The sequence below is a fragment of the Juglans regia genome, chromosome 4 (genome assembly GCF_001411555.2).
Source record: "Juglans regia cultivar Chandler chromosome 4, Walnut 2.0, whole genome shotgun sequence".
Lineage (NCBI taxonomy): Eukaryota > Viridiplantae > Streptophyta > Magnoliopsida > Fagales > Juglandaceae > Juglans > Juglans regia.
Genome location: NC_049904.1, coordinates 20,683,934 through 20,756,022, shown reverse-complemented (window position 1 = coordinate 20,756,022; position 72,089 = coordinate 20,683,934). Strand labels below are relative to the sequence as shown.

Genomic DNA, 72,089 nt, shown 5'->3' with positions numbered 1-72,089 from the left:
TTTGCTTGTACTTGACGTGTAAAAGAGGAAAGAATATGACAATTAAAGGCAGGTTTGGGACATCAAACAAAATATAAAATTCTTATCTCATTTCATATCATCTCATCTCATTATTATACTTTTTTTAAATCTCCATACAAAATATAATAAACAATTCAACTTTTTTAAATCTCAATACACTTTTTTCAAATCTCAAAATAATAATAATATTAAAATTTAATATTTTAAACTTAAAAATAAAACACAAAATTCTCATCTCACCCCCCAAACCTACCCTAAGAACCAGCCTTAATTTGCTTTATTTTATGACAACTGAATTTTTCGATGTGTCGAGAACCCTTAATTTGTTGGATTTCTCAAGCAGGTAACATGCATATATACGATCACTTGGGAGTATTTAAAACTCCATTTTATTTTGAGTTAAGAAATTATATTTGTACTTATAAAATATATAAATAGTACGCACATCTTTTAAAAAAATAAATAAATATAAAATTATAAAAAAAAATTAATTTTTTAATAATAAACTTTACTCTTTAGAAAAAAACATATAATTCTTTCATAACTAATATTATTTTTTTAAATATATCTGAAAAGTCATGGTATTTTTTCAAATTGTCTGTTAAATTTTTCTTTTAATTTCGTTTTTTCAGTGGTCAATTCTTTAGGGACTGACCATTTAGCCCAGCTTAACCACCGGCAGTGGTGTAGTCATTAGGCATCCAATAGCGTTCTGAGCTTTTGACTACATGAGTTGCCCATTTTATTTATATAAATTAAATAAAATGAGATGAGTAGAAATAAAAATTAAAAATTAAATAATATTATTTTTATTTAATATTATTTTTTAATATTTTTTAATATTATTTTTATTTAAAAATTTAAAAAAATTGAATTATTTATTTATATAAAAATTTAAAATAATTATAATAATTAGATAAGATAAAAAAAAAAAAAAAAAAAAGAGAACGAGGCCAATTTGTGAGATGGTGTTTTGAATTAGGCCAACGGTGAATAGGTTCTTTGCCCAAGAGCTAGCAGGATCACCAACATGCGGAAACATGCAGTTTTCAACTAACGATTAAGACCGAGCTAGCTAGCTCGACTGCATTAAGGTTGCCGTGCACCATTTAAGGGGCTAGAAAATGTAGACATTCCAATGAAAAATCAAGCATGACTAATTAATGGGCATCATGTCCTTTGCATTGACTAGAGGGTCTAAAAATGCATTATTGGAGTAAGTAGTTTAGTCCGATGAATTTGATAAAATGGATATTATAAAGTTAATGCCTTGTATGTGATCAACAACTTTATCATTGTCTAATTAGACGATTAAAGACGGCACATGACATCTGAACAATATTTTTTTTATAATTTAGATATTTTAAAAAGATTTCAAAAGAATAGATAATATGTAACTCACGGCATTGAATATTAATACTTAAAAATAATATGAATTTCAAGATTAAATACAATGTGGTGGTCCATATATTATATCTATCTCAATTCAAATAATAGAAAATCCTCAAGTAATTATAAATCTATATTTAATTCTTCATATCACTTCATGAATGTGACATCAATATTTATAGGTTTTATATTAATACGATTTTAAAAAAATAATGGATAATTCTGCATTAACCTATTTAGAAAAATCGAATGATGGTGTAATATATAGCATTGTTGTCTCAACAGTAGTCTCAAAAGTAATGCCATCCGTATGGATTTTTCAAGTATTATCATGAATTCCAACTCACCGCTTAATGTTTGCTTTGTCTTTTTCAATGATCTGTACTTATAAATTATCTAATTTAGAAAGAAAATTGAAGAGGGTCTCATCAGCCTTATTTTCCTTTATTACTGTTTTTAATTTATTTCCAAGCAAATCTATGCTAACTTCAAAATGTCTATCTACGTGGATATATTTCCACAAAATGATGTTATATATATTTCTTAAAAACAATCAGTATAAACCACCCTTGATTCTCTTTTCTCTCCCCTTTTTTTTTTTATTAAATTTTATTTTAACTCTCTTTTGGTCTCTCATCTGAGTTTTCAGACCCACAAACACTGTAATGCCACGTTTGATTTACAGTTTAGATGAAATTAATTGTTTTATTGAAAGTTAAAAATACATATAAAAAAAATCAATGTTAGTGCTTTAAAAGGACTTCCAACATAGCTACGACACCACGAAATTCTCATCGGTATATGACTGACAAATCCAAATAGTACTCATTTAATGGGACAGGACGAAGAATACCAAGCGCTGAGATGACGTTTGGAATAAGGCCAGCCTTGTCACTCACTAATGATAATGACTGAAAATCTGAGTCTTTGAATATCCAACCATCACTACGAAACATCATAATTTTTGAAGCTGAAAAGCCTACAATTAAATTATATAAAATTAATTTTATAAATTAAAATAATTTCATACAATTTATTAATTATAAAATAAATCTAATAAATCATTAAAAAACTGTCAATTTATAACATTAATTTTATATAATCTCTTTATAATTATATTAGTCATCTTAAATTATAGACTTTTTTGAGTGCGTATACTACACGAAGTTGATAAATTCAAGCCGACGGCCAATAGATTCTTTCCCCAATAGCAGGGTCAACATCATACATGTGAAAACATGCAAGTTTTCAACTAACAAGACCGAGGTAACTTCACTTTTTTCTTCTACTTTTTTATTTTTTAATAAAAACATTACGTATCATTTATAAAAGAACACATATAAATATGATTTAAAAAAAAGTCTATTACAAACGTTAATAATATTCTAACACACTATTGTAATTGATATGGTTTAGTCCAGATAACAGATCGCTAAAGACTTAAGTCCAAAGAATCCGTCGTACACATCCCTGTTCCCGTTAGAGAAATAGTAACCAAGTAACAAAACTCATACTCCGATTAAGCAGAGTACGTAGGGTACACCAACCCCATTCACTACCAAAATAGAGAGAGAGTACGTGGTCCAAACGGACAAAATTTTTGAATTTTTTAAGGCTGCCGTGCACCATTTAAAATGTAGATATTCCACTCAAAATCAACCACAACTTTTAATTAATGGGCAACTCTTTAATTTGCATTGACCAATGTCTAAAAAAATCAAGGGGAGTAAGTACTAGTCCCATGAATTTGACAAAAATGGATATGATAAAGTTAATGCCTTCTATATTATTCCATTGGCATGTGATCAACAACCTTATCATTATCTAATTAAGGCTAGAAAATGTAGTTGTTCCAATAATAAATCAACCACAACTTTTAGGTTCCGTTTGAATAATGAGATGAGATGAGATTGTTTTAGAATTATTATTATTTTAGAATGTGAAAAAATTAAATTGACATTTGAAAAAATTGAATTGTGTATTGTATTTTTTATGAGAATTTAAAAAAATTGTAATGATGAGATAAAAAGATAAAATGAAATGAGTTGAAATAGTTTTTCAATCCAAACGGAGCTTAACTAATGGGCATGTCTTTTGCAATCTCCATTACATGTGATCAACAACCTTATCATCATCTAATTAAGGACGAGACACAAGCCTTCGTGACCAATGCAGGATTCATTTTTATAATTTTATGACATGTTTAAAAATATTCAACTATTTTTTAAACATCTTTTATTATTTTTAAAAATTATAAAATTATAAAATCTTTAAAAAATACTTCATTAACCATTAGGAAAAAAAAAATTAAAAATATAATGCCATATTTGGACACCACCAAAATTCTTAAAACTTTTTAAAATTTTTCATAATTTCATTATTTCTGAAATATCATTTAAATACAAAATATTTTTCCTTCTCGAATTTTTAACTTTTTTATTTAATCAATTACCTAATCATTATTCCAATAAAACATCAATACAACTTTTGCAAACTTCAAAACAAAAAAGAAAAAATCAATACAACTTTTCAAATTTTAAGATAAAAATAATATTAAAAAGTTATTTTGAAATAATTTTTAATTATATAATATTTTTATTCAATATTTTTCTAAATTATAATAAAAATATTTTATTTTTGCAAGACATAACATACAAAATATTTCTCTTATTTTGCAATATTTGAAATATTTCTCTTTGTTTTCATAATTGAAAACAAAAGAGAAATATTACCATAATTTAAAATAAGAGAAATTTTAAAGAAATATTGAAATATGTTGATCAGAAATTTTTATTTTTCATTTAAAATATTTTTTTATTTGAATGATATTTCATAATTAATAAAATTATGCAAAATTTTGAGAATTTAATTTTAAGGAGGGTGTATTGTTCATAATGTTTTTAAGTGGACCCTTTTTGTAATTGTTAAATTAGGTGTGGCTCTACAACCATCCAAATTTTGAGAATTTAATTTTAGGGTGTCATTTTGCCTTTCTCTTTTTTAAATATATAAAAACAACATCAATAAAAAAAAAAAATACTTAATCACTAAGTAAAAAAGTTAGAAAAAAAATATCAAGAGATCAAACGCTTGAGACCCATTATCGGGATTCCATGCACTTCTCTTAAATTAGCTAGGCGCTTTTGCTTTGCAATAATTGTTTTCTATCATGTTTAGTTTGAAGAAATTATAATTTAATAATATATATGATTTTTTAAAAATTTATAATTATCTGAATAAAATACATTTAATAAAAAATCCATGTACGTTTAACTTGGTAACACTACAACAGAATGTGTATTTTGTGACAGAGGAAACTGTCACAAAAAAATGGCAAACCGTCACTAAACATATTTGGTGACGGTTTGAAACCGTCACCATGACCGTCACGTAAAGTGCGTCACAGAAAACATTTGGTGACGGTTTACTGTTCAACCGTCACAAAAAATATTTTTAGTGACGGTTGGAAGTGTTCCGTTCGGTACAACGTTCGAACGTTCCTTTTTTGTGACGGTTATGAACTGTCACAGAAAATCACGTTCGGACGTACAATTAAACGTTCGGACGTTATACCCGACCCGATTGGCGTTCAAATGAGAGAAGTTGACGTTTGTTGTATATCGTTCGAACGTATCATATTTACGTTCGCATGTTAATGCGTCCGAACGTTAATTACAATAAACGTTCGAATATTTGTTCGAACGTAAACGTAAATGTTCAAACGTAGCGCGTTTAATGTTCGGACGTTATTTCGAATGTAAACGAAGGAGCGTCCGAATGCAAGTTCTTTGTTCGAACGTTAGTCGGTTTAACGTTCGAACGATTCAATTGTATTTACGTTCGAACGTTTGTTACAGTGTGAACCAACGTTCGAACGATTTTTATTTACATTCGAACGTACAGATCAGAAATACTAATTTCATAAAATTTAAAAACAAAATACCAATGGTATCATATTACATACCCAATTAACAAGTAACAATGTCTTATAAAAGTACAAAATTAGATATTAAAACTAGTCAGAAATATTGATAAAATTTATTTCTTCTTTTTTCCTCGCCCACGGGGATTCTGTTGCAACGACATAACACGCTCCATTTGCACCATCATCTCTCGTTGCACTTGCTCTTGCACTTCACTGCGTATTCTTTCCTCCTGGTCTCTCTGTTGGTCCTGCAAATGCGTCTCTAAATGAGACTGTCGTTCTAAGAGAGACTCTAACTCTTGCTGTCTCGACCTCATATACTCATTCTCACGCCGTGCAGCTTCTAAATCTGCTGTAAGATTATTAATTGGTGAAGTCGATGAGGTTGAGGAGGATGAACATTTATGCTTGATAGATCGTCCCAAACCTCTTGCCATACTAGACTGTGGCCTGAGCACTTGGGTGAATATGTCTATGTCACTAGGAGAGGATTCCGCAGAAGTCGACTGCATCTCCAACATTTTGTTCTGCAATTTAAAAGGTAATGATCGTAAATAATTAGTAACGTATTAAAAGAAATAGAAATAAGAAATAAACTATTAAAATGTTCTATAAAAAATTTATTTAACAAAATTAACACTGCTTACATAATTATCTGCAGCGACAAGATCCATCCACTCACTATGCTCATTAGTGTGAGCAGCAGCATAGACATGAATGAGGAAAAAGTTTTCAGGAACATCACGTTTCTAACAAAGCGACAATATTAGCAATTTTAAAAAGATAATGTTAGTACTTATCAGAAAGAATATCAGGAAAATAAATGAATTCTGTAATTTTTTAATTACCATTTTTTCAAGGTGGAATGACCTTGAACCGGCACGATGGTGGACAGTCAGAACGGATCTATTCTGTGCATTTGTAGAACTCAAGTGCTACAAAATATATTAAAAATGTTAATTGTAATATGTATACATATAATGTATAAAACGAATATGAATGTAAATAATTAAAAGATATAAATGTAAAATACCTGATAATCTGGAGATGCGAAAAGATCACAACACTTTCTCCAATCATCTAACTTCATCTGCTGAAAAGGAGACTGCGCAGCCTCTTCCAACGTCTCAAACTTCTTGAAGTGGTCATGACATCGTCCTTTGTGACGTCGGAATAGTGTAGCCATCAACTCATTCACGGTTCTCAAATCCTCGCTACGGCCAAAGTCGAGGTCGAATTCATCCTAACAAGGGAATCAGGTAAAAAATATAATATATTAATCTAAGTGAAAAAAATGTACTGAAAAGTAAACTCACCAGCACACGACTTCGAATGTGCTCCTTAATCTCATTCGGAACATCTCGCCATGAGCGCACATAAAATGGAGCATAAGCTCGAACTACTGTGCCAATATAGGAGGAAAGCGCTGCTGCACTATCATCCACTCCTCCAGTGGAATTATCAGGAATTGTGACCTTCAGTTTACCGTGCCTTCTATTTTTTTCAAGAGAGATTCCACGTGTATAGCCACGACCGCGACGTGCAGATGCATCAACTACATGATAATAATAGATATACTATAATTATAATTATATAGTTATTGAGAAAAAAGTATTAACTATATATATAATTATCAACGACAATATTTCCTTACTGGTAGGTGTCGACTGGCAGTTGTTCTCTTCTGTGTTAGCTTGATCTTCAGGAACGGATTCCTCGAGTGGGGAGTCCTCAATGGATTCAGGACTTGGACTTGGCGGAGGCACATTTCTTTGTTGTCGTTTTGGCGGCATTCTTTAAAATAATTAATTATATCAAAGAAAATTAATTAGAAGAAATTATGAAAATTTAAGATATTTTATAGTCACCTATATAAATAAAATATTTAGTACTTTTACTCTTCAGATGAATTTTCCGTAGTTGTTTTAGAATCTCCATCAATAATATCTTCATCATCATTATCCACCTCCTGCCCGGATTCTGATTCGTATTCATCTTCTGACTCGTCTTCTTCATCTTCCTCCAAACTGACTTGAATTGAATGATCATTTAATACAGACGGGTCGAGATGTACGGGTGGGACATCATCTCTACACAAGGGGAGCAACTCGAGTGCACCGAGGTCAACAAACAAGTTAATACCCTCTCCATCTTCCTGGTATGCCTCAACAATCGGATTGTCATCTTCATCTCCACTATTCTCGTAATCTGCACTTGTTCCTGCTTCATATATATTTCAAGGAACAAATTTTTGTACGACTCGCCAAGTTATCTCCCCACTATCTTCATCAGCACTTTTCATTAGATCAATCAAGTAATAGACTTGGGTAGCTTGACAAGCCAATACGAATGGATCATCTTCGTACCATTTAGATGTAGTATTGACACTCGTAAAGTGATTATCCCTATGTATCGAAACCCGACCACCGCCTAGATCCCACCAATCACATTTGAAGACATATGTTACAGACCCACCCAGATATTTCAATCCGATAATATCACGTATGACACCATAATAGTCAATATCATCTGTTCCATGACTCCCCTCGACCAACACACCACAGTTTTGAGTCTTTCTATTACGTTCACGGTCCAAAGTATGGAATCTATAACCTCGAACCGTGCATGCAGTATATCGAAGTGCTCTATTTGAGGGACCACGGGCCAATGCATACAATTCAGAAGAAATTGATCCGGGATCACGAGCACGTTGTTCCAAAATCTAAAAATTGAAATAGTATATATTTATTATTTTATTATCCAAAGTTAAAAATTTCACAATATAACATATATATAATTTTAGTTCATACACGTTCTTCAAACCATCCGGGAAATTCTTCCTCGTGTCTTGCCTCTATATTTTCTACGCCTTCCGTTCTAAGTTTGTCCATGTGGTCACTGTTTTGTACAACCTGGGTAAACCTCGCGCTTTGCATCTTCCCACAGTGAAGGAAAATTTTCACAATCAGTCCCTGATCCACCACTTGAGGCATTGTCGTTAACCTCATCCATAAACATCCCAGCTCCAATGTCACCCAACATCTCCTCCATCTCATCATGCTCATAATCATCATCCATGTGCCGTAAATAATTGTGATGATCGACCAATACATCTGCTGACCCTTCATACGGCTCACCATGCAGTACCCATCGCGTATACCCCAGATCCATACCATTCACAAATATATGACGCTCTACTTCATCCAATCCTATCGCACACAAATTTTTACACCCTCGACATGGACACTTAATGTAACCACGACTATCAGCAGAGGCCCGTGCAAAATCAATGAAAGTTCTTACTCCACATGCATAGGGTACGTAATCCTTTCCAAGTCTATCGTCCAGACGCATCCAATTTTTGTCCATTTCTAAAAACATCCAGATATTAATAACACGTACATTGAAAATTCACATGCATGTCTTGCCTCCAATTCTCATTACTTTTTTGATAAGGTAGTTGGTCCTATCCCATTCGAGATTATATTCTCCATATTACACAAATCTCGTCACTCTACTAATTTCCACGTTAGTAGAAATTCCGGCAGCACCTCCCCATAATTCTCCAAGTATACATGTTCAAATATCGGGATTGTGACCCTACGAACAGTATACCCGAAGAACAATAGAAGAAGATACCGAAACTTCATATTAAACGTGGAAAGTAGCGAGTAACAAAAATGTGTAATACAGATAATATAATCTCAAACTGTCCACACTGGACAATTCAGGAATCAGTGGACACATAAATGTACACTGATTCCCGAACGGGTCTAAGGGTATTTATGCAATGTCACACGCATCTAGCAAAAAATCATACGAACAATGTCTCCATGTTGTTTACATTAACAATGTCACCTTCAAGTAGTGTTATATTGTTAAATTAAAGAGAGATGGAAGATAATTATGTGACCCTAAGTTTCGTGCCTTGTACACAACGAGGGAGAATTATCTTGAAGAAATGTTTAAATTTTAGTCTAATTACTTAACCGTCACAAACTGTCCGACCTTGACAACTCTCAAGGCCGGAAGAGACTATGACAGTCAAGCAATTAAATTAAAATTTCAACATTTCTTCAAGATAATATTCCTCGTTGTGTACAAGATCATCATTCTTAAAGTATAATTTTAATTGATATACTTAATTTCAAAAGTTATACTATAATTTTAATTATTATAATTCGTAAATAGTTACTTTTATGCTTGTTATTACTTATATATTAATTATTATTATAAATATTTAATTATCATACTTAAATTTCAATGGTTATACAATAATTTTAATTATTATAATTCTTAAATAGTTACTTTTATGCTTGTTATTACTTAATTTCAAATATTATTATAAATATTTAATTATCATACTTAAATTTCAATGGTTATACAATAATTTTAATTATTATAATTCTTAAAGAGTTACTTTTATGCTTGTTATTACTTATATATTAAATATTATTATAAATATTTAATTATCATACTTAAATTTCAATGGTTATACAATAATTTTAATTATTATAATTCTTAAAGAGTTACTTTTATGCTTGTTATTACTTAATTTCAAATATTATTATAAATATTTAATTATCATACTTAAATTTCAATGGTTATACAATAATTTTAATTATTATAATTCTTAAAGAGTTACTTTTATGCTTGTTATTACTTAATTTCAAATATTATTATCACAATTTTTCAAATTCATATCACAACATATTCACAATAATTCACAATATATTCACAAAATAACATGCCACATGTATTAACATATTTCTAAACTTGAGTAAGCAATAAACATGTATTAACAAAGCCTAATGACAATATATTTTTAATAATAAACACAATATTTCAAATTTATATCACAACATATTTATAATAACTCACAAACTATTTATAAACTATACAAACAATAATCACAATATGATAAAGAGTAAGCATCAAATCACAACAACATATTGATAAAGTTTAGAAATATACCTAGCACTCACAATATCCTCTTACAAATCAAAATCTTCAAACTTTCCAAAACAAGCAATCCTTCAAAAAAATACAACACAAACTTATTAGAAATATTCTATAACAAAAACACATTCTATAAATATCATAAAATTTAAATAAAGACAAGAAATAAAAATATTATCTTACCAAAACTCAACTCTCTCTCACTCTCTAACTCAACTCTCTCTCACTCTAACTCTCTCTCTCTCTCTCTCTCTCGTCGAAATCTCTCTCTCTCTCTCTCTCTCTCTTTCTCTTTCTGTTGCGCGCACGGGAGAAGAAGAAATAATGGGCATCCTCCCGTGCGCGTACTGATTAAGTTCTAAAATTATTAGTTTAAACGTTCGAACGTTAACTTCAAACGTCCGAACGTTAATTCTAAAATTATTCCCGCCCAGAACGTTCGGACGTTTAAAATACACGTTCGAACGTACCCTTCTTATGATATAACATGAAATCTAGCGGGAAAGTTCCCGCACTTTCCTCATATATGTTCGAATGTATCACAATTTTTCGTTCGAACGTTCGTAGATTTATAGATAAACGTTCGAACATACTACTTAAACGTCCGAACGTACATTTCATGAAAGTGTTACCATATTTGAGCGGGAAATCTCCCGCACTAATTTAACTAACGTTCGAACGTTGACGGATTTGATGTTCGAACGTATAGTATAAACGTCCTTACGTCTGAATAATCACACAGATACCTTAATCGAGCGGAAAAATTCCCGCCTCTTAGTTTAACGTTCGAACGTTTGGACGTCTGAATAATCACACAGATACCTTAATCGAGCGGGAAAATTCCCGCCTCTTAGTTTAATGTTCGAACGTTAACTTCAAACGTTCGAACGTAAGATTCCTACTATACTTAACTTATAGTATAATATATATACTACATTGTATAGTATTTTGTGCATAATATAATTTATATATTATGCACAAAATATGTGTTTTTCTAAATTACTATATATGTGTTTTTCTATATATTAATTATTTAAATTTTATACAACTATATCTTATATAATTAGTTAAACTCAATAATATACTAGTTAAATAATATATTTATACTATAATATATAGACTAAATTTACTAATAATAGTTTAGTATATGACTATATGTAAATATCATACTACTAAAAATTTACAATATTACTACCATGTTGTTCTAAATTACTAATGTATAAATATAATAGCATGTAATACTAATGTATATATAATATACTATAAACACTAAGATGCATAATAACATCAACATGTAATATTGTAATACATATACTAATGGATAAACACTAATCTATAAATTTATAATAACATATAATACTAATGTATAATAACTAAAGTATTATTCATATCAATTTTATATAACAATATCTTGTATTAATTATATTTTTTGACCTAATAAATTCTCAACATATTCATTTTGATAAATATATTAGTAATTCTAATATACATTAGTATAATAATTAGATTTATGGCCTAATACTAATACTATTAGTAAACCACTTTAAGCCTATATATAAATTACTATATAAAGCACTATAGTATTAATTACTAATACTATATTACTATGTGATACTATTAACTATAGTGATATATTAGTATTAGACATTAGTATACTAATACTATCAGTGATATAGCTAGTGTAATATAATAATATTTATACTAATACTATTATATAGTTATACTAAATTAAAATCACTATAGCAAATATTAATATATAGTTATGCTAATCGCTATAACTAATACTAATACTAATATAGACTATAGTTATAACTTATAGTATTATAACTTATACTAATATATTATATAGTTATACTAAATCACTATAACTAATACTAATATAGTTATACTAATCACTATAATAGTGATATAGTATTAATATCACTATTAGTATAATACTATAATATATAGTATTAATAATAACTAATACTATTATATAGTTATACTAAATTAAAATCACTATAGCAAATATTAATATATAGTTATGCTAATCGCTATAACTAATACTAATACTAATATAGACTATAGTTATAACTTATAGTATTATAACTTATACTAATATATTATATAGTTATACTAAATCACTATAACTAATACTAATATAGTTATACTAATCACTATAATAGTGATATAGTATTAATATCACTATTAGTATAATACTATAATATATAGTATTAATAATAACTAATACTAATATAATTATTAGTATAACTAATATTTATATATATTAATATATATATCAAGTATAAGAGATTAGAGATTTATATATATATATATATATCAAGTATATTAGTTTATTATTAATATTTCGGTGCTTTTTTTTTAATATTCATATATAATAATATATATCATATATTTTTTTTTATAAATTTTCATATATATATAATATATAAAATAGATTTATATTAGTTAGTATACTACTATACAATACGGCGTCGTTTCTATTGCAATAGGACTTTCATTTTAATTTTTGAATGCATGTTATTATGTTACTTGTTTTATTTAGTTGTATTTTTTGTTATAATCAAAAGTTTAATTAATTTAGATTGTAATGTTGAGAAAATTGAAATTTAAAAGCTCACAATTTTTTTTTAAAAAAAAAAATGGGTCAAATATGAAGTTAAAAAAGATAAAAAAAAATAATAAAAAAATCCGACTCCGCTCCGACAAGTCGGAGTCGGAGTCGGAGCGGATTTTATATGTTTCGGAGTCAGAGTCGGAGGTCGGATTCGACCTCAGACAAAGTCGGAGTCGGAGTCGGAGGTTGGGCCCTCCGACTCCGAAAGTGTCGGTGCTCAGCCCTAACAACATGCATAAATATATTGCTAAACTTTATAAATATAAAAAGCACTCACAAAAAAACCAATAATCTAATTGTCAATAATATTATATAACATCCTAATATATAACTTAAACATTTATAATATAATATATTATATTGACAAACGTTCGAACGTAATAATAAGTACGTTCGAACGTTCTATGTATATAAGGCCAAAACCGAACGTCGAAACGCATTTCCCTGCCCGTATCCATCGTCTTCTCCGTTATTTGCCGCCACGCCGCCGTCACCGCCGCCGTCAACTCCGCCACAACCGTCACTAAAAGGTAGGCATTCATCTTTTATGCAAATAACATGTATTTTATTGAGATTTAGATTGACATTTGGATTGAGTTTGGTTTAAAACCGGATAAATATTACCGGATTTTCAACTTCATTTTCCGGCCACCACGACCAGTCATTGGCCGAATAGTCACCGTAGAAATGTTTCTTGAAGTGTATACTTCATTTACATGGTGACATTTCGGCATTTAGACCCTTGTAGAGAAATTTTCGAGATTTCAATAATGGCTGAGTCGACTCAGCCATTCTGCGTCGAAACGTTCGAACGTTTCACCAAGACATTCGAACGTACGACGTTTAAATTACCGAGCCGTTACGGCTTCCACGTTCGAACGTTAATCGTCTTACATTCGGACGTGAATATTATTAAACGACATACGTTCGAACGTGAATATTTACTTTCGCACGTAAATCACATACGGTCGGACGTTTAATTATAACATCCGAACGTAGTGATTTTCTACATTATTCATGCTTCGACGTTCGGACGTTCATATTTACGTTCACACGTAAAACAAATACGTTCGAACTTAAATTCGAACGTATTTGTTTACTGCTTATGTTCGAACGTACATCTGTACATTCGAACGTATTTGTTTTACGTTTGAACGTAAATTTATTTACATTATTTTACGTGCGAACGTATAAATTAACGTCCGAACGTTTTTATCTTTAACGTTCGAACGTTAAAGATAAAACGTTCGAACGTTAATTCAGAGCATCTTAAAATTAATACAAAAAAATGCATTATTGTAAATAATTTTTTTTTCCTTTTCTATTTTCAGGATATGGCTCTTCCACTGCATACATGAAAACGAGGGAGGGAAGGAGCCAAGTCGGACACTACCCATATCGGAGCTCGTACTGTTATGGTAGAGAGAGAGGTCTTAATTAATGAGTTCGACGAACTCTATTGGCAGCAGACGAACCTAAGAGATGTTTTCCTCAGTAGAGGCTGGGGAAATATCTGCACATTGAGGGGGAAGGTATACCCCTCAATGGTTCAAGAATTCTATATGGGGATGTGTGACATGCCTCCGGATGCATCCTCTCACACCGTGACTGTACGCGGTGTTTCCATTGAGGTATCGGCAGATGTCATCGGCGAGCACCTCGGGATTCATCGAGGTGCTCAGACATTTACACACTCAACACCCCGTGAGGATGTAGGCACTTCTGCATCATCTACTGGCCGGGGATGTGAGCCAGCATCAGCCGATGATGCAGGCCAGTCAGAGGCTGAGGATACTGGCGTCGAGGCTCGGGATGATGACCGAGACGAGGATTTCTACATCCTCACCGGGAGGGATCGCATGCAGATCGAGCGGAAGAACGCCTTCAACCAGAACCATCTGCTGCATTTCTTCCGCATGTTGCACCTTATTGTTGCAACAAATGTCGATCCTGTGGCTCATAAAACCACATTTAGTCGGCTTCGGGCACAATTTTTGATACGAGTGGCACGTGGAGATCCTATAGATTTGCCACTGCACATTTTTGAGAGGATCCGTTACGAGGCGAGCATCGTCTCCACGGATAATCTCCCATATGGTGTCCTCATCAGCCGACTATTACTTGCACGGGGAGTGCCGACCCAGCCAGAGGAGCGGGTCAAAGATCAGATGAGCCCCCTCGACATGACCACGCATCGGCGTAGCATTGGACAGGCGAGGGGACGTCAGCCACCCCCTGTAGAGGATCTAGTTCCTCCGACGCAGCCTGAGCCAGGTCATGTCGGGAGTAGTAGTCAGCATACGCCGAGTACATCTGCAGGAGATGTGCGGCCTGCTTGGGTTGATGCGGTCATCTCACAGCTGACTGCGCATATTGATCATAAGATCGATCGATCGCTCGAGGCTATATCGGCGTCTGTTGCCGAACTCACCCATCGTGTAACTATCCTCAACGACAAGGTTGATACCTTGACTGAGGAAGTACGGAGTTCGACTTTTGCGGATAACGTTATCATCTGACTGTTGTTTACTACGTTCTATCAATTTTTGTATTTTATTTTTAATATTTGTAACGAAAAATATTATGGAATATTTTTATCGTTTTTTCATTTCAATTTTTAATCTTCTTTGATGTTATATTTTCAACTTTAATACTAAATCACTGCATTTCAAATATATATAAATCAATAATATATATTTATATATTACAAAGTGTGTATATATAAATATATACAATTCAATTTTTTAGACTTGTTCACAAATTATGCACAATAAAAATATATAATTTTTAAATTAAAGTCATTTAATTTAAATTTACAATGAACGTTCGAATGTTATTACTTAACGTTCGAACATTGGTGCAAACATTTTACGTTCGAACGTAAAATTAATAACATTCGAACGGTTGCGCCAAAACATTTTACGTTCCAACGTAAACAGACATAACGTTCGAACGTATATGTGATGTTCGAACGCATATTTCCCATACGTTCGAATGTAAAAAAATCTCATTCTATCTTTAGTGACGGTTTCCAAAAACTGTCACAGAAAATGCCTTTTAGTGACGGTCTAGGGACTGTCACAATTTTCCAACCGTCACTAAAAAGCAATTGTGTTGTAGTGTAACTAGCTGCACAATACATTTTTCTGATACTACTTAAAACCTTTTAATATAATTTACTATTATAAAACTCAAAACTGAGGGCTTTGGAATTTTCCCATAAAGATCAGTGGAATGGGACATGTCCAAGACTTGCACGCTCACTAATTTGTGAGATGATGTTTGGAATAAGGCCAGCCTTGCATGGAAGCTTTCACTCGCTAATAATAATGGCAGAAAATTCGAGTCCTTCAAGTCGATCCATCCGTCACTACGAAACATCATGAGTTTTGAAGCTCAAATTTCTACAATGAAGACCTAGCTAGCTCGACATCAATAAGAATGTCGCCGTGCACCATTTAAGGGGCTAGAAAATGTAGATATTCTAATGAAAAATCAACAATGACTAATTAATGGGGCATCATGTCCGATGAATTTGATAAAATGGTTATGACAAAGTAAATGCATGCCTTGTATAATACTCCTAGCTGTCACAACCCCTACTGGCATGTGATCTATCAACGTCTAATTAAAGACGGCAAACAAGCTAGCTGTCATGACCAGGACAATATTTTTTTTTTTTAATTTTTTAATTTTTTAATTTAGATATTTTGAAAGATTCGAAAAGAATAGTACTCACAAATAATATGAATTTCTAGACCCCACAACCTCTTTAAATATCAACCTCACTCGTTCTTCGTTTGAGTACAAGTACTGCAACACAAATCGAGTACCTCAATCCATTTACAAACTCATGGCCAACGTCCGAGCAGCTTGTTTTCTCATCCTCCACTTTATTACATTATTTTTGGTACAGTCTTGCATGTTTAACGTCTTTGCTAATGCTGCAATTCTCAACATTACCACAGATCAATCTGCTCTTTTGGCCTTGAAAGATCATGTTTCTTATGATCCTCATCATGTTTTAACAAACAATTGGTCCACCTCTACTTCTGTTTGCAATTGGGTCGGTGTCACTTGTGGTTCTAAACATCTCCGAGTCAAAGCTTTAAACATTTCCTACATGGGCCTTGTTGGTACCATTCCTCCGCACATTGGGAACCTTTCGTTCCTTGTTAGCCTAAGCATAAGAAACAACAGTTTTCATGGCTCATTGCCAAATGAGTTGTCGCGTCTTTATCGCTTGGAATACTTAAACTTTGGATTCAATGAATTCATAGGTACTTTTCCACAATTTCTATCTAACATAACTTCGTTGCAAAAATTTTATTTTGCATATAACCAACTTTCAGGATCCATACCTTCCTCTATATTCAACATATTTGGCTTGCAGAAAATTAGTCTTAGAGGAAACAAACTTGCGGGTCCGATGCCATCCATCTTGGTCAACGTATCTTCGTTGCAAGTCATTGATCTAAGCTTTAACATGTTGGTTGGTACACTACCAATGTACATCTTTGATCATCTTCCTAAGTTACAAGCTATCTCTTTGAGTAGCAATCAACTTCATGGTCAACTTCCGTCCACTTTGTACAAGTGTAAGCAGTTACAAGTTCTAGCCCTTTCCATGAATAATTTCAATGGAAGGATATCTCCGGAAATAGGGAACTTAACCATGCTTACAGAGTTATATCTTAGTGACAACAAATTTGAAGGTATGATTAGTTTTGTTTCAGTCAATTAGATATATATATATATATATATATATGAATACGACCAGATGCATTGTTTTAGTAAATATGTTCTATGATAGTATCTGATTAATTAGGCACAATCTGTTGTCAAGTTCATGTGGAAACTCGAAGATTAATTTAGTTTCTGTTAGTTAAAGATACCTAAAAAATAAACTATAATGTTCTCTACTAATGAAGTCTTCTGGGTTGCCATTTGACTCTTGATTGAAAATAAAAAATAAAAAGAATTTCAGTTATCATTCCTCTAGTTTGAGGTCACTCTTGGTATAAGACTTAAGTTGGTGATATTTCACTTCTTCCTTTTAAATGTCTTCATCTCTTTTGAGGGTCATAGTTGCACAAAAATTAGGAAGGATTACCTTTTGTTTTGGAAAATGCTAGCTAGTTAGCCGGGGACCTTTGGCTTTTACCCCTCCACTTTTTTTCTTTCTTTATTTATTTTTAATTTTTAATTTTCAAGTTGCTCGTTAATGAAAATAAGTTATCTAATTTGTTTTCATTCATAAACAACCACTACAACAAATTTGGCCTTTCTCTACGAATTGTTTTTCCCAAAGCACACCATGGTGGGAAATACAAGATTGATCATACAAAGGATGTTTATGAAAAATGAGTCAGACTGTTGCAGTGAGATCACGACCGATGATAAAAAATTCACTAGTAAAAATGGCCTTTTCTTGTCGCCGCAAATAAGTCCTCCAAAAAAGGGCCATAAATCCCAACTTTATTAGATGTTGCAGCAAGAATGAATCGTGGCAAATAGTTTGATTTAAATCAACCCCTAGTGTAGGGCTAGGATCTAGTTTCCCAAAACCCAATTTTCCTTCTCTTCCCTCTCTTCTCTTCTCTTCTTTCCTCCCCCTCCGACTGCGCCATCCTATCTGGCCTGTGCTCTGCACCCTCTCCCTCCCTTCTCTGGCACTAACCACCGCTAGAAGCCACAAAGTTGCCGTGAATGCAGCCACCGAAAAGCTCAAGCCCGGCCAACCACTCTTCCACGTAGTCACCATCAAACACTACCCTACCCTGTCTCTCTCTTCGCCTTTGTTTCTGTCTTTGTTTCTCCCTAAACCACCATCCCTACCTCGTGTGCTACTAGGCCACCACCAACCACAACCGCCTCACTCTCAGAACCCCTCTCCCTAGATTTCTACCTTTCCCTCGTGATCTCCCGGCCATAGAGTGCCATTGTGAACCAAAGCCGCCGCCCAGACTATTTTATAGCTTCGTTTACAATCAACCGTTGCAATTATGTCATTTCATTAAAAATAAATTTTAATGTTACAAAAATACCAACCATTTTATATAGAATTGTAAGATTGTTATAAAAGAGTTGTTATAAGATCAATATCCCTTGACAATTAATGGGGATAGTTCACCTTATCTATCCAAAACCGAAGAAAAAAGAAGAGAATATATTGCAGTCGACTGATATAATAGAATATTCTAGTTTAAAATAATCAATTATTTTCTTTAGTCACTTACCAAAATATAAATTTGTTTCTAAATTTTAAACTTTGTACAGGTACCATCGCATCCAGCTCCTTGTTCAAGTGCAAAGACCTACAACTGTTAGATTTGGCTATAAATAACTTCACAGGAAGAATACTCCCGAACATAGTAAACTTAACCATGCTTACCGAGTTATATCTTGATCAAAATAACTTTGAAGGTAAAATGACTCTTATTTTAGTCAATTATTTATGTGGATATTACTGCTATGGGTTTTGTATACATGTTCTCTCGCTCACTCAATCAGATTAAATACCTTTCAATTGAAAATATATACAAAAAGGATCAGAAGTACCTTCGGAAATATATATATATATATATATATATATATATGGAACTTAATGAGGCTAATATAAGTGTTTGAATTCATCCACAACTTTGAAGGGATGTTTAGGGCATGTTTGAACATGACTTGGAGTATCGGAGAAATTTGTGAATAAAAGTAATATATTCACAAATTAGGCACATTTTCACATTTTTTTTACATATTTAAATATTTTTAAAAAATAAAAAACATACACCAATACATTAAAAGTCACTTTCTTAATCATTAAGTAAAAAAAAATTAAATACATGAGTGGTCAAAGTGATCAGGGGCAAACTCAAACAACATACTAGGCACAATTCTCTATATCATATATAAATTAGGAAGATATATATCCTGATAGTATCAATTTGCTACAATAGAAACTAAGTTGATAGTCAAATCATGGTTATAATATGAAAATGAATAAAGTAGTGACCTTATAAGCTATATATAATGATATACTCCATAAATTATAACAACGGTATAAATCTAGTTAATCGTTAATGAGGTGGGTGGAGAAGGCGACAATGGATCATAGTGTTTCAGTGGTAAGGTGGCAGTGAGTGGATTTGAGTTCAAGGGTATATAGGTGGCCATGAGTACTTCAGGGCCAAGTTGTGGGGTGCAGCGAATTTGCCTTATTAGGGCTTGGATTATAATTGGTGGGTTGGACAAGTCAAGTGGCTGGATTGGGAAAAGGCTTTAATTTACAAGGCTTGTCTAGGTAGGTTAGTGTGTTAAAATGATTAATTGTGTTGATTGGGAGAGAAGTGTGTGTTGTTGATCTGTTTGGAAAGAGGTGTGGGCTGTGTTTATTTCTGTTGGAATGCGCATCAGAGCATTACAAGACGGTTGCAATAATGTGTATCAATGAAAGAATGCGATTGGGGACCAAAAAAGCACCAAAGATTTTTGCGACAATATTACTCGCCTCTTCATGAGCACATCATGTATGATTTATATGGGAAAGAATTCAAGTATTATAGGTAATTAGGGTTGTAATTCAAGTACACCAAGAAAATATAACGCTCACAAATGCTCTGAGTAGGAGGAAACTTGTTGATATTTTGTATCACAGTCACAGATCATTCACTACAACTAATAACACCTCCATGGCCCACATAACAAATTAGTAAGCGGTAACTCAATCAGTAAATATGTCATCTACATGGTCTTTGAGGTCTTGGTTTTCTTACTGCTAACTTGTGTATGCTAAATTATTAAAACCACTACTTATTTTATTTTCTTCTTTTTGTTCTAATAGAAGTACATATATATTCATATTTTGACAGGTTCAATACCGAGTGAAATTGGTAACCTCCAGAGTCTAGAGTATATTAGCGCCGTAATCAATGGTTTTGTTGGCCCAATTCCATCCGAGATCTTCAACATCTCAACTATACAAACTATTTCAATGGGGTATAACAAATTTTCAGGCCATCTTCCATCAAATATGGGCCTCTTCCTTCCGAAGCTCAGACAACTAGGTCTTCCAGAAAATAAATTGAGCGGAGGAATTCCCAACTCCATCTCCAATGCTTCACAGCTCACTCTCCTAGACTTGAGTCGTAACTCATTGTCGGGCATAATTCCAGAAGCACTTAGTAATTTAAGGCTCCTCGAGTGGCTAAACCTGGAATTTAATAATTTGACCATGGGAAGTCAAGAATTGAGTTTATTCTTTTACTTATCGAATTGCAAAAATCTTAGAATAATATCTTTTTCATTAAATCCCCTTCATGGCTTCCTTCCCAATTCCGTTGGTAACCTTTCTCTCTCTCTTCAAAGACTTTACCTATCTTCTTGCCATATTAAGGGAAGCATTCCGGCAGAGCTTGGGAATCTAAGTAGTTTGATTATTTTGGAACTATCCAACAACGAATTGAAAGGACCTATTCCAACTACATTAGGAAGATTGCGCATGTTACAAAGTTTGTCCCTTGGAGCTAATAAACTAGAGGGTCATATCCCGTCTGATCTTTCTCATCTAAAGAGTTTGTATGCCTTGTCTCTAGATAGCAATAAGCTTTTTGGACATATTCCAACATGCATAAGCAATCTAACTTCCCTAAGATCTCTCTACTTAGGTTTCAACCAATTAACATCCACGATTCCTTTGAGCTTGTGGAGCCTTACAAATCTCTTGCAGGTTGACCTGTCATCCAATTCGTTAACTGGCATTCTTTCATTAGAGATTGGAGATATGAAAGTCCTAAGGATGTTGAATCTATCAAGAAATCAACTATCAGGGAATATCCCAATAACAATTGGTGGTCTCATAGATCTAACTAATCTCTCTTTAGCAGTCAACCAACTAGAAGGTTCAATTCCAGAGTCTTTTGGTGCACTTTTAAGCTTGGAGATCTTAGATCTTTCCTGTAACAATTTATCTGGAAGAATTCCCAAGTCCTTAGAAGCACTTGTGTACTTGAAGTATCTAAATGTCTCTTTCAATAATCTACAAGGGAAAATTCCGACGGGAGGGCCATTTGTACACTTATGGCCTGCTTTGTTTATCTCAAATGATGCGCTTTGTGGTGCTCCTCGATTACAAGTTCCTCCATGTGAAGAAGGTTCTCCTCACAAAAAAAAGGCCATAGTATCGCATCTACTGAAGTATTTGTTACCAACAATTGGGTTAGCGATGCTAGTAGTGATCCCTTCATTAGCCTATAAAATATGCAAAACAAAGAATCCTAGATCTTCACTGCAGGCAGACTTGTACAATTTAACTACATGGAAAAGAATTTCTCGCCAAGAACTTCTACTAGCAACAGAAAGGTTTAACTCAAGCAACTTACTTGGTGAAGGGAGTTTTGGATCAGTATACAAGGGAACACTTTCAGATGGGATGAATATTGCAGTAAAAGTTATAAACTTGCAAGTCGAAGGGGCATTTAAGAGTTTTGATGTAGAGTGTGAGGTATTACGGAATGCTCGTCATCGCAATTTGGTCAAAATCATTACCATTTGTAGCAACGTCGACTTCAAAGCACTTGTATTGGAATACATGCCAAACGAGAACTTAGAGAAGTGGTTATACTCTGATGACCGTTGTTTGAATTTCTTACAAAGGCTGAATATAATGATTGATGTCGCATCAGCATTGGAATACCTTCATTATGGTTACTCAGCAGTTATTGTTCATTGTGATTTGAAGCCAAGCAACGTCTTGTTAGATGTGGATATGGTTGCACATGTTGCTGATTTTGGTATCGCCAAACTCTTATGTGGTGAGGATTCTATGATGCAAACCATAACTCTTGCTACTTTGGGGTATATGGCACCAGGTATGTTTTTAATTTACCACTAAAACTCTCGTACTCGTTATTTTACTCGTACAGAACTGAGTATTATTATATGATAGAACATTCATTAACACAATATATCAATTTTGCTTCGATTTTGTTTTTCATTACTATCAAATATTGAAGTTCTAACAATATGTTGTAATGTTATGCACAGAGTATGGATTAGGAGGAGTTGTGTCTACAAGAGGGGATGTGTATAGTTATGGCATTCTACTCATTGAGACTTTTACAAGAAAAAAACCTACAGATGACTTGTTTGCAGGAGAAATGAGCTTGAAGCGGTGGGTAAATGAAGCATTGCCCATCTCAGCAATTGATATTGTTGATGCCAGCTTGCTGGGAAACGAAAGATATTCTATTGCATTGGAGGAGTGCATATCTTCAATTATGGGATTGGCTTTAGATTGTTGTGCAGAGTTGCCTGGACAAAGAACTAACATGAAAATTGTTTTAGCCACGCTAAAGAAGATCAAAACAAAGTCTTTAAGAGATGTGGAAGCTCACTGACATCAGCCATGTGTTTGTTTAAATCTTTTCTTTATATGTCTTTCTTAATTATAAAAGGGTATTTTGAGATTCCGAAAAAGATACTTGTACTGTTGAAGTTACCGTTTATGGTATATAATTATTATATGGTCATTGAGAATTAATGGAATACTTCATGATTACATTGACTTAAAGTTTCCAGGCAATGGGTATAAAAACTAAATATAAATATGCTGAAGTCAATAAAAATTATGGGCACTACAACGTATTTAGCATACCAAATATTTATATATGACCGAATTTATGCTAAATGTTTTATGTAAATTTTTTTCACTTTTCATCTTTTTTTTTTCACTTTTTCATAAGTTAATAACTAATTTCATTCATATACAATAATATATATAGGTAAGAGTAGTGCGAGGCTGCCGCCCAGCAATGACCATTGGGCATGCCGCCTAACACAAATTTGTGTTTTTATTTTTCTCTTCTTTTTCTTTTCATATTTTTTTAACATATTTCAATATTTTTAAACAATAAAAAAAATACACCAATATACTAAAAATCACTTCTTTAATCATTAAGTAAAAAATTAAAAATAAAATAAAATACATAAGTGGTCAAAGTGAGGCACACTACAACAAATAAGGTAATATTGAACGTTGACCCAGAACTTGTGTAAAAGTTTCAACATCACTTGTTGTGATCTGATGCAGCTTCAGCACAGAGGGCAACCATCTTATTCTACACACAACATATAAAATTAATATTGACACAATAATTTAAATATGTTTAGTTTAAACAAATTATAATACTTACATAATTCTCACGAGTATTACGATGAGTCCACTCTCCATTACTATTTGTATGTGATGCAGTATATAATTTTGTCATATCATAATTGGTGTCTGACTCTTTCTACAAGATACATTGTTAAGATATAAAGTCAATATTAAAAACAAACTATATAGAATAAAAAAAAAAGAGTACATTACCAATTTCTGAGAGAGGCGATGGAAAGATCTTGAGCCTGCATGATGATGAAACTTCAACTTCGATCTATTTGTTTTGTTTATAGAACTTCGCTCCTGCATAGAATTTGTAAAAATTAGTAAGTGAAAATTACAAATATGACACATAAAGAATTCATTTAATTTACCTTATATGATGGATCCTCAAACATGTCGCAAAGTTTTTCCCAATCTTCAAGTCGGACATCTTGAAAAGGATGCTGGCATGCATCTTCTTTGTTCTCATACTTTTTGTAATGCTCGTGATACCTCGCCTTACACTTGCAGAATGCATTACACATCAGCTCTTCGACAGTCTTACGCTCCTCTCTCAGACCAAAATTTAGTTTGAAGTCATCCTTAAAAAAGTATATACACAAAGATATTATCATTTAGAATATTAAATAATATCAATATAAATCTATTATTTAAATATTACGTACCAAACAATGCTTCTTTATAAGCTCTTTCACATCTTGCAGGACTCTATGCCATGAACTCGTAGCCAAAGGTGTATAAGTCCATGTAAGAGCACCCATATGCTATGCAAGCCAAGTTGCATGTTGTCCCTCGGCTCCGGTATGTTTGTCAGGAATGTTAACTATAATATTACCTACTTTACGATATTTCTCCAACGTCATACCTCTAGTAATGTCTCGTCTATGATGAGATTGTACTGTTATCTTTATAAAATAATATTAGTTATTTACCTTGTATCAATTATCAATTATCTTAATTGAAAAATGAGTATTAGCTATTTATCTTGTTTCGTAGAGTCAGTCTCTAATGGTGAGTTAGACGAAGAGCTAGGAACAGGTGGAGATGGGATGCGAACTTCCTTCCTCTTTGGTGGCATAATTGCAAGATACTGTATAATGTGAACATAAAACTGGTCAATCATTTGTATCAGTTTCATCTATAGATTTGCTCTCATCATCTGTAGATACTTTAGATAACTCAACATTTTGATCAACTGTCACCTCAACTATTTCAGCCTCAATATCTTCCATATGTAATGAGATCATCTCATACTGGCTCAAATCCACAAATAAGTTAAAGGCAGTTTGACTCTCTTGGTATGCTTCTTGAGTAGAAGGATCATCTTCTTCTTCATCTTGTCCCTCCGCTTCAGGGATAACGTCATAAATATTTCTAGGAGAAAACTTTTGTACTACTTGCCATTGCTTTCCTAACTAAGGAATAGCTAAATAGAATACTTGAGAGGCTTGGAAAGCCAAAATAAAAAGATAATCTTCATAGTATTTTTTTGATGTATTAGTACTCAGAAAATATCATCGTGGCATTTTTCCCTTCTAGGATTGCTTAAATCCCATCAATCACACTTAAATATATAAACCACAAGCTCCCCCACATATCTCATTCCAATTATATCTATGATAATTTCATAGAAATCAATATTGTCTCCATTATGACTTCATTCGACAATAATACCACTATTTTGTGTTTTCCTATAAAGTTCTCAATCAATTATGTGATGCCTACTTCCCCTAGAAATACATTCAGAATATTGAGCAGCACCTCTAGAGGTGCCACGCGCCAGTGCATATAGTTTGTCTAATATATCGTTCAGATTACTAACATGCATTTGTACAACTTACATATTAAATAAAGCATAAACATTCAACCATTAACAATCAATCGTTAGTGCAAAATCGCATCTGTATTAATGCCAATACCCATTGTTCGAACCATTTCGGGAACTTCTGTTCATGTCTCTAGTCTATATCATTTACTCCCAATTCTTTGAGCACGTTAATATAATTACTGAAATTAGAAATTACCAACAATAGGTATATTCGTATAATTGTTTAATAAGTAAATTCAATGATTAATTAACAATTAATTTGAACTTACTTCAAGTGGCTCTCTATCTCAGGACAATTATTTAGCACGTACCATTGAGCTTTCTCGAACTTCCTTTCACACAAATCATAACCACGCTAAACACCAAGTGGACGTACTTGTTGGAAAAATACAGAAAATCCATTCCGTTGTCTTACTTGGTCAACATCAAAGTTTCTTTCCAACCGATCAAATCATGTGTCAACGCCATGGAAGTATTTGGAATAGAATGCATGACACTCATCATCAATATATCTTTCTGCAATTGATCATTCTGGGTGGGCCTTATTACCCACTATGTATTTCAACTTTCCAAACACACGCACATAAATCTTTAAAAAATGCACACAACCCAATTAACTCTACCCGCACATCTCTAGTCAAGAACCCACGAATACGAACAAGTAAGATACGTTGTAAAAGTATATGACAATCATGATTTTTTAGTCCAGTCATTTTCCAGTCATTTGTTCACACACACTTTGTTAGATTCGAGGCATACCCGTCCGATAAGTGTATTTCAGGTGCAACCACTCACAATATGTGGCCCTTTTGTTCCTTGACAATGTATACCACCCAATTGACATGTAAACAGACGAACCACTTTGTTGCAAGTGTATTTTAGGTCTAATTCCCAACCGCTTTAGATATTTTCGTGAGTTTATATTATCCTTCATTTTACCTTCAATTGATATCAATGTTCCTAACACGGACTCACATATATTTTTCTCAATATACGTAACATTGAGACTACGCCACAATTTTAACGTTGACCAGTATGGGGAGTTCAAAAAATATAATCTTCTTGTCCAATTCAACTCATTCACACTTCGTTTTCTCTTCCCTTTTTTTTTTTACCAAAATCATTACTTCCGACATCCACAAAATGTGCAATAACATTTTCGCGAGACAAGAATGGTGGAGGGTGCCCCCATTTAACAGTGCCATCAAACATTCTACAATTTTCATGCCATTTATGGTCATCAGGTAAAAATCAATGATGACCCATGAACCATAGCTTCCTCCCATATGTAAGTTATTCAAATTGGGTATGTTTGTTACAAGTTGAACACGCCAATTTTCCCTTAGTGTTTCAACCTGACAAGTTTCCATAAGCAGAAAAATTATTTTTTGTCCATAACACCGTAGTATGATGCATCTTAAATGACTTGCCTGTTGATGAATCAAATGTTAAGACCTCATTCTCCCACAAATCTTTCAATTCTATTATCAGTGGCTGCAAGTGTATGTCTATATTATTTTCCAGTGATCTTATACCTGGAATGAGCAAATTCATCATGAAATATGAATTTTTCATACCCTTCCACAGTGGTAGATTGTACGACATAAGTACAACCGGCCAAGTACTATGACTAGTACTCATATTCCCAAACGGATTAAATCCATATGTTGCTAACCCAAGTTGAACATTACGAGGTTCTTCAGCAAACCATGGGTGTTCCACGTCAAATTCTTTCCAAACTTAAGAGTTTGCAGGATGTGACAAAATATTATCATTCTTGACTCTAGATGATGAGTGTCATGTCATATCCACAGCCGTTGAACATGACATAAATAACCGTTGTAATCTAGATATCAATGGAAAGTGACGTACGACCTTCTGCAGCGCATTCTGCTTCTTAGTTGTCCTTCTTGATTCATGGCAAATACACTCTTTCAACTGCTCATTCTCTCGCCAAAATAACACACAATCATTCTTACATGCATGTATTACATTGTAATCAAACCCGAGTCCTCTCTTCAACTGTTTTGCTTTGTAGAAGTTGCGGGGTAAAATATTGTCTGATGGAAGTGCCTCTCTAAACAACTCGAGCAACATATTGACAACCTTATTAGATATTCGGCACATGGATTTTATATAAAACAGTCTAACTGTAAATGACAACTTACTATGCCTTTTACAACCTGGATATAACTCATACTGTGAATCATTTCACAAGCGGGTAAAAGTGTTATGACACAGATCATTTGAATTTGATGCATTTGTATTACCTTCATCCATAAACTTTTCTGTAGCAATGTCGCCCAACATTTGCTCCATATCCTCTTCGGGATCGTCACCAACAACCTCATGATGTACATCTTCATCAATGTCTTCTTCTTCATCTCGAAGTTCGAATGATGTTGGATGCGGTTCTCTATGTAAGACCCAATCGGTATAGATGCTGTCTCACCAACTCTATCTTATGAAAATGCAAATTCTTGCAAAGTCGGCATGGGCATTTAATACGATGTCACTGCCAATTGTACAGGATGCGAACTCCAAAAATTTCTTAACTCTTTCTGCATATACATTGTAATCCTCACCCAACCGATCACTAACTCGCATCTAACTCTTATCCATGTCCAATATCCTACTGCAAATAGTTACGTATATCAACAAACAATCAATTTTCTAATATATTGTGCAATTTCTTCATTTCACTGGGTAGTTTGTCCTATCCCATTCGGGATTGTAAGATCATAATCGTCAACCTACCAACTATTATCTATCACGTTCAACAAAATTTTGGAAACATCTCCCCATAGTTCTCCAAATATGCTCATTTGGTGGTGCACACTAACGAGTAATACATCGATGCACCATCACCGAAACTACATATCCAGTAAACAATAAGGGATGACTCTACCAAAATCATAATGTCGGATGTAACATATATAGTTTGATAGTTTGCAAGAATGATTGTACAATCTCAAACTATCCACTCTGAACAATTCAAAAGTTATCAATCAATCGTTCAACATGATTGATAACTCTCGAACGGGTCTAAGGTTTATTTCAATGGCAAGTAGAAGATACGATATTAAAACACAACAATAAAAAAAATACTAGAATACAAGATGATACGAAAGGGTGCTCCAAGAAAGCTCCAAGAATCTGGGAAGTTGAACAAGAGTTTGGCATCAGGCCCTCCCAGGGGGCCATGGCGGCCAAGAATGTCGAGGCAGGTCAACGTTCCTTTGCAGAACTGGTCTCTGTGGTTCCACAACCACTTCCAGAATTATCGGTGCCTCATCGAGGGCCAAAGTACGTGGATGGAGAAATATGTTTTCAGTTCACTAAGGAGGAAATTGCTCGATCTGTGGAACCTTTTCGTTTTTCTATTGTATTGAAATTCCTAAGACAGAGACCCTCGTTGGATGTGATTCGGTCGTTTATACATCTCCGCTGGGGATTATCTTGCATGCCGATGGTTACAGCTATGCGGAGACCAAGAAATGTTTTCATTCGAATGACAAATGAGCAAGATTTCTTGAAAGCTATTTCTCGGGAAACTTGTGAGGTGAATGGGGTTTAGTATCGAGTTTTTCATTGGAAACCATATTTTAATGAAGATGAGGAGCCGTCGTTGGTCCCAGTTTGGATTCTGCTGCTGGGTCTTCCACCAAATTTTTATCATGAATCTTTTCTAAAGATTTTCACTGCTCCGATGGGTAGATACATTAGAAGAGATAATTCAACAAAATGTGCAACTCGCACCGATGGAGCATGTTTATGCTTGGAGATGGATGCTTCAAAAAAACCGATTTCTTATTTTTGGATTGGGATGCCAGGGTCGGGATGTAAGCAGGAAATTCTTTATGAGACACTTCCAGCGTTCTGTATAAATTGTATAGTTCAAGGGCATAATGCACATACCTGTAATTTGAAGAATCAGAAAGATGGAGAAAAGATTTGGATGCGAAAGAATGTAAAAGATACTGAAGAAAAAAAAAACAGAGCCACAAGCTGAAATAAATGTTGAGTTGGATAAAGGCAAAGGAGTGATGATGATGGAAGTAGGAATGGAAAAAGGAGATCCGGAAAAAAAAAATAGATTTGTCTTAGGATCAACAACGGGATTGTGGTGCACAAGATCAACATCAAGACCTGGGTGAAAAGGAGGGGGATCCTCTGGAAAATTTGGAGGGACAAGAAATGGAAGTTAGGTTGATTGAAGAAAATGTATCTTCTGGTAAGGAATATCATGTAGCGGAGATAGAAGAAGATGAAATAGAGGGCATGCAAATAAATGATATGGTGAATTTGGCAGGGGAGGGGTTGCCGGAAGAGAGGTTTGCTGGGGCTGTCAACAAAGAAAATTTGGAGAGTAATTTGAATTTTGACAAAGGAGTAGAGCAGATAGTTTCAGACTCGGAGCTAGAAAGAATACCAGAGGAAAATCCTGAATGTATGGAGGATACGGTTTCTGAACCAGATACGGAGTTAAATGTGGAACATTTTTCTAAACAAAAAGACTATGCCTTGGATAATGAGGGTGCGGATGCTAAGCGAAAAGGAGCTCGAAAAATATTTCAAAAGGTTAGAAGTTCGAATCGGGTGAGTTCTCGGCCTAATAAATTTTCTCTATGATTGGCCCTATTTTATCTTGGACTATTAGAGGATTGGAACTTCTAGAGGTCGATTAAAAAATTTGGTTAGGAAATTAAAACTGAAAATTGTTGGTTTAATGGAACCTTTTGCTTCATCGGATAAGGTGCAGGATGTCATTCGGTTTCTACATATGGATAAGGTTATTACTAATGATGGGGAGTCTGGTAAGATTTGGGTGCTTTGGCAAGATGATATTTTAGTTCAGCCGATTCTTTGTAAAGAACAATATATCTTAATTCGTGTTGGGGTTGGTGATAATACTGTCATTTGTTGCTTTGTGTATGCCAAATGTAATATGGTTAATAGGAAAGAAGTGTGGGAGTCCCTTAATGGTCAAATACTAGGAAATGAACCTTGTATTGTTGTAGGGGATTTTAATATTATAAGGGAAGATTCGGAACGTCGAGGTGGTAGATCACGTCCGAGAATGGCAATGGAGGAATTTAATAATTGGATTGACAATTGTGGTTTAATGGACATGAAATCGTCGGGAAGAAGGTTTTCTTGGTGTAATGGCCAAAGAGGGTTAGCACATAGTTGGGAAAAATTGGACAGAGGGTTATTAAATGCCAGTTGCTTGACCAGATTTCCAAATGTGAATACTTGCTATTTATCGAGATCTACATCAGATCATTTGCCTATGTTTATTCAATTTCAGTCTAATATTTTTTTGTATAGGCCTTCTCCATTTCGGTTTCAACAAATGTGGATTGAGCATCCAGATTTATATCAGTTTGTGGGTAGAATTTGGAAAGAGGGAGTGAGTGGAATGGGACTTCTGAAGTTGGCTTTTAAGCTTAAAAGATTGAGAGGTGCTTTACATGAATGGAATAAAAGTATATTTGGCAGAACCGAAATTCATATTCAGGGGTTAGAAACTAAAATTGAGGAGATTGAATCCGAACTTCAACAGCATTGGGACTCGGGGCTCGAACAGGATCTTGTGAGTAAAAATATGGAATTAGCTAGTTGGCGCAGCCGGGAAGAAATTAGATTGGCTCAAATGGCTAAACTTAAATGGCATGCGGAAGGGGATCAAAATTCATCTTTCTTTCATACGTATTTATCTTATAAAAGGAAAAAAAGAGTCACGGAAATGAGGCTTCATGATGGAACTTATTTGAGATCTCCTGAGGAGATCCATTTAGGTGCAGTCCATTATTTCTCAAATTTTTTACAAGCAGAAAGTCAAGAAAGTATACCGGATTTATCACATATTATATCGTCGGTTATTTCATTGGAGGAAAATGAGGCTATTGGTGTAGTTCCTTCGATTAATGAAGTGTAAAATGCTTTGGACTCCATTCCTTCTAATAGTGCGCCAGGGCCAGATGGTTTTGGTTCGGGTTTTTTAAGAGTGTCTGGGATATTATTAAGGTGGATATGATGGAAGCGGTGGAAGAATTTTTTAGAGGAGGTAAATGGTCGAGATTTGATACGCCTTCATATGTGGTCCTAATCCCTAAGGTGGATAAGCCAACAGGGTTTGAGAAATTTAGACCAATAAGTCTTTGTTCGGTGTTTTATAAAATTTGCTCAAAGGTGATTGTAAACCGTTTGGCTATTCTGCTTCCAAAAATTATTTCCGTTGAGCAAGGTGCGTTTATTCCTGGAAGAAGTATTTTTGAAAATACTAGTCTAACTCAAGAAATGGTCCATTCTATAAATAAAAAAATACATGGGGGAAATGTGGTATTGAAGCTTGATATGGCCAAGGCATATGATCGTGTTGAGTGGGAGTTCCTTTTGATGGTGCTCCAATCTTTTGGGTTTTCTCCTACAGTTTGTGGATTAATTAGGGAGTGTATTACTACACCTTGGTACTCGATTTTAATGAATGGTACAACGAAAGGTTTTTTCAAAGGTGGTAGAGGATTGAGGCAAGGTGATCCTTTGTCGCCTTATTTGTTTATTATCTTACAAGAGGTCCTTTCTCGACTAATAAAACAAAAGGTGCCAGAAAATAGTTTTGGACATTTCTCTCAACCTAGAGGTACGATTTTAGTATCTCATCTAATATATGCAGATGATGTGGTCATTTTTACTAATGGTGGTTGTCGATCAATTCGGTGTCTTCTAGATATTTTGAATACTTATGAAAAGTGGTCTGGTCAATTGATTAATAAAGAGAAAACTACTATGTATTTCTCAAAAACACTTCCGATTTCTAGAAGAAGGAATCTCAAAAGATTGATGGGGTTTTCGGAAGGTAAGTTTCCTTTTAAATATTTGGGGGTGCCTATTGTTTCGGGTAGAATGAAAGTTGGCAATTTGGAAGAGTTGGAGAACATGGTTAAAAAAAAAATTAGTGGCTGGAAAATGAAATTACTTTCAGCAGGGGGTAGAGTGATTCTATTGAGGCATGTTCTGGCTAGTATGGCGTTACATCAATTAGCAGTTTTAAAAGTTCCAAAGTTAGTTATTTCTTCATTAAATCGGTTAATGAGCTCTTTTTTTTTTGGGGAGAAAGGGATGGAAAGAGTAAGAAAAAATGGGTTGCTTGGAGGTCTATTTGTAAACCAATAGAAGGAGGTTTGGGTATTAGATCGTTTGATGATATGCAGAAGGCCCTTCATTTAAAACTTGCCTGGAAATTGATGAATGAGGATTCTCTTTGAACAAATTTTTTTTGTTCGAAATATGTGGGGAACAAACCTTTGTTGCTACTGGATGCTCAAAAGGGTACAAGCTTTGGCGGATGATTGTTAGAAGTATTCCCACAGTTTTGAGTAATTCTAAATGGAAAATTCGATAAGGTAATGTATTTTTTTGGTATGATAATTGGCTGGAGCAGGGTCCTCTTCCAGAAAATTGTTTTGTGAGTGAACAGCCTCTTTTGAAGATTAAAGATTGTAATTTGGATAGAGGATGGGATATGGCTCGGTTAGAGAGGCTTGTGGGGGCTGAGAATGCAGAGCGGGTTCTAGAGGTTATTGCTAATTGTAAGGAAGGAAGGGATTTGCTAATCTGGGCTACTAGTGAAAATGGTAAGTTTTCAACAAAATCAGCTTGGGAACGTATTCGTGTTAGAGGTCAGAATTTAGAGGGGCATAAATGGCTTTGGAATAACATTCTTCCAAAAAAAATTTATGTTCTAATGTGGAAGGCTTGGCATGGAGCTTTAGCAGTGGATGATAAAATTCGGAGAATTGGTATCCCTTTAGTCTCGAGATGCAATTGCTGTATTCAAGGAAAATATGAAGACTTAAATCATGTTTTATTTGCTGGTGAAGTGGCTGCTGAAGTCTGGAAAAAAATTAGAGTTTTGCTTGGTCTTCCAATTGGAAGAAACTGGTATGAAACCTGCCTTAGTTGGTTTCAGAGGGCTTCAAATGCCTCTCAAGCTGGTGTCATATTGGGTGTATTACCTACAGTTATTTCGTGGAGGCTATAGACTAGGAGATGTACGGCCCGTATGGAAGGGAAGATGGAATCTGGTCAAGTTGTGTGGCAATCTATCAAACAGTGGGTGGGCGTTATCTGTCAAGGGTTTTCAAAGCCTAAGAAATTCACTCAAACTGACTTTTACAATCTTAATTGTTTCAATATACAGAGAGTTCCAATCAAGCAACAACAGATTAATTACATAGCATGGTCTAAGCCGGCTCAAGGCCATGTGAAGCTAAACACGGATGGTAGTAGTCTAGGGAATCCAGGTGAGTCAGGGGCAGGAGGTGTGATTTGGGATATGCATGGGAGGTTGCTGTTAGCATTTGCTAAGAATCTCAGGTATGGTAATAGTACTTATGCGGAGTTAAGAGCGCTTTTGGAAGGTGTCAAACATTGTAAGAACATGAATTTCAGTGCAGTTGATATAGAAATGGATTCTAAAGTGATTCTGGCATGGTTAGATAAGAACAGATGCGGTAGCTGGTATTTGGAGGATTTTTGGGAGGAATTGCAACTTCAGCTCATTACTATGGATATACGATTTATGCACATTCATAGGGAAGGAAATGCTGTTGAGGATTGGTTAGCTAGAAGGGGAGCAAGTGATGGTGATGTGGAATGGCAGAGTATGGGGGAGGTTTCTCCTTTGTTACGGGGTTTGATTAGAGTTGATAAATGGGGTCTCCCTTCAATTAGGTGGAAGAACTAATTGACTTAAACTGTGCGTGTTGCCGGTTGCTGCTGGTTTTCGTTCATGCAGATTTATGTTTCGTGGAGGAGGCGTTCGGGTTTCTGTCTTGTTTTGTATTTATAGGCAGTTTTTTTTGAGTAGCAGGTTTTTGGTTAGGTTAGGATGGGTCTGCTGTTTTAGGTGGTTTTGTAATTTTGACTTTGGGTTTTGGTTTAGATACAAGGGATGTTTGTAATTCCCGAGTATCGGTTTTGTAACCACGGTTTTCCTTCGCCATAAGTGAGGTTTTTTTTAATAAAATTGGGACGGAGTCACTAATGGACAGGTGGCTTCCGACTCTTCTATAAAAAAAAAAAAAGATGATACGAGAATAGAAGATACGAGAATCCCCAAATCTTAATTATGTATTTTAATTATTATATATTTTAAGTATCTATATATATCATGGGTATTTTAAGTATTCTAAATATTAAGTGTATTGTAAGTATCCTAAACATTATGTTTTTTAATATTAGGTGTATTTTAAGTATTCTTAGTATATTAAATTTTACTTAATTACTTATTAGATTAATTGTACATTATAGTTATTTTTAAGTATTAATTAAGATTTAATTTTATTATTTGTTAAGTTAGTCCTCATAGTTTTTAATTAATTATCTTTTAAATATTAATATGTGTTTAAGTATTAATAATTCTTATGTTTATTATTTTTAAATTATTTATATTACAACTCATGAGACAACCATTCGAACACTTAAATGACTGTTTGAACAAAAAATAAAAATTTTCTTTTCGCTTCCAGCTCCGCGATGAGTTCATCCCATCTCTCTAGTGAGTCTAATCCTTCCTGAATTGAGTTTTTCTGAATCTAACCGAACAACTTAAAACTTTCCATCTTTTCCAGCATTAATTACCAGCATTAATTCACCCTTTCAAAAGTTATCCAAAACTTTCCATCCCTCATTAACTCACTGCCCAAAACCTAATGTAAATTTATTAAAATTGTGTTCTTATTTCTTCTCGAGTTATCCAAGTTTAGCATCCTGTGTCTCAAACTCTGTTATTCCAAATACCATGAAACCCTCACTTTTGCTTAAAGAAACCATGGTAGGAGCCTCGATTGAAAGTGCTGTCCTTGTGAATTGGAATGATCTTGACCTTGAGCCTGAAACAGATGAAGCTTCACAGCTATCAGCGCATGTCCTCATAGGCAGAGTAATATCATCTCGTCCTCTTAATAAACATGCTCTTCATGCAACTATAAAGTCAGTATGGAGCTTTTCAATAGGACTCAAAATAGAGGATTTAGATGTTAATATGTTTTTGTTCACATTCACAAACGAGACTGAAAAGCAGAGGGTTCTAGATCAAAGGCCATGGAACATTAAAGGTTTTCATTTGGTAATCTGCTGCTGGCCACCTGGGTTAAGTCTTCTCAAAGTTGATATGAAGATGTCTGTATTTTGGGTGCAAATTCATCGGTTGCCTCTAGAGTTTATGACTAATGTAAATGCTAAGAAAATAGCTACAAAGCTCGGAAATTTCATTCAAGTTCAAAAATCTAAAGGCCTAGGTATACTCTTGCGACGATATATGCGAATACAGTTGAAATAAATGTTGAGAAACCGTTGCCTGAAGGATTTCCATTGGTCCGAAAGCGTAAACCAGCCACATGGATTAGTTTTAAGTATGAACGCTTATTGGAGTTTTGTTATTACTGTGGGTGCTTGGGTCATCTTCAACAAGTGTGTTTGTCTCTCCATACTAAAACTGAGGTATCAAACTATGGGCCATGGATGCGTGCAGAAACACAGACCATTAGAAGGACCTCTTATTATGATTCTCAATCATTCCCTTTTGAGCCAAAGCATAGGGACGTTCAGCAACAACAAGAAGAATTCTCTTCATCAAATGAAACAAGGAATTTTTTTCCACTGGTGTCGAGTAAAGGGAAGGAAGTTTTGTACCAAAAGAAAGATCAGTGCAAGGAAGATTCTCAGGTGGTTCAGTTCCTCTCAGATGATCTAAACAGTAATACTTCAAGTTTTCATGGAAGTTTGGCATGCATGGGATTTGGCGAGATGAAGAAGGGGACAGGTGGCAGCATCTCAACTATGGAGACAAAGTAGTCAGGGTTAATAAAGGAAAGTACAGCTAATCATTTCCTGCTGTCATCCATTGGAAGGTCGATCTCAACTGTTGATGAAATACAGACCGTTGATCAATGTAATCCTGAACTGACGGCAGTCCGTGCATCCTCTTCGTTCATAAATAGTAAAGACCCTTCAGTACATATCAGCTCAGATACTAATGAGGCTCTGCCAGACTTTGAAAAGAATCTTCTTCAACAAATATTGGTTCAGTTTGAAAATCTGCAGAGCCCAAATGCAAATCACTCAGTGTCACTTTTAGTGAGCCCATCAGGAAAATCTATCTTGGCAATCCATCTCAATTTAAATGAAACCCAATTAAAGAGCCCAAGGATAGGAAGCATCACGCCTCATCCTTACAGTCCATCCACTCTATGCAATGTTAAAATAGCTAGCCCAACCCACCTGAACACCAATCCATCATATTCCTTCACTGCGTTTAACTTGTCCTGCCCTTTCCAAGATGCTCATCCTCCAATGAGATACCTTGCTAGACCATCTCAGTTACCTAAGCCTGGCAACCCACCCTCATTTACCCCAGAGATACCAGTAAGCGCATCATTTCCTCCCTCCCACCACATACCTCTTACTGAAATTGTTCAAACCCCAACCCCCTTTAGCCAAGCTTTGGCCAAATTTGGAAAACTCAGTCCAGTTTAGATTTTTCTCAATTAGGAGATGGGGGAAGCTCTGAAGCAAAAGAGGATTATAGCCAATTTTTGCAAGTTGAAAATGCCCCTTCTACTGCAATCTCAGTCAATCCCAACAAGGTGAAAAGAAGTGAGGTGGTTTGCAGAAGGTCAAAAAGACTCAGGTTCACTCCATACGGAAAATTTGAGCTCACAACTGGTAACGATTCTTGTACTCAGTTTTTTAAATCCATAAGTATAGATGATGTGGCTGTCGTGGCAGAGCCGTTACTGCCACCAGGGCAGAAATGAAAATAATCTCTTGGAATTCCCGGGGTCTAGCCCGACCCCGTGCAATCAGAAGCTTACGGGCTATAATCAGGAACCAAAAACCTAATTTAGTCTTCCTAATGGAGACTATTTTGCTTAAATCGAATATGTCTAATATTTTACATAGGCTAGGTTTCTCTATTGTAAATTTTGTGTATGCACCCTCAAATGACAATTGGGGGGGTCTTTTGGTTTTGTGGTTAGAAGGTTTGGAAGTGCAACCTGTAAATGTTCATTGTAATATAATCTCTATGTTTGTATATTCGGATCCTGTGCATACCCCTTGGTTGCTTAATTTGGTTTATTGCCCTGCCCAATACAGTAAAAAAGAATTTTTTTTGGAATTTTTTAATGGAATGTGGAACCAGTTTTGAAGGACAAAGACTTGATATAGGGGATTTCAATTCTATCTGTAGCCAGAATGAAAAATTTGGAGGAAGGTCCTATGCTCCTCTAACTCTAATAATCTGAATTCTTACATGAATAAGAGTGGCATGATTGACCTAGGTTACCATGGACCCAAATACACTTGGACCAATAATAGACATGGTTTGGGTCATATTAGAGAGATCCTTGATAGAGGTATAGCAAATCAATCTTGGTTGGACCTGTTTCCAAACTCTTTCCTCCAACATCTTTCCATAAGTGCCTCTGATCATTCACCCATCATGCTTGATACTGTGGATAGAAGAAGACACTTTGCTAGTTTTAAATTTGAAGAATTTTGGATTAGAGACCATACTAGTCAAATGGTTGTTCAGAATGCCTGGAATAGTCATTTTACTGCTAATTCGAGCTATATTCTTCAAAGAAAACTCAAACAAGTTCAGACTGCACTGAAAAAATGGAATAGATATCACTTTGGGCACATACAATCTGGCATAAGAGACACCACCAAAGCTCTCTTGAATATCCAAGAAAATGACCCTAATCTCGACTCTAGGATCATGGAGGAAGAACTCAAATCTGAATTGAATGAATTGTTAAGGAGAGAAGAGATTCTTTGGAAATTAAAATCAAGAGTTCAATGGTTAACCACAACGGATTTGAACACAAAATTCTTCCATCTCTCTACCACTGTGAGAAGACGTCAAAATACAATTGATAGTCTTAAAGTGAACCTCAATTGGACTGAGGATCAACATGTCATTCAAACTTCTTTCTTGAATCATTTTAGAGATGTCTATGCAACTTCAAATCCTAGTATAGACTGGGGTTTAGAGCCCCTCTTTCCTGAAAAAGGTTACTGACCAAGAGAATAGCATTCTTTGTGAAATTCCTTCTGAGGAAGAGATTATTCACACTCTTAGGCAAACTCCATCTAGAAAAGCCCCCGGGCCAAATGGTTTCACTGGGCTCTTCTATAAGCACTACTGGGATATTGTCGAAGATGATTTCATAAAAGCTGTTCAGAACTTTTTCATAAGTGGTAAGCTTTTAAAAGAATTAAATTGTACTCACATTGCTTTAATTCCAAAGATTAGTAACCCCAACACTATTCATCAGTTCAAGCCTATTAGTCTTTCAAATGTTTACTACAAAGTCATTGCAAAGATTATGGCGAATAGGCTCAAGAAAATTCTTCCAAAAATCATCTCCCCAAACCAAACAACTTTCATTCCTGGTAGAACTATTCATGAGAATACTATTTTGGCCCAAGAACTCTTTCATTTTTTGAAAAGAAAAAAAGGAAAGAATGGTATCATGGCAATGAAGATTGATATGGAATAGGATTTTGATTTCATGGAGTGGGGGTTTATTTTGAGAATCCTGGAAAGCTTGGGTTTTAATAGAATATGGGTTCATTGGATCAAAGAGTGTATCACAACGGTCTCGTATTCGGTTATTATAAATGGTGCTCCAAGAGGCTTTATTAAGCCTAGTAGAGGTCTGAGGCAAGGGGATCCCCTTTCACCTTTTCTCTTTATTCTGGGCACGGAAGTTCTCACTAGACTCATCACTTATGAGGAAAACTTGGGAAACATTCAGGGTATTTCGATTAGTTGGAATAATCTCCCCATCTCGCATTTTCTTTTTGCTGATGACCTTATTTTTTTGGGGAAGGCTAATAGTTCAACAACAATCAACTTCAATAATTGTTTGGAAAAATATTCCTCATGGTTAGGTCAAAAAATCCATGTTAGAAAGTCTTCTATAAAGTTCAGTGAAAACACTCAGCCAAGACAAAAACAAAGAGTCAAGGAAGTTTTTAACTTTAAGAATGCTTCTCCCACCATAAAGTACTTAGGCCTTCCTTTGTCCTTTAATGGTTTAAAGAAAATTCATTTTCAGGAAATTCAGCAAAAAATCTCCCAAAAGTTGGTGGGATGGAAAGCAAAACTGCTTTCCCAAGCAGGACATACTACCCTCATTAGAACGGTTGCTAGTTCAATGCCCTCTTATATCATGTCCTCTGTTTTGGTTCGAAAAAGTGTTGCTAGTAGTCTTGATCGTACTTTCATGAAATTCTGGTGGGGTTTCCCGGAAGAGAAATCCCATAATCTTACTCTCAAATCCTGGAATTCTATTTGTAAACCAAAGTCTATGGGTGGTTTGGGAGTTAGGTTAGTCTCTGATTTTAATCAAGCTTTTCTTTAAAAAATTGGATGGCAGATGATTATGGGTGTTGATGCGATTTGGAGAAGAGTCCTTGCCGGTAAATACCTGAAAATGTCTCCCTTTTTGGGTACTACTAAAAGACATACTAATTCTTGGATATGGAAAGGTATTCTCAAGCAAAAGGATTTTCTGAAAAAAGGTTTATGCTTCAAATCAATAATGGGGTGAACACTAAAGTTTGGAATGATCCTTGGATTCCTACCAACCTAAACTTCACACCTACTCGGAAAGATACAAATACTCCTATTGACCCTCTTCTTTGTGTTTCGGAATTGATGATGGAGGAACCTAAGAGATGGAATACCATTCTGCTTCAAGCCATTTTCAGTCAAAGTTTAGTGAATGAAATAGAAAAAATCCCTCTTGCCCAACAAAGTTTTCACAATCTCATTGATAAACCTGTTTGGACTTTCCATAAATCTGGATCCTGTAGTGTTAAATCAGCATATGCTGCCTTAATACTATCCCATGCTCAGGAAATGATGGACAATAGCAGTATTCAACCTGATATTTGGAAGGGTCTTTGGAAGCTTAAGATTCAGGATAGACTAAAGTTCTTTTGGTGGGAAATTCTGAATAACATCTTGCCAATTCGTTCTTGTATTAAGAATTTTTTCCAGATTGATGTTGATAGCCTTGACTGTCCTATTTGTAACACTGGTGAAGAAACTCAATCTCATCTTTTCTTAAATTGCAGTTTCTCCAGAATCCTGTGGCGTCATTCCCCTTGGCCTTTAAACATATCCTCTTGTGCTCAGAATGATATTAGAGTGTGGGTCAAGTGCATTCTCGAACATGTTAATCCATTTGAACAGAATATTACAAGGTTCGAATGGTCTCAACCCAGAATCCAAACACCAATCAGTTCAGAAGAAACATAATCTCACAAAACATCACAAACTCATATTCAGAAAACACTACAAACATACAACATATATACTTCGAATAGCAACCCTCTAATAAACATATTTTGAATTTAATCTGATAAACACCTACAGAATATATATAAATTGTAAAACCAATAAACAACTATATTAAAGTATAGATTTCTCCAATAAACACCTACACAATATATATATATATATATAATATAATCAATAATAGATTTGTAAATAAAATGAAAAAGAAAGCCAAACCTCCAAGCAAAATAAGTGTGCAATCCTCTTTGTAAGATGATAGAATGAAGGATTGTGTGAAGAAAATGGAAGATTTTGGAGAGAAAACGGAGAAGAGAGAAAAATGAGGGACCGATGGCGTGCGGAAATGTTTTAAGTTCTCACTTACCATTTGAATGGAAATAATTGGTGGTCAAACATGAAAAATTTTCAGCACCCCATTTTTCCTGTCGGCAAAAATTTTCGTCGAAGCGTTCGAAGGATGACAAATTAAGGACATTTGAACACTAATTCATGAGTCATTAATTGACAGGATATTTTCACATCACTGCAATAAACAGTTCGAACAATTACACATAACATTCGAATGGTACTCCAGGAGTCATTAATTGGCAGGATATTTTTGCGTTACTCCAATAAACCGTTCGAACGTTGAGAAAGGGCATTCGAACGGTAATCCATGAGCCATTAATTGGCAGGATATTTTCCCACGACTACAATAAACCAGTCGAACGATTACAAAGGACATTCGAATGGTACTCCAGGAGTAGTTAATGGGTGGAATATTTTCCCACCACTGCAATAAACCGTTTGAATGGTTTTTTCATAAGTTCAAATGCAAATATAGCCTTCAAACAGTTTATGGATACCGTTCGAACACATCACTTTAATGTTTAAATATATTTTTATTTTCATCATTATACATATTAAAGAAAACTATACGATCATATATGTTAGTAATATATACTATCATGTATATTCTAAGATATACTATCATATATATAGTAATCTATACTATATATCATATATATATTATAGTATAGAAATGTAAGATGATATCTATTAGTAATATATACTATATATCAAATATATAGTATCATATATATTATACTATATTAAAGTATAAAGAAAAATATAAGATAATATGTATTAGTAATATGTACTTACATATATTGCAACGCCCCATCCTCGAGGGCCTGGAGAGTTAACTCATGTTACCTGATAATCAACACCAACACTGCTAATATACTTTCAAAAGCTCCAAATCAAACATAAACATTTCAGATTTAATTAACCACACATACTTATATATCAAATCCTCTACATGTCACTTAAACTCATATTTCAACAATATAATTAAAACAATTCACCAATACTTATAAAAAACATTCTATTCTTAATCCACTATTCTTAAGTCATCTCACCCAATGTTTCATAGGCTTGATTCTCAGCTAACAAATCCAAAATCATTTGAAAATATTGTGAAGATAAAGGGGATGAGTGATCAACAATTTAGTAAGCAGAGAACATATACTAGCATGCAAACATGAGCATTTATAGACTTCAGAATGCAGAACAAAACATTTTTTATTTTCAGAATGCAGAGTCAGAACATGTTATAAAAAATATCAGAGCGAAAATTCAAAAATATTCTTATTCAAAATTCCCTTGGGACAGCATAACTAAAACATCATATCATAACAGAATTTCATGTTTAACCCCCGTTGTAGGGTTGTGCAAATCTTGACGGCCAACTGAACAGAAACAGAATGTGAATCTTCCCTTTATTATTCTCGGTACCGACTAGTGTGCACACAAGAAAGACCATGCAGAAAATCACTTTGCTTCCAAAGTAGGTGCACCGAAAATAGAAAAGTTGGTACCAACCCAAATAGAGGCCATAGTTTTACACCCGTAGTAAGATCAGAACTAACAGAAACAAAATGTCATGCTAGAGGTTTCAGAAATTGCATCATATTATATCAGTGTACAGAAAATTTTCATAATAGAACAGAACATAATCATATCATAAAAATATGATTTATGCACAATTTTTTATATTCGCTCTCTTTTGCATAGATTAGAAACAGAATGACAAAATTTTGCTCATATCTACACCAGTCATGACAGAAAGTACTTTAATCTTATATTGAATTTCATGAGTCATGTAGAACAAATAACTGAGGTCATTTCAAATTTCTTTTCATAACAAAACATGCATATTTTTCCAAAAATCAACCTTAGCACATTTTATTTATTTTTATACAAACTCTAGCATAGGAACCGTGCTTACCTGGACTCCTTAGTCTTTCAAAAAAATTCTTCAATAATGTCGAATAAATATTAATCATCACCTATAAAAATCACGTAATTCCCATAAATTCTCAATCAACCACATATTTCAATATTTAAACCTAAAATGCTAAAAGAACCTATTTTAAATCCTTAAAACTTAAAAGTCTCGTAATTTCTAAAATACCATCATTTTCTAAAACCATGAATATCCACTTAATCGAATTCGTACCGAATAATAAATTTAATCGAACAAGTATTAATATAATCACGGAACTCAATAAAAAGTAATATTTAAAATATCTAAAATACCAACAACATATTATAAATTAATAGAATACTTTGACTACTTTAAAAATCTTATAAAATTTGTCATGAAAAACTCCTCTCTTAAAAATAGGTTTACTTCCTTTAGTTAACAATATTATTAAAATATTATCTACACAAAAATAATATTTTATGAGTCTTAAAACAAAACCCATTTAAACATAAACCCAAAAAGACCACTCATTTGAAAACATATATCTGGAACATACACTGGTAATAGTACTCATCTATTAGGTTAACAATTTATATATACATATACATACACATACTTATAAAAAACAAAACAATTTACATATATATATATATACACCTTAACAGAAAAACTAGCAGTGAACGGAAACAAAAACACAGAAATAATAGAAGTAGTGATGACAGGGACTTACGCTTGGAGAAGTTAGGGGTCGCGTACGACGGCTGGTCTAGAAATACCGTGGCGGCATGACTGTCAAGCTAGGGAGGGCGTGCGGAGGCGAAGCTGCATACGCTGGGCAACGAAAGCGAGAGAGGCAAAGAGGGATGAACAGGAGGGAGTGCGAGAGTAAGCCACGAGAGGGAGAGAGAGACTGCATGGGATACTCACCTAGAGAACAGCAATGCGGCGGTGCCAAGGTGGTTGGGCAATGGCAGATCACGGGACTGCTAGGGCGTTGGCGTCGCTTGTAGCTGCGACAACAGGTGGGGCGGTGGCTTACTGGTGGTGAGTTGGTTGAGTGAAACTACTCTGTTTTTGGAGAGCAAAAACAGGGGTGTTTCCACTACAACTTCTCGATGAGATGGGGACAGTGGTGCACGGCAGAAATGGATTGTGCTACGGAGGAGGAAGTGCTCGATTTGCTTGCTGGACGGGTTTGGTAACAGTGCATCCGAGGTTGTGTTGTGGCATGAAACGGTGGTGGAAATCTTTGCTTGGTAATCCATGTGTGAAAGCTGGATGTTGAGGCTTGCAAATGTAGGCCAAGGATGCGGCAAGTAGCAGAGAAGAGAAAGATAAAAACAAAGAAGGGGGTGCGACGCAACAGAGGAAGGAAAAAGAATAATAGGGTTTCAAACACGATGCCCCAAAACGGCATGGTTTTTGGGGTGTGGGTTTTCAGAGGCTGGGCAAAAAATAAAACACACTCAAACAGGCTTTGTCCCAAAAACAGAAGAGTCAACCAAAAGAAAAATGCACAATAAAAATAAATAAAAGCCAAATAAAAACACTACAACTCAATATTAATAAAATAAAATAACTAAAGTCCAACAATAAAATAAATTAAAGCAAAGAGCAATTTAAATGCAAACAATAACTAATATCAAGAAAGCACGTCAAAATAAATTTCACAACTTAAAAATAAGAATTAAACGAACGAGAAACATGATAAATTTAAATAAGAGAACCAATATTTAAAATTAAATAAAATAATCATTCAATTAAAAAATACACTAAAATACGGGGTATCACATATATATAGCCTCAAATATACTAAGATCATATAGTAAAGTATAGAGAAATTTATAACATCATATATATTAGTACTCGGTAAACCAGAGCTAGACCTTCTTCCCCGTTTTCTCTCTAGCTCCGAACGAAAAACACCCGTTTTTCGTCCAAAACCTCAAGACCTGCTGAAAGGGGGTGGGAGCTTCGGCTCCTCGCCCCCTCCCCTTGCCCTCTCCCTCTTCTCTGTCTAGTTTTTAACCTCTGTGTAGTGTTTTTATTTTTCTTTGTGTTTTTAGGCCGAATAAGGGAGGATCGCCGTTCGAGCCTTTCCGGCCACCAGTTCTCTACACGCGCCCCACTGGTGTGAAGCCCAGCCGCCGATCTTCAAAACCTCCAAATCCGGTGTCTATCGGAGTGGCGCGTAGACCGCACGCGCGGGACGAAAATCCGGACAGCGTTGGCGCGTGGCCCTCACGCGCCACCGAGGAACCCTCTACCGACACCACGCTCGGATGCTGTGGAACCGCTGGCTCCAGGTCTTCCAAGTCTGACCGTCGGCTTTCCTTCCAGCGTGAACAGTCCTGCACGAAATATTGCCGACCAAATGTGTACTGTTCATCCGTTTTGTTTTTTTTTGTACTGTTTTTTGTTTCGTTTCTATGTTGTTGTCCGTTTCAGTTTTTTGTAGCTTGTCTTGTTTTCTTATTGTGGTGTTGTTTTTGTTGACCCGAGTGAGGTTTGGACCTTTAGATCGGACGTAATCCGGGGCAAGGCTTTCGAGAGTGTTGGGCGATGCTACGGCCGGTGGTTATACGGCCGGGCTGTTGTGGTCTATATGTACGCTGGGTGCTCGCTCCACCAGAGCTCGAAATGACGATGCTTGCGGTGGGCTTGTCGTCTGAGGTCTCATCAGAGCTTGTGGTCTTGTAGTTGTTATTGTAGTTTTTTATAGTAGTTTGTTAGCGTTAGTTATAATAAAATAGGAATAGGCTTTGGATTTGATGTCCATAGCAGTGTCCCGTACTCTTCTTCCCTGGGAGGATAGAGAGGACCCTTAAGTTCTGCTTTTACAGAGCGCTTTCTCGGGTTCGAGAAAGTTTGATTAGAAGTTAAGACAATGTCTACCGCAAATGTATTTGTGTGTAGGGAAGCTACATATCTGTTGAGTTAGTTGGCTTATTACTGGATATTCTGTGTATTAGAATTTCTTGTATCAATAAGTCACATTTGTAACTTCGTTTTCTTAATGAAATGAGTATGCTCCATTCAAAAAAAAAAAAAATTTTTAGTACTCTATACTCTATGCTATATAGTATCATATATAACATATATAGTAAAGTATAATGGAATATATAGTATGATATATATTAGTTAAGTATAAACTCATATATTTAGTACTATATACTATCATATATATATATATATATATTACTATTATACTATAATAAAATATATGTAAGTTATTATGACATTATAATTTAAAGTATTATACTATCGTAATATATATATATATATATATTAATATACTATAATATTACATATATATTACAATATATATAATCTACTATAATAGTATATATATTATACTAAATTATGGTATTATAAATATAATATAGTATAATATACATTTTTACTAAATTTGAAATAAATACCGTTCGAACGGTAAATACTAACGCTCGAACAATCATTTGAAACCGTTCGAATTGTTAAATATAATGTTCGAATGGTTCTATACATATAAGTTATCACGGGTAGAGCTTTCTCGAACATCACCGTCGCCACCGTTTGAAAATGAGAGAAAACATTTGAACGCCCATCAATCGTCATTGTCTACCATTGTAATCACCACCTACGTCGAACACTCTTCCACCTAAAGTAAATGTATGCTCTTTATAAGTTATTTTACCGTTTATTTTTAGAGTTTTATCCTTTTTTTTTATTTTCTCTAGAAAAATTATATTTTTCCATCAATAGCACCGTAGAACTCCACAAATCCACCGTAGGATGTTTAGAAATGAAGAATAGTATGTGTTTTGTCAAAGAAACCCATAGAATCGATGTATTTTTAAGTGTTTTTATGATTGCTGAGTTGACTCAGCCATGGGCGAGCTCGATCTATTTTTCGTTTGAATGCGTTCGAAAGAGTTTAACCTTTCCAATTGAACACTGTTTTGGAGGTTCGAACGGCTTGAACCAAACAAGTTGTTTTTCGTTCGACCACTATATATTTCATTCGAACCATTTATTTTATATTAGCTTATTAAATTATTTTCATCGTTTTATTAAATTATTCTATCAATTAATTTATTAAATTGCTATTAGTATAAACTTTTGTGAATCTTTTCTCATATTAGATTTTATCACTAATGTTGAGTATATATTTTATTTTTTAAATTTCAGGTTCATAATAACGTCTTATAGGGGCCATAAACGTGGTAGATCAGGGGAACCTTCCATTTAAACAGTTCGAGAGCTGACTGTTTTACTTGAACGATAGGTAAAAATGTCTGATTTTGTGACTTTTATATGGGAGGGTCATTCCCTCCCATCAGTATTCAATGATCGTGATTGGGTACTAATCTTAGATCAGCGAGAAGAAGGATTGGAGCTCATTTCCTATATTGACATCGTTGCTAAGTTCTATAAAGAGCTCGGTGGTGCCAGCCTAGACGATGGAGGGGCATATAGGATCTGTGTCCAAGGAGTTCTTGTTATATTTTTAATGGACGGAGAGTCCGATCCTTCAGGTGATGGAGAGATGGTTAAGGACGAGGGACCAGTTTACACAGATGAGGTCGATGCACTTGCTGATCATTAGGTCAGAGACTTGATTGTTGGTCCAAATGCTCCAGTGTACGATGGGATTAAGAGCATTAGGCAGTCATATTTATCTTCTTTCTTCAAAATCATGAATTTGATCATCGCCAACAATATTGACCCTCAGCAGCACAAGACTGAGGTTGGCATGGATTGAGTGAAATTTATGATACGAGTCGCTCGTGGCATTCTGATCGACCTCGTGGGGTATATATTTGAGAGGATCCGATTAGAGGCTTGGTACACGACATATATATTGCCGTTTGGGATCCTGATCACTCGATTTTTGCTACATTCTGGAGTCGTGCCAAAAGTTGCCGAGAGTGCACGGGAGCCGATGGGACCTATAAACAACACCACCCTATCATGGAGCATGAGACACTCGAGACTTCGTTTTCGTGGACCTACTCCTGACAGGGCTGATATTCACAGAGATGCACAGCTGGGAGATACTGGAGTATCGGTTGGTGAGGCATCTACACAGGCCGAGGCATCACGCACATCTACTCGCAAGGAGATGGCCGACATACTGCGTGATGAGATCGGCATACACACATCAGCGGTGATCGATGCAGTGCATACTGCCATGTCTGAGTTGCGTATAGAGATTACTACTAGCGTCTCTGAGTTACGTACAAAGATTAATGAGTTACATACATAGATTAATGTCAGTAATGCAACTCAGGTCACGCTCAGTACTCTACTGACACAGGTAGAAACACGATTAGCTGCAGTTGAGGATGTGTGCAAAGACCTCGCATCACAGTAGTTTCTATTTTTTATTTATATTTTTTTGCTATGGTTATGGACAGTATATATGGTATTTTGATAATTTGCTTTAGTTATAAATTAAATATTTTATCTTTTCTGGAATAATTATTGATTTATAGTATGTGATATATGGCTGATAATATTTATTTAACTAAAAATCTTATTTAACATAAAAGAAATCATTAAAATATTTTTAAATTAATTACATAAAATTAATTTATGAATTCGTATATATGATATATATTTTTTATATTTTGAGTTACGTACCGAGATTAATTTTATACGTTCGTATGTATAAATGTGGTGTTCGAATATGTTTGAACTAAATATGTTCCGTTCGGACGGTTTAGAAACATTCATGCCAGGTTTTGCCACCAAATCTTTTCCGCTCGAACAAATAAATTTATCGTTTGAAAGGGTAACTTTTCCGCCATAATAAATTACTTCCCTGCCAAGATTTTACTGTTCGAATGGATTTTTTTCCGTTCAAACGAAAAAATCTTTTGAGATGATTTAATTTTTCGTAGAAAATCATGTTTGAACGGATATTTATCTGGTCGAACGGTTTTGTAAAGTCATCAATTTTTTAGGATGAAATTTAAATTTTATCTAAAAAAATTACTTTTAGGGACAAAATTTAAATTTCATCCCCAAATAACTTCATTCCTAAAAGTCAAATTTATTGTAGTGGCAGCATATTAGCATTGCTCATATAGGTAAAATCACCAAAAAGAATTTTTTCCAACCACCTTTTCTCCTTATGTTGGAATGTTTTCACAAATAGTATCTCATTTTTGGCTATTTGCATCTCCGGAAATAAAAAGAAGTTTTCGTCCAAAATACTAACTCTGAAGGTCGTGCACTGTATGTACTTCTTTTGTCGGCCTTGGTTTTATTGGTGAATAACCAATTTGCTAACAATGGTTGTGATACACTTCTAACTCTCTGACACCTATTTTACAATCAACCAATGCAATCATACCATTTCACTATCTAATTACTTCCACAACCTTATCATCATCTAATTAAGGACGAGACACAAGCCATCGTGACCAGAGCAGGAATTTTATAATTTTATGACTTGTTTTAAAAGATTCAATTATTTTTTAAACATCTTTAAATATTTTTAAAATTAAAAAAATCATATAATCTTTAAAAAATACTTCATTAACTGTAAAAAAAAATTTGAAAAATTAAGGCTATAATATTTGGACACTACAGAATTCCTAAAAATTCTCAAAATTTTACATAATTTCATTATTTTTTAAATATCATTCAAATACAAAATATTTTTCCTTTTCAAATTTTAACTTTTTCATCTAATCAATTACCTAATCATTACTCAAATAAAAAATAGTACAACTTTTACAAACTTCAAAACAAAACATAAAAATCAATACAACTTTTCAAACTCTAAAATAAAACTAATATTAAAAACTTATTTTCAAATATTTTTTTAACTATATAATTTTTCTTATTCAATATTTTTCAAAATTATAATAAAAAATAATTTATTTTTGCAAAACTTAACATACAAAATATTTCTCTTATTTTACAATATTTGCAATATTTCTCTTATTTTCATAATCTAAAAAATAAGAAAAATATTACCATAATTTAAAAGAAGAGAGATTTTAAAGAAATACTGAAATATTTTGAGAAATGAATTACCTAAAAATAATTTTATAAATTGAAGTGATTTTATATAGTGATTTTATATATTTATTTTATACATTCTCGTGCAAATTGTAAGTATCAAGAAATATCTCTCAAGACTTCTCAAACTTGTGAGAAGTCTAACAATCATAAACACATTTGTGCAATGCACTCTTCAAACCACATTTGTATTTAGAAAGTGAACTCAACTTCTCTGGCAGTTTTTGCATTATGTGCAACAAACTGTATCTGTGTTGGGTGTTTGGAAAAAATATTGCAATAACATTTTTCATGGCCATGCCTTGATCAGTGATGATAGCTTTTGGTACTCTACCATCCATGAATTTCAACCAAGTCTCAAATAACCAAACCATAGTTTCAGTATTTTCACTTGATATCAAACCTAGTCCCAAAAGTATTGATTGTCCATAGTGGTTAACACCGACAAAAGGGGTGAATGTCATGGCATATCAATTTGCTAGGTACGTTGTATCAAATGTTACAACATCACTAAAATACCCATATGTTGCTCTGCTACGTACATCGGCCCAAAAGACATTTTGTAATCATCATCATCATCCAAAACCATCAACGAGTAAAACCCATTATTCTTATACTGCATTATCTCAAAATACCCACGAAGTGCATCAGAACCTCCTTTGCCAAGTCTAAGGATCAGCCTTGTCAACATAATCATATGCATTTCTTTTAATAAATTGAAGATTCTCGAATCCACCAGCCTCGACAGCCAATGCGTTGAAACTTTTGGCCATAAATATGCATGCCTTTTCGCTAATGTCTAGTTGCCTCTTTAAGGAATCATCAGTAGCTCGATTACATATAAATAATCTTACCTTTTGTGGATTTAGCCCATGGTTTTGTGCATTTTGATTAGTATTTATGCACAAGATATCACCAACCAAGATTGTATTAATCTTCACCTTAGAACCGGTCTTCGTTGTTGGGCATGGTTTAGAAAGGTTGGTAGTACAACCACGAGCACAACCAAGTATTACATATCCAACACTCACATCATCTTCCCTTTTACTTCTTGGGTCATTATACAAAACCCAGTCTATTTCTCATATTGCTTATAGTAGTCAATGAGTTATTGCTCAGTTTTAAAAACAAATCCCATAATTGGCTCTAAAACCTCATCATCATCATCATCATTCATCGGCGTTGGCTTTGAAACTCCATCAGGTACTTCCTCATTATCTCTCACATTTGGGGCATCAGGATAAGTACTGCTTTTAGAAGAAAATAGCGATCGCCTAGTAGATGAGGTGTGTTCTGTCATGTCCTTAGGATTACTTGAACATCTTTTATATTGAATTTGTGGTCCAAATGGCATAAGTTCTTGCAAGTTACAATATCAAATCATAAATGTAACCTCAACAAATCCCTTGCTTGGAACATAACCACTTGGAAAATTAAATTTATCACCTCGTTTCTCCATAAAAAAGGGTTAGCATTTGGAAGTGGTGCAAAAGGTTGAAAATATGTAGGTGACATAGTCCCATGGTATCCATCCATATAGTTATACATTGACCAATCTGGATATAATGGTCTTGATATTTCCAGAAATAATATCGAGTAATGATTTATAACAAAATTATAATTCAAATCAATACCATGGCTTTCAGATAAAACAGGAATACTTGAGTGAATGCAACAATGTTGAAAGGCATTGTTGCAGTGTTCATAAGCATTGCAGCAGTGTTGGTAGGTCTTGCAGATGTGAATTCTTCCCTTTTCTCCATTGGGTTGTACACTAAGAATACCTATTTAGAGTGCAAGTCTAACATCAAGAATGGACCAATGAATCATCTTAATACATTTAAGCACAACAGGAAATTAAAAAAAATAAAAAAATAAAATATAATTTTCGTACAAAAAAGATAACTCGTGTTCCAAAGAAAAAACCATACTTGTTGATTCTAACATCACAAACCACAAACCTGATTCTAACAGAAGACGTGATGTTTTACAAATTATAGCTTTTTTTTTTTTTTTATATAAGAGCCGTAAACCACCTGTCCATTAGCGGGCCCGTCCCAATTTTATTAATCAACCTCACTTATGGCGGACGAAAATCGTGGTAACAAAACTGACACTCAGGATACAGACCATCCCTTGTATCTAAACCAAAACCCAAAAACAAACTACAAAACTCACTAAAACTACAGACCCATACCAGCAAAACGAGAACTGGAAAGATGAAAACAAAAAAACCTGCTTATACCAGCAAAAAACAAGACCGATCCCCGAACCAAACAACCACAAAGCAACTCCGCATGAGACGAAAACCAGAAACAGTCACAAGACTCAACTATTTCTTCCGCCATTTATCAACTCTAATCAAACCCCGAAACAGAGGAGAAACCTCCCCCATGCTCTGCCATACCACATCACCATCAGTTGCCCCCCTTTTAGCTAACCAATCCGCAGCCCCATTTCCTTCTCTATGAATGTGCATAAACCGTATATCCATATTAATGCTCTGAAGTTGCAATTCCTCCCAATAATCCTCCAAATACCAGCTACCACAGCGTTTATTATCTAACCATGCCAGAACCACTTTCGAATCCATTTCAACATCTACTGCACTAAAATTCAAATTCTTACAATGTTTGACACCCTCCACTATAGCTCTCAACTCTGCATAATTACTAGTACCATAACCAATATTCTTTGAAAATGCTAACAACAGATTCCCATGATTATCCCGGATCACACCTCCTGCCCCTACCACACCTGGATTCCCAAGACTACTTCCATCCGTGTTGAGCTTCACACGACCTGGTTGCGGCTTAGACCAAGCTATGTATTCAGTCTTTTGTTTTTTGATTGGAACTTGCTGTAAATTAAAACAATTAAGAATGTAAAGGTCAATCTGATTAAATTTCTTAGGCTTTGAAAACCCTAGACAAATAACGCCCACCCACTGTTTGATAGATTGCCACACAACTTGACCAGATTCAATCTTCCATTCCATACGGGTTTTACATCTCCTTGTCCAAAGCCTCCACGAAGTCACAGTAGGTAAGATACCCAAAATGACACCAGAATGCGATGCATTAGAAGCTCTTCTAAACCAACTTAGACATGTTTCATACCAGTTCCTTCCAATAGGTAACCCAAGCATAACTCCAATTTTTTTCGAGACTTCGGTAGCCTCTTCACCAGAAAATAAAACATGATTTAAGTCCTCATATTGACCTTGAATACAACAGTTACATCTCGAGACTAAAGAAATACCAATTCTCTGAATTTTATCATCCACAGCTAAAGCTCCATGCCAAGCCTTCCACATAAATACCGAAAAGTTTTTTGGAAGAATGCTATTCCAAATCCACTTATTCCCCTCAAAATTCTGACCTCTAACACGAACACAATCCCAAGCTGATTTTGTTGAAAACTCTCCACTTTCACTAGTAGTCCAGATTAACAAATCACTGCCTTCTTTGCAATTTGCAAAAACCTCTAATACCCTCTCTGCAGCTTCAGACCTGACAAGCCTCTCTAACCGATCCATATCCCATCCTCTATCCAATATACAATCTTTTATCTTCAAAAGAGGTTGCTCACTTACCAAAACATTATCAGCAAGAGGCCCCTGATCCAACCATTTATCATACCAAAAAAATACATTACCTTCTCAAATTTTCCATTTAGAATTGCTCAAAACTATAGGAATGTTTCTAACAATCATCCGCCAAAAACTTGTCCCCTTTTTAGAATCCAACAACATCAAAGGTTTATTCCCCACATATTTTGATCGAAAAAAATTTGTCCAAAGAGAATCTTCATGCATCAATTTCCAGGCAAGCTTTAAATGAAGAGCCTTTTGCATATCATCAAAAGATCTAATACCCAAACCTCCTTCTTCTATTGGCATACAAATATTCCTCCAAGCAACCCATTTTTTCTTACCCTTTCCATCCTTTTCTCCCCAAAAGAAAGTACTCATTAACCGATTTAATGATGAAATAATTAACTTTGGAACTTGTAAAACTGCTAGTTGATGCAACGCTATACTAGCCAAAACATGCCTCAATAAAATCACTCGGCCCCCTGCTGAAAGTAGTTTCATTTTCCAACCACTAATTTTTCTTTTAACCTTGTTTTCCAACTCTTCCAAATCACTAATTTTCATTCTCCCCAACACAATAGGCACCCCCAAATATTTAAAAGGAAACTTACCTTCCGAAAATCCTGTCAATCGTTTAAGATTCCTTCTTCTAGCCATCGAAAGTTTTTTGGAAAAATACATAGCAGTTTTCTCTTTATTAATCAATTGACCAGACCACTTTTCATATGTATTCAAAATATTTAGAAGACACCGAATTGATCGACAACCACCATTAGTAAAAATGACCACATCATCCGCATACATTAGATGAGATACTAAAATCGTACCTCTAGGTTGAGAAAAATGGCCAAAACTTTTTTCTTCCACCTTTTGTTTTATAAGACGAGACAGAACCTCCAGTAAAATAATAAACAAATAAGGCGACAAAGGATCACCTTGCCTCAATCCTCTATCACCCTTAAAAAAACCTTTTGTAGTACCATTCATTAAAATCGAGTACCAAGGCCTAGTAATACACTCCTTAATAAGACCACAAACAGCAGGAGAAAACCCAAAAGATTGAAGTACCTTCAATAGAAAATCCCACTCAACACGATCATAAGCCTTGGCCATATCAAGTTTCAATACCACGTTACCCCCATGAATTTTTTTATTAATAGAATGGACCATTTCTTGTGTTAGACTAATGTTCTCAAAAATACTTCTTCCAGGAATAAACGCACCTTGTTCAACAGAAATAATTTTAGGAAGCAAAACAGCCAAACGGTTTACAAGCACTTTAGAGCAAATTTTATAAAACACCGAACAAAGACTTATTGGTCTAAATTTATCAAACCCATTAGGCTTATCCATCTTAGGAATTAAGACCACATAAGACGACGAATAAAATCTCGACCATTTACCACCTCTAAAAAACTCTTCCACCGCTGCCATAATATCCATCTTAATAATATCCTAGACACTCTTAAAAAAACCCGAACCAAAACCATCCGGCCCTGGCGCACTATTAGAAGGAATGGAATCCAGAGCATTTTTCACTTCATTAATCGAAGGAATAGCCCCAAGAATCGCATTATCCTCCAAAGAAATAACAGCCGAAATAATATGAGATAAATCCGGTAAACTATCATGACTTTCACATTGTAAAAAATTTGAAAAATAATTGACAGCACTTAAATAGATCTCCTCAGGAGATCCCAAATAAGTTCCATCTTGTAATCTCATGTCCAAGACTCTTTTTTTCCGTTTAAAAGACAAAATCGCATGAAAGAAAGATGAATTTTGATCCCCTTCCGCCCTCCATTTAATTTTAGCCAATTGAGCCAATCTAATTTCTTCCCGTCGACGCCAACTAGCTAACTCCATATTTTTACTCACAAGATCCTGTTCAATCCCCGAATTCCAATTCTGTTGTAGATCAGATTCCAATTCCTCAATTTTATTTTCTAACCCCTGAATATGAGCTTCAGTTCTACCAAAGATACCCTTATTCCATTCACGTAAAGAACCTCTTAATTTTTTAAGCTTAAAAGCCAGCTTCAGAAGACCAAAACCACCCACCTCCTCTGTCCAAATCCTACCCACAAACTGATGAAAATCTGGATGATCTATCCACATCTGCTGAAACCGAAATGGAGAATGTCCGTACTTAAAAAGATCAGACTGAAATTGTAAAAACATAGGCGAATGATCAGAAGTTGATCTCGATAAATAACAATTATTCATATTTGGAAATCTTGTCAAGCAACTGGCATTAACTAAACCTCTATCCAATTTTGCCCAACTACGAGCTAACCCTCTTTGGCCATTACACCAAGAAAATCTTCTTCCCGACGACCTCATGTCTATTAAACCACAATTATCAATCCAATTATTAAAATCCTCCATAGCCATTCTCGGACGTGGTCTACCACCTCTACGCTCCGAGTCATCCTTTATAATATTAAAATCCCCTACAACGATACAAGGTTCATTACCTATCAATTGACCATTGAGAGACTCCCACAATTCTCTCCTCTCACCCAAATTACATTTTGCATAAACAAAACAACAAATAACTGCATTATTTCCCACTCCAACACGAATTAAAATATATTGTTCTTTGTAAATAATCGGCTGAACTGAAATATCATCATGCCAAAACACTCAAATCTTACCAGACTCCCCATCATTTATAATAAACTTATCCATATGAAGAAACTGAGCGACCTCCTGCACCTTATCCGATGAAGCAAAAGGTTCCATTAACGCAACAATTTTCGGATTTAATTTCCTAACCAAACTTTTTAAACGACCTCTAGAAGTTCCAAATCCTCTAATATTCCATGATAAAATAGGACCAATCATAAAGAAAATTTATTTGGCCGAGAACTTACCCGATTCGAACTTCAAACTTTTTGAAATATTTTCTTCATTTTCGCTTAACATTCACACCCTCATTATCCGAAGCATAATCTTTTTGTTTCGAGAAATGTTCCACGTTTAGCTCCGTATCTGGTTCAGAAACTGTATCCTCCATACATTCAGTATTCTCCTCAGGTATTTTTCCTAGCTCCGAATCAGAAACTATCGGCTCTAATGCCTTTTCAAATATCAAATTACTATCCAAATTTTTTGTATTAACAACCCCAGCAAACCTCTCTGCCATCGACCCCTCCCCTGCCAGCTTTACCAATTCATTCATTTTTAATCCCTCTGTTTCTTCATCTTCTATCTCCTCTACATGATAATCCTTACCAGATAATTCATTTTCTTCAATCAACCTAACATCCATTTCTTGACCCTCCAACTTATCCATAGGTTCCCCCTCCTTTTCACCCATTTATTGAGCACCATAATCCCGAATTTGATCCTACGACAAAACTATTTTATCCGTATCTCCTTGATCCATTCCTGCTTCCATCATCATCACTCCCTTGCCTTTATCCAACTCAACATTATTTTCCGCTTGAAACTCTGTTTTTTTTTCTTTCGAATCTTTTACATTCTTTCGTATCCAAATCTTTTCTCCATCACTCCGATTATGCAATTTACAAGTACGAGCATTGTGCCCTTGAATTTTACAATGAGTACAAAATGCTGGAAGCGTCTCATAAATGATTTCTTGCTTGCTTCCCGATCCAGGCATCCCAATCCAAAAATAAGAAATTGGTTCTTTTGATGCATCCATCTCCAAACATAAACGAGCTCCATCCGTGCGAGTTGCACATTTGGTTGTATTATCTCTTCTGATGAACTTACCAATCGGAGCAGTTAAAATCTTTAGAAAAGATTCATGATAGAAATTTGGAGGAAGCCCCGGCAGCACAATCCAAACTGGGACCAAAGACGGTTCCTCATCTTCATTAAACTCTGGATTCCAGTGAAAAACACGATACTGATTCCCATTTACTTCACAAGATTCACGAGAAATTGCTTTGACGAAATCTTGCTCATTAGTCATTCGAATGAAAACATTTCTTGATCTCCGCATAGCTGTAACCATCGGCATGCAAGATAATCCCCAGCGGAGATGTATAAACGACCGGATCACATCCAACGAAGGTCTCTGTCTTATAAACTTCAGCACAATAGAGAACCTAAAAGGTTCCGCAGATCAAGCGATTTCCTCCTTGGTGAACTGAAAACACATTTCTCCATCCACGTACTTTGGCCCACGATGGGGCACCAATAATTCTGGAAGTGGTTGCGGAACCACAGATACCAGATCAGCAAAGGAACGTCGACCAGAATCCTTGGCCGCCATGGCCCCCTTCGGGAGACCATGCAGCCTATCTCTTGTCAACTTCACAAGAGATTCAACCATGAAATTATACAAGCAAACATGCTCAGTAGTTATGAAAGCAATAACCCCAAAAGTATTCATTTTCACCACCTTCCCAAAAATATCAGTACTTTAACCACTCACGCCAAAAACCCCTTTGTACCCAACCACAACCATTTAATTACTGTGTAAACCATGGTCTCCCCTCAGGACCACCCACAGACCCTGACTCCCTTTGTCACATTGGTAAAGACCACGCATATGACTTTGTTAGGAGTGATGCCTATCTCCGTGCCCGTCACTTAACTCGATCAGGCATCCTTTAGCCCCCACGAACAGAGGGGTTTTAGAGTTGTACCAAGAGCATTATCGTCTTTGCAAAGCCTACTATCACCTGGCGACAACCAGGGGGATGACACTCAATTTTACATGCTTTTGAGTGACCAAAGGAGCTCCATAGAGACAATACCCCATCTTGGCATGGGGTTGTGACATACATGCTCCCACACAAAATATATTTACCAAAAACCTAGTTTTCAGTTTACACAACATAACACAGAACATAGCACAATTGAATAAATCATGACAAATATCAATAACAATAATATGCAGATGCATGACAGATAGTTTATTGGATGGCATGACATAGAACGCAACAATCATAGACAATAACACATCAGTCACAAATCCACAATTTCACAAACCCCAACACACGCGTTTCCCATCCTTCATCCGGCCATTGGCCCAAATTCTGACAACAACTAGGTCAAATATTCTCAACACTTCCTCGGGCCCTTTTCAACACAACCAAACTGCAACAAAGTTGCTATAAATTTCATGTTAGAATTCCAAGGGTCGCGCTGGAGAGTTACTTAGAACACAGAAGGTAAATATTCTGGATGATCGTGTGTGATGGTTAACGGTGTCCCGAGATTGAACGAGTGTGTGCATCGCTCCAGGGATGGACAAAGACAAATGGGTTAAATTAGAACACAGAAAGAAGATTAAAAAATATACCAAACAAAAGGCAAACAACTTATTGAGGTGGTGCCAAGAATGGCAGAGCAACGGTAGGGCTACGGCAGAGCAAGGTGGTAGAGGGCTACAGGTGGGATTTGTCTCAAAGGGGTGGCAGATCCGACATGCTAGTGGATGAAGGTGAGGATTTTTGAGTCAGGAAGCAGCGGAGTACGGCGAGGTAGCAGTTATGGTAAGCTTTAGCTCAAGGATTGGGTGGAACTCAAGAAAGGGGATGGCTGGAAATGGTAGGGTAGCACTCAGAGGTGGTCGCGAAGCCACCAAAACCCGGTTGGGAGTGGCAGTGCACGACGGCGCTAGGGAAAAACTAATTGTATAGGTTTCATTTGGTAGATCTGATGGTGACGGAGATGCTAGAACTTGATTTGAGGGAATGAGAGATGGCTTGAGGGATGATTTGAGGGAGGAGAAGCTCGGCCTGGCATGCGACGAGTGGCCACTAGCGGCATTGCACCATTTCCATGGCCGAAATGGCTTGAGAGTAGAGGTAGTGGGGGAAGGCCAGAGAAAGGGGCACTCGGATTGGGGAAGAAGAGAGGTGGGAAGTCCACGGTGGAGGTGGTGCACTACGAAAGACGGGGTGCGAGGAGGATAAAGGAAAAGAAAAAGAGAGGGGTGCGTCGCCAGGGGAAGAAAGGAGAAAAATTGAGGTTTTTCACTCAACCAACCCAAACGGTGTCATTCCAGGGTGGAAAAATAATGATCACTTCGTCAGGCCACTAAACAACGCCATTTTGAGGAGGGGGGGGGGGGGGGGACACTGGGCCCTCTCTTTTTGGCCTAAAAATTTGCCCATAGCACCTTCACAACTCACAACCATCCAAATGGGCTCTTAAAAAAAAAACCGTTAAAGAAAAGAATAAAACACAATAAAATAAGATAAAATAAAACACACTAACTATTTTGGGGTCTCACAATTCTTGAGTTATTATCCCTCACTTATTGTTGACTTAGGCATTGGAGGTATCATAGGCACACCATGTCGCCTACCAATGGTGGGATACATCCTCTATAGTGGCGCTATCTGTGGGATTCTATAATCTGTGATTTCAGTTTTTCATTGGACTTCAACGTGGTTCCCTCATGCCAACCGTGACACGTTCTCAAGCAACTCGTGAATAGGAAGCAATGCCCACAAACATGGAAACACGGTTAGCAGTGACAGAAGAAAAGCTGAAGATGGCGTTAGACATCGTGGAAAACCTGAGGAAAGAGAATGAAGAGCTAAAGCACCGCAATGTCGAGCTCAGTAATGCTACCATGACCAGCCATAGCGAACAGGGAGAAGGAGAAGCCCATAGCAATGTGGGAGTGAACACGGAGGATGTGATGCCCCCAAATTCCGCTTGGGATCGGATGGACATTTGAAGCGTCGAGACATGCAATACAAGGTTACCTGCCCCCGTTCATGACATATAAGATGCAATGTTCCTAACATGCATATAGTATTATGCAATATTCGCAGCGGATAATAATTTTTTTCTTTTATTTTTTTAGCAATACTATGCACCAAACTAAAATATCCCAAATACTTAAAACATACTTCATACTTAACGATACTAAACAACTAAGATCACAATAATAGTCCATATAGTTGTGATCAAAAGAGTGCTGGAGATAGAACTCCACACATACAAGTAGTAACCTGAGGTAACTACTGTACTAACATCTACGTCGCACTGTCACTTAGTCGACCGTTTCCAGTTGGTCGATTCCCGGTTCTCCTTCAGATCTTGTAACAAAATCTACCATTCGGGGGGAATGGTAGTTGGGACTACCATAGTGAGATTTGATTATAAATCTTAGCAAGTTAACAGAAAACTTCCACACAGGTTAATGATGCATGCATGGCAGTAAAAGTATGAATGCATAATCAAATCATAAGTAATCATAGCATAACTTGACATACAACATAACATAACTGATATAACTTAAACTGAAGCTGAAGCTTAACATAAACGTGACTTGAAACATAACATGGACTTGAAACATAGCATGAATGTGAACTTAGAACATAACATGGACTTGAAACATAACATGAACGTGAACATGCATAATTTGAACATGAACTTGAACATAGCATGAACTTGAGTATGACATAACATAAATGTGAATTTGGAACATAACGTGAACGTGAACATAACATAACATGAACTTGAAACATATTATTGTCTCATGGGATTACCATGATTGCGTGAACGTAAACTTAAACATAACATAACGTGAAACATGACTTGAACTTGGAATCTTATTCAATAGACTTAATCATTAAAGTGACCGTATGGGTGCTACACAGATCCCCTTGAGCCGTGTGTCCCCGTCGATTACCGCATCACATCATAGGTTTCTATACCAGTTGTGAGTGCGTTAATACGTACTCCACAGTTGTTATGGCCCCACGTATTCTACATGTCACAATTGTTGTGTCTCACGTAGTGTATGCTCCACTGTTGTTATGGCCCCATACTTCACGCTCCACAGTTGTTGTGGCCCCATGACTTATTTGTTTGTGCCACACTTGTTGTGGATGCACGTAACATAATGTGTGGCACCATCAGCGTTAGTGCCTGGCGCGCTCCGGTGACCAGTTTATTAAGCCCCTTTCGCAACCTGTTAACTGTACTTCATCAACCCAGGAAATTTCACACCTATTTAGACACTCCAGCGTGAACAAAGAGTTCCACTAGGATATTTACCCTATCCTAGCACTTAGAGTCATGATTGACATGAATGACTTAACTGGTATACATGACATTTCGTAACGTGACGTAACATGAACGTGACATAGAAGACAGAAGTCCTGACATAGCATAACGTGACATGAATGTAAAACGACAGACATGACATACTTCGAGACATAAATGTAACAGAGAACATTTCATAACATGGCATACATGTAACATGCAACATTTCGTAACATGACATACCATATAACAGGCAACATTTCTTAACATGGCGTAATATGTGACAGTGAATATTATGTGACATGAAATACATGTAACAGATGGCATACTTAACATGACATACTTGCAATGTATAGCAATGTATAGTAATACGTGACATAATATCTTGTGTAACAGATGAATAATTCATGACAGAATAAATTCTGTGTAACAGATAAATATGTAATGACTTGGCATGACACATATGATAACATGCATACATACACTTTAGTTCCCTTACTTATCACTCATACACATTAAACTAATAGTAAGTTAAAAGCTAACTTACCTCGATCTTCGCTCTTCGAGACAAAACTCAAGTGCGATCACGAGAAACTGAAAGTATTGATTTCTAAAAATTAGAACTTAATCACTAACAATTAGGAATATGGAGAAATATCAACTTAGAGTAAAATTATCATTTTACCCCTAACTTAAGAATTTTGCATCCTAACTCCAAAAATCACCAAAATTTACATACCTTATGTAAATTTTTTCCTAAGCTCAAATATCAATTCAGAAAAATTTAAAACTAAACACAACCATTAAAACTCTATAGGGCCGAAACTTACATAGGCCATTTCCTTTTATTTTTTTTGTTGTAATTCTTTCAAATTTCAAAACTCATGATTAAACCAAAATTTTTCTTCTACTATACTCATAACATATTCCTAAGAATAATTATATCTTGAATCATGAACAAAAGTCATCAAAATCACTAAAACCATAGTTGAACTTTTTGGTTTTTCTTCTAAGTTCAAAACAGAATTTTGTTTCTAACTTGTTTTGATCAATCTCTTGATCCATGACTTATAAAGAAGTGATCTTCAAACAAAAAAAATCACATGGTTTAAAAAGGTGTCCTAAAACAGATCCAAGCTTCAAACTCAAGATCACATGGTTAAACATCACCCAAAACATAAATGTAGCCAAGAACATCATCACTTTGGCCTAACCAAATATCTCAATGCATAAAATTTCATATCTTCGAAACTAACATCAAATATCTTCAAAATAATATTCTAACATGTATATAAGATGCTTAGGATCTTCCAATAAAAATATCAAAGCCATTGGAATAAGATTAAACCATAAAATATTTAAACTTTCTCAAACCAGAAACTATTTTTCCTCTTCCAGTTTTTAAGTTTCTAGACCTAAGAAAATATTTAACCAAAACTTTTAATCATGCAACAAATCCTCAACCAATAAGCATATACACATGTTAACAATACTCCATAAAAATTTTGGACCAAGATCTTTTCATTAGCTTGGTCAAAAACTCCAAAATATAACACACTCTCTAGTTTATCGCCCAGAATGACCTTTCTGGGGTTAAACAACTTTTGACCAATCCTATGATCTTCAAATGGAATAAATAAGATATCTACGTAAACTAGACTCCAAAAGAAACAACTTTAATGAAGGAAACTTTGCGAGAAAACACTTACAAAAGCTTCGAAATAGGCGTTCAAAGGAGGTACGAAAAACTGTCTGAGAGTGTCTTTTGTGTTCTATGAAAGAAAAGTGTAAAAGAGAGTTGCTTTTCATGGGAAGTGGACTGGAGAGCCTCTTACACAAGTTATGGAAAGTGATGGGACTGAAGAAAAGGTTGAGTGTTGGCCTTTTCTTCTCATAAAAATCAGTCCAAGATCTTTTCTTAAGGTGGAGTGTAAGAGTGAAAGAGTGAGGTGGCCTTTTAGCTTTGTATTTCAAGAACCTTCTAGGCCCTTCTTGTAAAGATCTGGCCAGCCAAGTGGGGGTACAAAACTTAGCCATGAAGCAATGCTAATGTGGTCAATTTCGTGGGCCTTAGTGGGCCTAAACCGAATGGGCCTAAATTTTGGGGTTTAAAGAGGGTTTGGGTTGCTATCAAGCCCAAATCCAATAACACTTGGTCCAATCAATCTTTCAAGGTTAACAAGGTTGGATAATGATGTTCTAACACAAATTTGAAGGATTAATAGCATGTGGAAGTGATTTAATCAAGTGATTAAACACAATGCTAGAAATCGGATTAGAACAGGTTTAAAGGCCAACTTTAGGGTTTTGGGGAAACCGTTTAGGGTTCCGATTTCAACCATGCTTTTGGGATTTCAAATGGATTCCCACCATTTAGTACTATGATGGAAACCCTCTTTGGTCTGGCACAATTTGGTTGAGCAGATGACACAAAGTTTTGCTTGGGTGACATGATCTCACACCTTGATTCCTTCAAATCCATCAAACGCTCGTCATGCTGCCAAGTGTCTAATATTATTCACTAAGTATGGCTAATATCTTGCCAAGTGTCCACATAAAATTCTCTAATCTAATTTGGACATTCCACACTATAGTTTTGAAACACTGCAATTGGTGCGCTTATCGAGGTTACTATTCATTTCAAAAAAGTAAATTATAAACTTAGCACTAAAAATTCCTAAATATTCATATTAACCTATAGTGAAAATTGTTTATCGAAATTCAACCTCGAATTGCCCCTAAAAATAATTTCACAATTTTGCAACAGACGTTTTGTCCGGAACTATGAAAATAGGCTATTGTGCCATAAAATCCTAAATAATCCACTGAGTCTAATGGCGTAGACCATAATGCAATTTGACACTTCTAGCCACCTCAAATAATTAAAACTCATATTTTCAGCACCATAGTGAGTTATAACACTGACTAGGTTGACAGACTAAAACTTATGCAATTGGTCGATTCGTAAAAACTTATGGGGTTTTCTCGAGATTTCTAAAGTCAATGGAAATTCCACCAATGAATTTCTAACGGGCTGTTACAGAGGAAGTGAAAAATAGGAAGCTACATGATGAGCTACGTAGCCTCACCGACAAATATGAGGGAGGAGATGGCGAAGAAGATGGGAGGATCTTCCTCTGTGGAACAACTGTTAAGTCGCATGAATTTGCCTTATAGTGCGAAAATAAGGGTCGTGTTGCTCCTGCCAAAGTTTAAAGTGCCAGAGATAGAGATGTATGATGGGTCCAGGACCCAATATATCACTTGGAAAACATCAAGGTGCATATCACACTCCACGGTTTCCCTGGAGAAATTGCCTGTCAATCTTTTCCATTGACTCTAAGGGGAATGGCGAGAGGATGGTTTAGAACACTCCGACCAGAATCCCTCTATAACTTTGAAGAGCCAACTAGACAGTTCTTAAGACTCCTGACCATCAAGCAAAGGGAAGAGGAAAGCCTAAATACATACCTCACCCATTTTAATTAAGAGAGGTTGACGACAGATGATCAAAACGAGAAGATTACTCTTGCCGTCCTGTTAGGAGAGATTCGGCCACGCAACCCATTCGTGGCTGAGTTGGCTAGAATGACCCCTTCAACCCATAGAGAGAGTTTATGGATGGGTAGATGACTTTATCAATACCAAAGATACATTACAGGCTTATGTAGAACCAAGGAAAGGGAAGCTGAAGGTGGAACACAAAGGCAATTCAGGGGACAAGAAAGCTCCACTAAATTACCAAGACAGAAGGCGGGAAAGGCGAGAAGAGCATAACACCAGACTCATCCACAATAATGTGAGTGTACAAAAAAAGGAAGAATAAGAAAGAAAACACCGCCAGCCCAAAACCGATAGGTACTACTGCAAATATCATCAAACGGACTCACACTAGATAGAGGACTACATGACCATGAAGAAAAGGTTGACCGAACTGGCTGGTACTAGAGAACTTGAACGAATGGTCGCAGAGCGAACAAAGCCCAAACAATGGTATGAGAAAGGACATAACCCACGTAGAAGCAGTAGTCCCGATAGACGGTGCCCATCGAGGGAAGACGCCTATAACAATGATAGGGACAAGGCGCCACAAAATAACAATAGAGAGAGGGCACCCCTAGGCAAAATCAAGACAATAGCAGGAGGGCGCACGCCCGAAGGGCAAGATACGAAGAAATCTATCTAGCGGACAGGGCGCCCAAGCACCAAAAACTTGACGCCTCAGTAGCTATCTCTTTCGAGGAAGATTGTGAAGGAGTGTTGTACCCTCATGATGATGAGGTCCTAGTAACCCTCTTGGTCACTAATTACACTACTAGGCACATCCTCATTGACAATGAGAACTCAGCAGACATACTATCTTGGGAAGCTTTCGTGAAGATAGGCATAGACACCACTAGGCTGAGACCCTCTCCAATGCCGCTGAAGGGCTTCTTTGGAGACATGATCCAACCGGTGGGCACCATTACCCTCCCAGCCATGGCAGGAAGAAGGATGTGTACCCCGACCACCGTGATTGATTTATGTCTAACACTAGGGCGATCAATATTGAGCAATCTCAGGGCGTTTACGTTCATGTACCACCTCAAGATGAAGTTCCCAACTGAAGGAGGAGTGGGAGAAGCACAAGGCGAGCAAGCCCTAGCACGAGAATGTTATGTGTAGGAACTGAGGAGTAAAAGGGGAGAAGTGTGTATTATTGCAGGCATTGGCGACTAAGCCACCTAGGAGGGCGGCCATGCTATATTGTTCCTACCCCCCACAGTCCTTATGGACATGGGCATGGAGGTAAGGGATGGGAAAAACTTACAACAAGCAGAGGTGAATGAGTCCTTGGAGATCATAATATTATACCTAGATTGCCCCAATGCAACAACGCAGATTGGAACTCAAATTCCCCCAGAAAATCGAGAGGCTCTAAAGCAACTATTAGTAGAGCATCGAGATGTATTTGCCTGGAGCCATGATGATAAGCCTAGGATCAACAATAACATTATCGAACACCAATTGTGCATGAACCCCATACACAAGAAGGTGCGTCAAAAGAGAAGATCATTCAGCATGGAGAAATATACAACGATCGCATGGAAGTAGAACACTTGCTCACTGTAGGGTTCATCAAGGAAGCCCACTACCCCGAATGGCTATCCAACGTTGTCCTGGTAAAAAAGAAAAAGCAAACAAAAAAGTGGAGAATGTGCATAGACTTCATTGATCTAAATAAAGTCTGCCCAAAAGATAGGTTTCCTCTACCACGAATCGATGTCATCATAGACGCCACTATGGGGGCACAAGATGTTGAGCTTTATGTACGTGTATTCAGGTTATAACCAAATTTGAATGCACCCAGAAGACGAATAGAAAACCTCCTTCATCACAGACCGTGGGTTGTATTGCTACCAAGTCATGCCATTTGGCCTGAAGAACAAAGGGGCGACCTACTAGAGGCTAGTCAATCGGATGTTTACAAACTAGATAGGCCAGACTACGGAAGTTTATTTGGATGACCTATAGTGAAAAGCAAAGAGCCCGACCAACATTTGGTTGACCTAAGAGAAGGGTTCACTGTACTACAGTAGTACAAGATGAAGCTAACCCATCGAAGTGCAAGTTTGGGATAGGGTCGGGTAAATTCCTGGGCTCATCATGTAAAAAAGAGGAATTGAAGCCTGTCCGGAAAAAGTTGGAGCAATCATGAACATGAAGCTGCTAAAAAATCTAAATGACAAGCAACGGCTGGCCGGAAGAGTAGCGGCCTTGAACATGTTCGTATCTAGATCTATAGACAAATGCCTCCCCTTCTTTAGGGTATAACAAAAGGTACACCCTTGGAATGAGGAGTGTGACAAAGCTTTCCAAAAGTTGATGCAACATTTGACCAATCCCCCACTCTTGAGGCAACCTGTAGAAGGAGACACACTCTATACATATCTAGGGGTATCCCCCTATGCCATTTTAGCCGTCCTTGTTAAGGAAGAAGGGGCAGTGCAACTACTCGTCTATTACACAAGTTGCACCTTAAGGGGATTAGAAGTTAGATATCCACAAGTGGAGATATTGGCGTTTGCCTTGGTGACAGCGGCTAGGAGATTGCGCCCATACTTCAGGGCCAACTCAACCAAAGTACTCAAAGAAAGCTTGCTAGCAAGGGCATTGCAGAGTTTAGACAGCTTGGGGAGATTTGTCGGGTGGTCAATCGAGCTAACGAGTTTGACATTGAGTACTTGCCAAGAAAGTCCGTAAAAGGGTAGGCATTGGCAGACTTTGTTGTCAAATTCTAAGGATTTGCACCGAAAACAGTTGCCGCCCCGACATAAAAACTGTGGATCCTTTTGTGGATGGCTCCTCTTGACATGCTGGTGCAGGGGTAGGAATCCACATAATCAGAAACGAAGGGCAGGAGCATTGCTACATGGTGAGACTCACATTCAAAACCACAAACAGCAAAGCAAAATATGAGGCACTTGTAGCAGGGCTATTGGTGGCCAAAGCATTGGGGTCGACCAAGGTAGAAGTGAAGCCGGATTCTTAAGTTATAGTCAACCAAGTGTTGGGAACATATGTAACAAAAGGAGAAAAGCTAAAGAAATACCTAAGCCGAGTCTGGGAAGCTCGTGACCGATTTTCCTATTTTAGCATAACTCAAGTGCCTAGAGAACACAACACCTTTGTGGACAGACTGGCACGTACAGCCTCGGGGATGGAAGACTCCACCCTCCCCTATGAAGTTGAGAGGAGAGTAATAGAAGTCCCAACAATAGGACCAAAAGTCTACATGGTAGGCGGCAACGAGCCCAAGTGGGCCGGTGACATCACTAAGTACTTGGATGCAGGTGAACTCCCCAAGGGGAAATAGGAGGAAAGAAAGGTACGAAGAAGGGCGGCTAGATGGGATCCTCTATAAGAGGGGTTTCACCACCCCCTACTACGATGCAACTCACCACAAGAAGTATAGTACATGTTAGCAGAAATAGATGAAGGGATTTGTGGAAACCACTCTGGGGGAAAGGCATCGGGCAGAAAAGTGATAAGGGCGGGATACAACTGGCCCAATACACTCGAAGACGCCAAAGAATTTGCAAAGAAGTGCATTAAGTGTTAGATGTAAGCACCAGTATCACATGCCCCCACCCCCTCGGCGAATAACTAACTTCCATTATAGCCCCTTGGTCGTTCACCCAATGGGGGATTGACCTAGTTGGGCCCTTCCCGCTCGGGAAAGGTGGAGTCAAGTTCATGATCGTAGCAGGGGACTACTTTATGAAGGGGGTGGAGGCAGAACCTTTGGAAACCATCACGACCAAAGCCATGACAAAGTTCTTGTGGAAAAATATCATTTGTCAGTATGGAATACTGCAAAGCATAGTCTCTAATAACGAGTGGCAATTTGATTCAGAGCACTATCGGAAGTGGTGTGCCGAGCTAAAGATACAAGTCAAATATTCATCTCCAGGACACCTATAGGCGAATGGACAGACCGAGGTTAGGAACAAAGTATTGCGAGAAATTTTGGAGAACAAAGTTTCGAACAAAAATGGGGAATGGCCAGAGGAACTAATAGGAGTATTGTGGGCCTACAAGACCACAATAAAGACCTATATAGGAGAGACCCCATTCACCTTAGCATACGGGAGTGAAGTAGTACCCCCTATGGAAGTCGGACTGCCAAGTTATTGAACCCACCATTTCTCAGCGCCCAAGAGTAATGAAGCTATGGAAGAGCACCTCGACCTTCTAAAGGAAGAGAGAGGCGACTAAAGTTAGAATGATACTAGACAAGAAAAAGGAAGAACATTATTTCAACAAAAGAGTCAGAGGACATTCAAGATAGGAGATGTAGTGCTAAGGGAAAGGACCATACGTGGTGGCGGCTAACCACAGGCCTTGGTGGTACCCCTTGAACAATAGCCAACGCAAAGAACTACAACACCCCTGGAATGCAGAACACCTGAAGAAAGTTTACCCTTGATTATGTTAATTTCTTGATTTCTTAGAACTCTATTGTTGAACTCTTGATTATGTTTCGTGGTAAATAAAGCGTTTGTTCCGGGCCAATAATGATTCACCCAAGGGAAAAGGCTGTGAGGGCCAACAGACCACGCAACCCTTAAACACCAATGACGAGTCCAAAGACTCACAGTACCAAGGAAAAAGGGCATGGTGGTCAACAGACCACGTGACCCTTAAACACAAATGACGAGTCCAAAGACTCGTGGTGCCAAGGAAAAAGAAGCAGGAGGTCAACAAACCACGTGAGTCTTAAACACTAATGATGAGTCCAAAGACTGGGCTGCCAAGAAAAAAGGGCACTGAGGTCAACAAACCATGTGACCCTTAAACACCAATGACGAGTCCAATGGGGTGTCAAGGAACAAGGGCGCAGAGGTCAACAGACCATGCGACCCATAAATATCAATGACGAGCCTTTGGTGCCAAGGAAAAAGGATGCAGAGGTCAAAATACCACGTGACCTTGAAGCACAAATGACGATTCCAAAGACTTGCGGTGCCAAGGAAAAAGGGGGCAGAGGTCAACAGACCACGTGACCCTTAAACACCAATGATGAGTCCAAAGATTAGGCTACCAAGGAAAAAGGGCACCGAGGTCAACAAACCATGAGGCCCTTAAACACCAATGATGAGTACAAAGACTCGTGGTGCCAAGGAAAAAATATGCGGAGGTCAGCAGATCACGCGACCCTTAAATACTAATGACGAGTCGAAAGACTCCCGGTGCCAAAGAAAAAGGGTGCGAAGGTCAGCAGACCACGCGACCCTTAAACATTAATGATGAGTTCAAAGACTTGGAATGCCAAGGAAAAAGGATGTGGAAGTCGACAGACCATGCGACCCTTAAACGCCAATCATGAGTACAAAGACTCGCGGCGCCAAGAAAAAGTGTCCGAAGGTCTGCAGACCATGATACCCTTAAACACCAATGATGAGTCTGAATACTCACGGTGCCAAGGAAAAAGGTTGCCAAGGTTAGTAGACCACACGACCATGAAACAACAATGATGAGTACAAAGACTCATGGTGCTAAGGAAAATAGGTGTGGAGGTCAGCAGACCATATGACCCTTAAGCACCGATAATGAGTCCGAAGACTCGCGGTGCAAAGGAAAAAAAGCATGAAGGTCAACAGACCACGCGACCCTTAAACACTAATGATGAGTCCAAAGACTCACGGTGCCAAGGAAAAAGTGCTTGGAGGTCAATAGACCACGCGATCTTTAAACGCCAATGACGAGTTCAAAGACTCACGATGCCAAGGAAAAAGGGCACGAAGGTCAACAGACCACGCGACCCTTAAACACCAATGTTGAGTCCAAAGATTTGCGGTTCAAGAGAAAGGGGTGCAGAGCACAACAATGAGAAGTACAAAAGCGAGCCATTCGTAGAGTAAAAAGAAGGAGACTTGTGAAATTAAAGCAAAACATAATATGATAAAAAGCCAAAACTAGCTATGTGTTCCAAGCATGCACAAGTACAAAAGAGAAGTACAAGAGTGTTCATATTATTTACAAAATCTATTACAAGTGTACCCGTGGAAGTCAACAATTAACAAAAGCTAAGTGCTAGGATTGCCAGAAGGTGGCGATGGACGAGGAATGTCAAAGGCATCGGGCATGGTGTCTTGACCAAAGGTATCAACAAACTAACGCGAGGCTGAATCAAGTTTAAACATCCTAAATCTAAGTGTGTCAAATCAGTATAGAGATTGGCCAAGTGCGATCTAAGCCGCAACACGCTAGCCCCATACCCATAACCAAAAGCATGATCCATGACACCTTGTGCCGACACTAGCTAAGGGTGAAGGCAGACAGATTCCTCCCTCATAGCAGCCTATTCAGACTCCAACGTCTTCACTTGCCGGGTTTTTTCCTTCAGACGGGTATCCAGGTGGAGAAGTGCTTCGCTAAGCTTTCTCTATTATTCATATGCATCGGCTCGATTTGTCTTGTATTCCTC

At 36.2% G+C, this 72,089-nt stretch overlaps 3 protein-coding genes across 4 annotated transcripts; 1 reads left to right on the top strand and 2 right to left on the bottom strand.

Annotated features, from left to right (window-relative positions):
- The first annotated feature begins 16,732 nt into the window (after window positions 1–16,732).
- LOC108981125 (probable LRR receptor-like serine/threonine-protein kinase At3g47570) lies at window positions 16,733–23,458 on the top strand. Of its 2 annotated transcripts, XM_035689849.1 has the most exons (5): window positions 17,092–17,191; window positions 17,305–17,626; window positions 19,191–19,337; window positions 20,777–22,774; window positions 22,950–23,458. In XM_035689849.1, exons 2-5 carry the CDS (start codon window positions 17,341–17,343, stop codon window positions 23,300–23,302), a joined length of 2,784 nt encoding a protein of 927 aa, XP_035545742.1. In that variant the 5' UTR covers window positions 17,092–17,191; window positions 17,305–17,340; the 3' UTR covers window positions 23,303–23,458. The 2 variants fall into 2 exon arrangements, with proteins under 2 accessions (XP_018807753.1, XP_035545742.1); XM_018952208.2 differs by having other exon boundaries at window positions 16,733–17,626.
- A 32,130-nt stretch (window positions 23,459–55,588) lies between these two features.
- On the bottom strand, window positions 55,589–56,878 carry LOC108981123. Its single transcript, XM_018952205.1, has 2 exons — window positions 56,791–56,878; window positions 55,589–56,586 (listed from the first exon to the last, which is right to left on the bottom strand). Exons 1-2 carry the CDS (start codon window positions 56,876–56,878, stop codon window positions 55,589–55,591), a joined length of 1,086 nt encoding a protein of 361 aa, XP_018807750.1.
- A 607-nt stretch (window positions 56,879–57,485) lies between these two features.
- LOC108981124 lies at window positions 57,486–58,106 on the bottom strand. Its single transcript, XM_018952206.1, has one exon. It carries the CDS (start codon window positions 58,104–58,106, stop codon window positions 57,486–57,488), a length of 621 nt encoding a protein of 206 aa, XP_018807751.1.
- Window positions 58,107–72,089: the final 13,983 nt, after the last annotated feature.

What these genes read in the sequence shown, in the direction of transcription:
- LOC108981125 (XM_018952208.2), top strand. Translation starts at nt 16,765, where the DNA reads ATGGCCAACGTCCGAGCAGCTTGTTTTCTCATCCTCCACTTTATTACA. An exon ending in TAGTGACAACAAATTTGAAG is followed by an intron (nt 17,627 to 19,190) that starts GTATGATTAGTT and finishes AACTTTGTACAG; the next exon opens with GTACCATCGCATCCAGCTCC. An exon ending in TTTGGGGTATATGGCACCAG is followed by an intron (nt 22,775 to 22,949) that starts GTATGTTTTTAA and finishes TGTTATGCACAG; the next exon opens with AGTATGGATTAGGAGGAGTT.
- LOC108981123 (XM_018952205.1), bottom strand. Translation starts at nt 56,878, where the DNA reads ATGGAACCTTTTGCTTCATCGGATAAGGTGCAGGAGGTCGCTCAGTTT. An exon ending in TATAAATGATGGGGAGTCTG is followed by an intron (nt 56,587 to 56,790) that starts GTAAGATTTGAG and finishes GTATCGTTGTAG; the next exon opens with GGGATTTTAATATTATAAAG.
- LOC108981124 (XM_018952206.1), bottom strand. Translation starts at nt 58,106, where the DNA reads ATGCGGAGATCAAGAAATGTTTTCATTCGAATGACTAATGAGCAAGAT.